General features: G+C 36.6%; 1 protein-coding gene across 1 annotated transcript; it reads right to left on the bottom strand.

Moving 5' to 3' along the window:
- Window positions 1-38,440: 38,440 nt before the first annotated feature.
- On the bottom strand, window positions 38,441-60,259 carry LOC307003639 (CD5 antigen-like). Its single transcript, XM_079622331.1, has 7 exons — window positions 60,118-60,259; window positions 50,587-50,610; window positions 50,138-50,455; window positions 48,033-48,056; window positions 47,584-47,901; window positions 39,249-39,557; window positions 38,441-39,120 (listed from the first exon to the last, which is right to left on the bottom strand). Exons 1-7 carry the CDS (start codon window positions 60,149-60,151, stop codon window positions 38,792-38,794), a joined length of 1,356 nt encoding a protein of 451 aa, XP_079478457.1. The 5' UTR covers window positions 60,152-60,259; the 3' UTR covers window positions 38,441-38,791.
- Between the last annotated feature and the right edge of the window lie 1,572 nt (window positions 60,260-61,831).

The raw sequence follows: 61,831 nt of genomic DNA, 5'->3' as shown, positions 1-61,831 counted from the left end.
TGAGCATTATTGAAGACACCTGATGATAACAAGCAGAATCACTGAAGGAGAAAATTTATATAAAATGGATACCATTATGGGTATCAGTGTTTAGTTTAGTTGGGCTCTTGACCCTTACTATATTAACTTTAGAAATTGTTTGGCTGATGTATTTCAGTTATAGCAGCCAGATGAACAAAGAGAAGAGGTGATCTTGTGTTTTAACATAATCAATAGTTGGTCTGAAGCTCTAAACTCATTGAGAGTATAATTTCAAGTTTACATTATGAATTATGGCAGCACTGTCTTTGTAGAGTATGCTTTTTTCAATTAAATACAAATGATCATATCAATTACAAAAAACAAAAACTTTGTAAAAGTATTTCAGTTAGGCACACACAGACATCAAGAAAAAGCATATGACTCTCAACAATGGTGACAAACAGATCACCTCTGAACATAAGCTCATTATTTATTCATGCAGCAATGCATGATGGGAGCCATGAAAGAGATTTGATTGGTGGCATCCAGTCTGCAACATGCTTTATAATTGTCACCATTGTTGAGATTCACAGGTTGATTCTTGATGTCAGTGTTTAAAAAAGAAAAAAACTGTTTAGTATGCGATTAAGTTTTAAGAAGTTATTTGAAGTTATCTGAATTACATTGTAAATGTAAAAGATATTATACTTTTCAAGGACTGTGCTGCAATAATTAATAAAGTAAAAGTAAGTCAGAACTTGGGCACTAAATGCCTTGAGTGATTCAGGTTAAAATATTGTGAAATAATGTTAAAACACAACAAGCACCATTATAACACCATTTTTCTTTGATTATCTGGCTGTTCAACTAACTCAAGTATAACAGCCAAACACAATCTAAAGTTAATGTTTTAAGGGTCAAGAGTCCAACTAAACTAAACACTGATCTCCAAAATGGTAACATACCAATTAGGATTTTCTCCTTCAGTGATTCTGCTTGTTATCATCAGATGTCTTCAATAATGTTCAATCATAACTCAATTAATCACTTAATTATCTCATTAACTTTAACACTGCTTCAGTGTTAATTTAACACTCTCTGAGGCCACATTTACACATAGCCGGGTATTTAGAGAAACGAATATTTCTCCCCCTCCGTTTTCAATAATAACATCGTGCACACAACCCGCATAAATACACCGTCGAGCGCCTTTATAACTATGCTAAACCTATGGGCGGCAGTGTAGGGAGAAGGATAAAGCCATGCAAGCCAATCAGAATCCTCAGAATCGACAAGAGAGAACCTAAAACCCCGTTTCTCCCAGTTGACACGACAACATATAACCGGCGTTTTCAGAAATCTCCACTTTGGCCGGAGTTTTTAGAAATAATCGTTTTCTGGGATAAAAACGGCGTTTTCGTGTAAATGACAGGCCAAAACGCAGAGAAATATCTGCGTTTTCCCATCGTGTAAACGGGGCCTGAGTGTGGACTCATATAAACACTGAGCAGTGTTAATTTAACACTCTCTGAGTGTGGACTCATATAAACACTGAGCAGTGTTAATTTAACACTGGGGATTTTGCTGTGCAGCAGGTTGTACCAGTTAATAGTATGCCTAGTATAAGAAATCCACAATAAAGTTCACAATCAAAGTTAACCGCTTGCTTAAAAAAAAAAAAAAAAACTTTTTACTTTTACTTAAAATACTTAAGTACATTAAATATCAGAAAATTACTTTTCATACTTAAGTACAGTATAAATCAGATACTTTAAGACTTTTACTTAAGTAATATTCTAAAAGGTAACTTTTACTTCTACCAAAGTCTTTTTCTAGTACCATACTTGTACTTTTACTCAAGTATTGCTTTCTAGTACTTTATACAACACTGCATATATATATATATATATATATATATATATATATATATATATATATATATATTACTACAGAATTGGTTCAGAGTTGGAAACATCTTGAAAAAAAGTGTATTTTTCCACAAACTGTGTATGCTTGCAAATTGTAAAATATCCAAGGTAAACATTTCTAGTAATTGTGCAGTTAATTCTCATTCGTATTTTCAGAAAGTTTTGCAATATGTAGGCTATCCTCTCCCCAAATTTGTCACTAATAAAACACAAAAATAATTTAAAGAGAAGGCTTATATTGACCTTTTAAGATTTTGTTTGCAACTTGTAAATTAGGTTTTGATGTGGCAGTAAAAACTTTATAATCTATCCAAAATGAAATGTTGTCATATCGTATTTTATACATTAGGGCATGAATGTTAATTTGCAGTTTAATATGTTGCTTATACAAAGACATTTTATTTCAACGTATTTAGTCGATTTTTACTCATCTCAGTAGGCAATATAGATAGTTTTCTAAAAGTGATATTCATTCACACAGACACGCACCAGCTGTAGTAAACAACAGCATGTGCCGTTCATTCATTCAAACACAGAAACGCGATTCAAATTTAAACAGTCTTTTGCGGTTTACAGCAGAGGTGGAAAGTCCAGGTTCAGAAAGTAAAAGTCCTCCTCAGTATTTTGTTCCAATCACCTGGACTTGCTAATTAGCACAGTTTTTCAGCCAGGAGATAGAACTAATTAGTAAAATCAGCTGACTGAGTTCATGGGTGGAATAAACATATGGCAGGACTTTTACTTTCTGACCCCTGGACTTTCCACCTCTGGTTTACAGACACCAATTCATTTTGCGATTAGAACAAAGCACTGATCATCTGCAGCTGGATCCGTTGTTAGGCTACTCCACCACGTTTTAGGTAAAATTTCCAGGATTATCACGATATTATTATTCCTCACAGGAGTGTGTTATCCAGCTGTTGTGGGCGTTGACTGGTTTGCATGTGTTGCTTCAGGTTATCTAGCGCGCGCTCTCGATGGGCGTCACATTAGCAGAGTAATGAGGTGAGAGAACGAAAATGAGAACGGCTGATCTCTCGCTCTTTATATATAGATTACATAAACAGAGAATATTTATTTTAGTTTTGAATTAGATAATTTAAAACTACACACTTAAATGATTATTGAGATATATATATGCACAATGTTTTATTTCGATTGTAAGTGGACACATAAAAAAGTAGACATTTAACAGCTTATTTTTTCATATTTCTTAAGGCTGTATGACCAAAACTGACGGAGTATTTTAGATCTATTTTGCTGCTATGTAAAAAAAAAACGAGCAAAACGCGCCTGCGTGTGATTAATTAAAGTGATTAATTAAGTGATGATTAGTAGCCTAGAATTCTAGACATACCTTAGTGGCAGCAAAATGTATTGACTTTCGAGCTGGAAAAAACTAAATTGGGTCAGGCCAATCACATCGTGTATAGAGTAGGCGGGGCGGGCTTAACATAATGACGACAGAGTTGCAACAGTTCCTTGCCACTTGAAAACAAAGAATGGCTGCTGCTGCTGGTGAATAGCCTGGGAAAACCCAGACCACTTCCGGCAAATTTAGATTTGCTCTGCAAGTGGGTCTGGCAAAGAGCCCATTGAAACCCATTTCCAATCCGTCGAAATCGCGGCACCAATCAGAAACGTTGGGGCGGGCTTTACACGATGACGACAGAGCAGAGACGGTGACGCAGATTTTGTACATTACAAAGATGGATGCCGCCGTGGAACATCACAACATCACTCGTTCGAATCAGCTATCGCGTCTGTTTCAAGCGATTTCAAATTGTCATTTTCGTTAACACAAACAGAGAATTGCTGAGAGTCTCAGATGTTTCTCCGTCGCTCTGCATACGTCATGTCATTCATCGCTCTGATTGGTTTTAGATCTATCCGACGTCCGTTGGTGACGCCCCTGTGGAAATGAATTGTCTATGGAGCTTTGCCAGACCCTTACTCAGTTACAACTGAGAGCTGGTGAACAGCTGTCTTTTGAATCGGCTTTGGCCGCGACTCTGGAGGACTTGGAATTAAGTTTTTCTTTGAGAAAAGAGCAAAGAACGGCCCTTAAGTCATGTTTAAACAAGGAAGATGTGTTCGGAGTTTTGCCGACTGGATACGGAAAAAGTTTCTCTTGGACTACGTCACCTTATTCGTTGCTCTGGTTGGTTGTAGCGCTATCCTATTGCGTGCAGAGGGGTTTTGAGAGACAACCGTTTATCCCACCCCTCGGATTGAGCCGTGCCAATGCTGAGTTGCCAGTAACATCTTGATGTAGGTCTGGCTTGCCAGGCTAGATGATTAGAGCATTAGTGATGAACACCTGCTGTTAACAAGCAGAATCACTGAAGGACAGAAAAGCACAAAAGGCTTGTTCGACTCCATCCCAGCTAACAGACTTTTGTTATAAGAACGTTCTCCAAACATTCAGTTTTGGTTCCGGGAATGTGAAAATGTCCAGTTTTCTTGACGTGCGGGGCGGGCGGGCGGTTGGCCATCAACCACGGACACATCGAAACTATGTGTGTGTGTAGCAAGCATTTTTAATACTGGAGAATGGTGGACTTCGGCCTTGTTCACCAATGCAGGTTGCGTCTTGCGAGTGATGCGGCAGGTGTGTGTGTGTCTAAAATGCAACCCTGACAAATTTACTTGCCTTTTGTTAAATAAGCACTCGTTATAAAAATGTAGATATTTCGATAATACCTCAATTGCATGGAACATATGCTTAATTCGTGCAAATTTCTATGTCACTGTCCATCTTTATTATTGGGGTTCAGGGGGCGCGTAGATCTTGTATGGAACTTTTTTTTTTTTACACCGGAAAATGTATTATTTTCAAATATATGCATTTACAGTGTGTATATAAACAAGTATATGTTTTATAATGACATAATTATACATGTACATTCATATGTTTTAAATACAATTACGATTACTGTAGGTTAATGTATGTAGCAGGGCATTCAGTTAACTTTCGAAAAGACAAAAATAAGGTGTCAGTGTATTTCATTAGACTTTAACTTTACCAGCTATAAAACATCTAGCATTTCCTCCCGTTTTAGGAAGTCCCCTCTCCCCTCGGAGCTCCAAAATAGGGTGTTGCTTCCTCCCAATGGCAGATAGGCACGTGAAGTGCATGTGCATTTTTTCCCCCAATCAAGTTCAGCGCAAACTCCGCCCCACAGCCGATTCTACAGTGCTATGCTACAACAAATGCTAACCCCTAAACCTACTGTATACACTGTTAGCCCTTACTGTAGAAAAAGCCCACATTCTTACAATATCATACCATTTTCCATTAAAACAGTAATATACAGGAATATACCTACAGGAATATACTGTGAATTAACAGCGCTCAAAGTCGACACTCAGAGGCTGTGTTCCCAATCACACCCTATACCCTCATTCACTATTCCCTACACTAGTTCACTAATATAGTCCACTTGACTGAGTGAATGAAAAGAAGTGAGTGAATTGAGACACTGATGAACTCCTGATAAGCAGAATCACTGAAGGACAGAGAAACAAGAACAGAAAAAAGAGAAACACAAGAACTAAAACTGACTTCCAGCCACACTGAGTGTGAAACCAGTTTAACATTATTTATTTCAAGTTCTTGTTGAGAATGAACAGGGATTTAGTTAATAATAAAGTTTGTTGTCACCATGATGGAGATCCGTATTTGCTTTAGTTGGTCTCTTGTACCTTGACTTCAAAACTTCTTACATTCTTCTCTCTCTGGCTGTTGTAACATTGAGTTTATAAAGCACATTTGTTACAGCAAGAAAAAGTCAAGGGGAAGTTGATCAGGAGTTTTTTGGTTTTGTGATTTCAAAATTATACATGATTATTACTTTTTTAACTTATGTGAGCTGTGAATTTCTGGTTTAATACCATATATCTGATAATCTACAACATGAAATACAGCAATATTTCTGTAATCAGGTCAACTGAAAATTTTTGAAATCATATAGTGCATTAAAATTGAATTAACTCCTGCTTGACTCTGACACACACAGACATCAACAATCATCATATGAATCTCAACAATGGTGATGATCAGAAGTTTCATGTCGCAATGCATGCTGGGTACCAGGATAGTATAAAACTCCCAGCATGCTCTGCTGCATGAATAATAATTAAAAATATATATATTCCTACCATTGTTGAGATGCATGTTCTAATATGTGATATTTCTGTGTTTCTACAAGACAGTGTAGCCCTTTTATTTTTGGTTATGCATGTGTTAAATAAATTAGTCATTGTTGCTGTTGTTTCACAGTGGTGGTAATGTAACACTTTTGATTGAGAATTAAAGTCTGAATGAGTGAGAACTAATTTCTTAGTGAATGGACAGGCCACATAATGATTTTGTCATGATAGTGAATATAACCACAACCATTCACGAACTGTGTGTGTGCACAAGTGTGACTTGCAAAAACACAGCTCAAGCAGTAAGAGAAAAAATAATGTGTTGGCATCAGCGACCCAACTAAAGCAAACACTGATCTCTATAATGGTAACTTTAAATCAAACATTTTCAATTAAACATCTCAATAACAACTTCTACAGATATATGACAGAAATAAAGTCAAACTGGTTAATAATACGTGTAATAATGTGTTATGGCTGGAAGTCAGTTGTAGTTCTTGTGTTTCTCTATTTTCTGTTCTTGTGTTCTTCTTTCCTTCAGTGATTCTGCTTGTTAACAGCAGGTGTTCATCACTAATGCTCAACAATCACTTACATATTCTCTTAATTATCTCACTGCAACACTGCGTCAATGTTACTTTTTACTCTTTGTAGTGCGGATGTTCCTGTGGGGTTGAAAGGGTTAACAGTGTAAGATAAAAAGACACACCCACAAAATGTATTTTAACAGTAATAAACTGTAAGTTATAAAACAGGTTTATACTGGCAACACTGTTGCCAGTAGTTTACTGTAAAATTTTGTTTTTGGGTCACCATTGTGCTGAAGAGTAGAGCCTGTGCTTCAGTCCAGGAGAAGATCTAGAAACATCGATGATACGCTGCATGTTGCTTTATTTAACAGAGTGTAATTGCTGGTTCAGTGGAAATCTTTTTATGTACTTAAGTTTTTTAATGGTTTCTAATGGAAGTTCTTAACTCTTTTCTCACATTATTAATGCATTACACATTTTAGTTTTACACATTTAAATTACAGTTGGTCAATTTAAGGCAGTCGGTTTCTGCAAGAGAAATTAGTTTTAAGTCAAATTTTAATTTAGTGCATTTTACAGTAACAAACTGTATAATACAGTAAATAACTGTACAAATAACAGTAAATTACTGGCAACAGTGTTGCCAGTATTTTACTGTAAAAAAACCCGGTAAGGTCTAACAGTGTACCCTACATCTGACCCTAACCCTAAGCAGTGAAATTGACTGCATGGCGGGATTTGAACTGAATAGCATTATAAAAACAATGTTGCAGTTCAGGAGATAAGCAGTTAATACATTTATGCGATATGAGTTCTGTAACTCCCCAACAGGACCGGACATATTTAGTTGCACTCCACGTCATTATCCCCAACACTGGTCATTACCCCATCCTACCCAGCAAATCTCGAGCTCCGGGATGCCTCCGTTGTTTAGAAGAAAACTATAGTGTAAAAACTTTCCAATGTTCTGCGCTGGGACGGCTCGGTTACGGGGGATTACTGCTGACATCATTGAACAGAGGTTCAAACTAAAGTCCTAACAACACTGGCCACGAGCTCTGTGACAATTGGCTTTGATTGTGAGTTCACGCCCCATTTTGGACATCTCCAGTCTGCAGTTGTACCTACTTAGAAGTATGATTGTGCTCTGTACCTGATGTATCAGCTGATCCATTTCACCCCACATATAGGTTTGACCTGTAGAGATATTTATGCTGACGAATTCCCACTCTCCCTGGGCCTCAAAGGATTCCTTGGAGGTAAATGTAGCGTCCTGTGCATCATTGAGTGGATTTATTTCAAGACTCTTTTCTTTGGGAACAAACATACATTTTGTATTATTTATTATTAAGTCAAGCGATTCAAAATTATTTATGTTTCATTTATGTGTTTATTTGTCAACACTGATAAATGTGTTTTTAAATGTACTTGAATACGCTGAAGACTGAAACGTTATACTGCAGGTTTGGGTGTCGAAGGGAAACCTGTAGAGATCCATCTTGCAGGCCGTGGTCAGAGCTAAAACATCATATGTGAGTAAAAAGCCAGAATTGTGCAACTGCACATTCGGAGACTCCTTTGTTCCAAACTCTGTCTTGATGCTAAATGGATAAAACAAAGTTAATACTTATGAAATATTATTAAAGACAAAATGATTAGAGGAATTCAAAATAAAACCAAACCGTTAATTATGTTGTTTTCACAGTATTATTGCAGTATTTTCAGTGAAAGTTTACTGTAGAAACAGTTTACAGTAAGTTTCTGTCAATTTTACAGATTTTACAGTATTATTGCTGTATTTCCACACAGCATGATTGTATATTACACTAATAAAGTTAATGGGTGGATTATTCGTGTATAGGGTGTCGATTAGGTGTCGATGGCCAAGCATTATGGAGGCATCCAGAATGCACTGCAAAATGCTTTATAATTGTCAGCATTGTTGAGATTCACAGGCTAATTCTTAATGTCTGTGTTTAAAAAAAACAGTTAGTAGGCCCATGTGATTAAGTTTTAAGAAATTATTTTGATTACATTATGAAAAAAATATTAATATTATGCATGTCAAGGACAGTGCTGCTATAATCAATGAAGTAAAAGTAACTCAGTAATAGGGCTCTGTATGAGTTCACCGATTCAGATCAAATGATTGTGAAATAATGATAATGTTACCTTTTCTCTTTGTTCATCTGGCTGTTATAACTCACGTACAGCAGCCAAACCAAATCTAAAGTAAATGATTTAAGGGTCAAGACCCCAACTAAAAAACACATTGATCTCCATACTGGAAACATACCAATTACGATTTCCCCCTTCAGTGATTCTGCTTGTTAACATCAGGTGTCTTCAATAATGCTCAATCATAACTCAATGAATCACTTAATTATCTCATTAACTTTAACACTGCTTCAGTGTTCATTTAACACTCTCTGAGTGTGGACTCATATAAACACTGAGCAGTGTTAATTTAACACTGGGGATTTTGCTGTGTACACAGCAAAATCCCCAGTGTTAAATCAACACTGCTCGGAGCATATATGGTCCCACTCTACAGAGTGTTAAAATAACACTAAAGCAGTGTTAAAGTTAATGAGATAATTAAGTGATTAATTAAGTGATGATTGAGCATTAGTGACAAACACCTGCTGTTAACAAGCACAATCACTGAAGGAAAGAGAAACACAAGAGGCTTGTTTGAGATGCGCCTTGCCTCGCCTGAAATGTATGCGAGAGTAGGCGGCTGCAGTGAGGGGAGGAGTGAAAAAAGCGCAGGCAAGCCGGACAGTTCTCTCTTCTCACAGTGGATCTGACACCTGTGAGATCAAAGATGGATATCGTGGGATTCACGGGATTCACGCTCGTGCACAGTGTTGCTAATCAACTGGATGTAATTTAAGTTCTGTTGCTTTTATATGAAAATAAATATAATGAACAAGACACTCAAAGCACTGGTTATTTAATCCCATTCCAAATACGTGTTTATCAATCATTTTTTTCTTTAATACAGACGTGTTTTTATATATATTTTTTTTAAAAATTACATAATCCATATAGCCTAGAGATTGCACTGTCAGAGAGTTCGGGAATATTCACAATAATGTATACACATAAAACATGATATCAGAGTTTTAAAATAATTTTAAAAAAAGAGAACAATACATCATGGTTGTTTAAACCAATAAGCATTAAGCTGTGTCGTCAGCAAGTCGTTTCCCATCATGCTTTTGATCAGCGCAGTCGGCCGAGAGCAACTGCGCGCAACTGCAGAATCCGACACGTGCGCCTTGCGCTCGCGAGAGTTTTTTTACATACGTCGGCATGACATCAGAGCAAGGCGGACCGCACTTGGACACATTTCTAACCGACATGCATCTCGTGCTGATCACCGGTGATCGGTTCTGCGCAGATTTTGCTCTTCTCAAACAAGCCTAAGAACTACAACTGACTTTTAATCACAGCTTTAAATTAAATCAGCTGAAGATAAAAATAAGACATTCAATCTGTGAAGATCTCAACAGTGAACGATTAAACAACTCCACAAACAGCATTACCAGCTTCCCTTATTACTAACCAGACTGACTTTATTTCTATCAGACGTCTACAGAAGTTTTATTGAGAATTAACAGAGGTTTAGATGCTGATGTTTTAGTCACCATTTAAAAATCACCATTATGGTGAACAGTGTTGCCTTTAGTTGTGCAATTTGATTCTTTTTTTATTATTTGAATTCATGGTCATTGTAACAGTGTTTACCAAAACACACAAAGGTTGCAAAGAAAGCCAGCAACAAAGATGGCCAGTTGATAGGCCTATAGTTTTCAACAAGTACAAAAATCAAAAAAGTTTATCATTTACTGAAAATGGTTATTTGTTATTAATAGATTTTCAATAACATTCATTTCGTTCTATAGATCAGTCATCAAGCTGAATCTTTATTTTTTAATTATTGGGAAAGTAATCTTTGGACAAACACACAGACATCAATAATCCCCATATGAATCTCATTAATGGTGACATGCTTTATGCCGCAATGCATTATGGGAGGCACCATAGTATAAAAATCATGGCTCCCATCATGCATTGCAGCATGAAGCATGTCACCATTGTTGAGATTCATACTCTGATTCTTGATGTCTGTTGTTTCTAATATAAAAATAATAATTTTCAAAAAAAATCTGAAATGTATATCAAATTTTTAATTCAGGATGACTGCTCTGTGTAAAAAAAAGTGACTTATAACTAATAACTAATAACAACTTTTGTTTTTTGTCAGGGATAAGATTAGTGAATGTTTCATCTTTATAATAATGAAAACGATAACACCTGGACATTTAATATTTTTAGCTTTTTTTGTAACATATTATGAGTTTTAGTAAATATTGTTACAAAGACCAAAATTGTACTTAACATGCCATGAGTCAAACTGCCCAACTGAAGGGAAAACTGATCACCATAATGGTGACCTTTTTTTAAAAACATCGACATCTAAACTTTTGTCCATAGACATATACCAGAAATAAAGTCAGTCTGGTTAGTAATAAGTGAAGCTGGTAATGCTGTTTGTGGAGTTGTTTATTCCTCCTCTGCTGAAATCTTTAGAGATTGAATGTTTTATTTTTATCTTCAGCTGATTTAATTTAAAGCTGTGACTAAAAGTCAGTTGTTGTTCTTGTGTTTCTCTGTTCTTCAGTGATTGTGCTTGTTGACAGCAGGTGTTCATCATTAATGTTCAATCATCACTTAATTAATCACTTAATTATCTCATTAACTTTAACACTGATTCAGTGTTATTTTAACACTCTGTAGAGTGGGACCATATATGCTCCGAGCAGTGTTGATTTAACACTGGGGATTTTGCTGTGTACTATTAAATAATCGGTGGTGAGTTTGATATTAAGGTAGCTTTGTAATGCAAATATTCTAGCCAGTTAGCCAAGTTATCACAAGGTTTGCTGTTAATGTTAGTTAATAATTTCAAGTTTAGAGCAAAGTAATCGAAATGTTCTTGTTTCTAAACATTTGTGTGTAACTTTACTTTGCGATCGAGACATCATACGCGCCTACAAGGCTATGTTTGAAATCAACCATGCAATGCACGACTTATACGACTTATATGCATGGTGCCATGCATTCTGGGTGCATCACACGAAACTTATCCATGGCTCACAGAATGCATTGCACCATTGTAGCGATTCATATGCTGATTCTTGATGTCTGTGTGTGAGTAAAAATCACAGAAGTCCAAAATGTGTCAATGGTGTTTTAAAAATCATTTGTATCTGCATCTTTTACTGTGGAGTCACAACAATAAAACAAAATGAATAACTTATCACCTGTATAAAACTCACACACAACATTAGTGAGTTAAGCCACTACATGACGATTATATTCTTATAATCAATCAGCTTATAGCATGTGATTGCATTTTCTCTTGCTCTTCTCAACATGTCAATCAGATACAACTCAGCAGAGAAAAACTAATGTTAAAAAGTCAAGAGCCCAACTAAAGCAAGTTGACATCAAACAAGGTGACATCAAACCAAACTATTATTTTCAATAAATCATTAACATCTTAACCTCTGTTTATTCTCAATAAGAAATTCTGTAGACGTCTGACAGAAATTAAGTCAACCTGGTTAGTAATAAGTGAAGCTGGTATAGGGCTGGGCGATATATCGCATGACATTGTTAGGCGCATCTCATCAGTAAAGCCGGTTCCTTGATTAGTAGTAAATCACCATCACCTGCTTTCAGATGTAGCGGAATTTACTACAACAGCGGTCCTCAACTCTGGAGAACGAGATCCACTTTTCTGCAGAGTTTAGCTCCAACCCTAATCAAACACACCTGAACAAGCTAATCAAGCTCTTAATGATTAATACAACGTTACAGGTACACAACAAAATCCCCAGTGTTAAATCAACATTGCTCAAGTACATATTTTCCCAATCTATAGAGTGTTAAAGTTAATGAGATAATTGTATGATTAATTAAAGGTGCCATGTGTAATGTCTGGCAAAAAAAAATCAAGTCATACTCCACATTCCATACCAGATGGGGGCAGTATACCTCCATAAAGTGAATTGGTCTACTCTAGAGCAGTGGTTTTCAAATCCAGTCCTCGCGACCCACTGCTCTAAACATTTTGTATGTCTCCCTTATTTAACACACCTGAATCAGATCATCAGCTCGTTGGAGAGACTCCACGCAGCAAAATCCCCAGAGTTAAATTAACTCTGCTCAGAGAACATTTGGTCCCTCTCTACAGAGAGTTAAAATAACTCTAAATCAGAGTTAAAGTTAATGAGATACTTAAGTGATTAATTAAGTGATGATTGGGCATTAATGATGAATACCTGCTGTCAACAAGCAGACTCACTGAAGGAAAGAGAAACTCAAGAACTACAACTGACTTCCAGCCACAGCAAGATCTCAGCAGAGGAGGATTAAATAACTCCACAAACAGCATTACCAACCTCACTTATTACTGACCAGGCTGACTTTATTTCTGTCAGACGTCTACAGAAGGTCTTAGTGAGAATGAACAGAGGTTTAGATGTTGAGGATTTATTGACATTTTTTGGTTACCATTCTGGAGACCAGTGTTTCCTTAAGTTGGGCAGTTTTACTCTTTATTTTTTTGTGTGAGTTTGTGGTTTTTTGTAATTAGTTTTACCAAAACATGTAAATTGTTACAAAGAAAGCCAGAAACAAAGATGATCAGGTGATATAGTTTTCAATTGTAAAAAGTAGAGTAATGCACTTTTCTCATCACTGACCAAAAGTGTTTTTTGGAAATTAGTAGATTATTTTCAGAACGAAAGTCGCTACAGATTGGATGATCTGAATTTAGAATTTTTAATACACTTTATAGGGACTTTTTTTTCTTGTAAGACACAGATGTCAAGAATCAGCAAATGAATCTCAACAATGGTGACATGTTTCATGCCGCAATGCATCCTGGGAGCCGTGAGTTTTATACTATTGTGGCTCCCAGCATGCATTGCGGCATGAAACATGCCACCATTGTTGAGATTCATATGCTGATTCTTGATGTCTGTGTCTAAAAAAAAAAAAATCCCATAATGCATTTTAAAAATCTAAATTCAGATTGTCCGATCTGTGGCAAGGAAGTATTGTTAGTGAATATAATATTTTAACATCAAATAACCACTGTTGGACAGTGATGATATATAAACACATTATTCTACTTTTTGTTGTTGAAAACTTTTTGCCTTTGTTCCTGGCATTCTTTGTAACAATTTACATGATTTGGTAAAACCAGTTACAAAAACCACAAACTCACAAAAAACAATAAAGAGTAAAACTGCCCAACTAAAGGAAACACTGGTCTCCAGAATGGTAACCAAAAAATGTCAATAAATCCTCAACATCTAAACCTCTGTTCATTTTCACTAAGACCTTCTGTAGACGTCTGACAGAAATAAAGTCAGTCTGGTTAGTAATAAGTGAGGTTGGTAATGCTGTTTGTGGAGTTGTTTAATCCTCCTCTGCTGTGATCTTGCTGTGGCTGAAGTCAGTTGTAGTTCTTGAGTTTCTCTTTCCTTCAGTGAGTCTGCTTGTTGACAGCAGGTGTTCATCATTAATGCCCAATCATCACTTAATTAATCACTTAAGTATCTCATTAACTTTAACTCTGATTCAGAGTTATTTTAACTCTCTGTAGAGAGGGACCAAATGTTCTCTGAGCAGAGTTAATTTAACTCTGGGGATTTTGCTGCGTGGAGTCTCTCCAACGAGCTGATGATCTGATTCAGGTGTGTTAAATAAGGGAGACATACAAAATGTTCAGAGCAGTGGGTCGCGAGGACTGGATTTGAAAACCACTGTACTAATCAAGGAACCGGCTTTACCTACGAGATGCACCTAACAATGTCATGCGATATATCGCCCAGCCCTAAGCTGGTAATGCTGTTTGTGGAGTTGTTTAATCAGATCCTGAGATATTTAGTGTATTTTATCTTCAGTTGATTTCATCTAAGGCCACATTTACACATAGCCGGATATTTAGAGAAACGAATATTTCCCCCCCTCCGTTTTCAATAATAACATCGTGCACACAACCCGCATAAATACGCCATCAAGCGCCATCATAACTATGCCAAACCTATGGGCGGCAGTGTAGGGAGAAGGATAAAGCCATGCAAGCCAATCAGAATCCTCAGAATCGACAAGAGAGAACCTAAAACCCCGTTTCTCCCAGTTGACACGACAACATATAACCGGCGTTTTCAGAAATCTCCACTTTGGCCGGATTTTTTTGAAATAATCGTTTTCTGTGATAAAAACGGCGTTTTCGTGTAAATGACAGGCCAAAACGCAGAGAAATATCTGCGTTTTCCCCTCGTGTAAACGGGGCCTAAGGCTGTGGCTGGAAGTAGTTGTGTTTCTCGTTCCTTCAGTGATTTTGCTTGTTAACAGCAGGTGTTCATCAATAATGCTGTTTGCAGCCTGTAGTGTGCACACTGAGCAGTGTTCATTTCATCTGGGCAAACCCATGTGGGCCCTACATGGAAACCGTGGACAAAACTGACTGGGTCCCAGTTAGATAGCCCAGGTCAAACCCATGTGGGCCCCACATGGCTCAGCTTGCTGGGAATAACAGTAAATTATGCATAATTGCATGCAACTAACCCTCAACCAAATCCTAATCCTACATGCTTAATACTCAGTACTTAAATATGTAATTACACTGTAACAATGACACCTTAAAATAAAGTGTAACCAAATATTGTATGTATTCAGGACAGTACAAAATAAAAAAACATAAATGTGCAATTTCTATGATATCTCTTAATTTTGTTAAAATTATTAACATTTTGCAGATTCTGCAAAGTGTAATCTTTGTTTGTATAATGTTTATAAATGACTAATGAAAGTGTTATTAATACATTTTGGTGTTACCTATCAGGTTAACTGAGATTAATTTGAATAAAAGGTGTCCACAAATGTGTCTGGTTACCTTTTTATGTAAATAGTATTTTATATAAAGACCAGATTTTATCACTTGCAAAATAAAACAAACAAATGAGCTTATATACACTGTTAGACCTTACCGAGTTTTTTTACAGTAAAATACTGGCAACACTGTTGCCAGTAATTTACTGTTAATTGTACAGTTTTTTACTGTAATCTACAGTATTTTACTGTAATATACAGTTTGTTACTGTAAAATGCACTAAATTAAAACTCGAGTTAAAAGTAATTTCACTTGCAGAAACCGACTGCCTTAAATTGACCAACTGTCATTTAAATGTATTAATTAAAATGTGTAATGCATTAAGAGTTAAGAACTTTCATTAAAAACCACTTAAGTACATAAAAAGATTTCCACTGGACCAGCAACTACACAGTCCCCGCCTGTTAAATAAAGCAACATGCAGCATATCATCAATGTTTCTAGATCTTCTCCTGGACTGAAGCACAGGCTCTACTCTTCAGCACAACGGTGACCCAAAACACTAAATTTTACAGTAAACTACTGGCAACAGTGTTGCCAGTATAAACCTGTTTTATAACTTACAGTTGATTACTGTTTAAATACTTTTTGTGGGTGTGTCTTTTTATCTTACACTGTTAACCCTTTCAACCCCACAGGAAAATCCACACTACAAAGAGTAAAAAGTAACATTGAGGCAGTGTTGCAGTTAGATAATTGAGTGAATATGTAAGTGATTGTTGAGCATTAGTGATGAACACCTGCTGTTAACAAGCAGAATCACTGAAGAAAAGAGGAACACAAGAACTACAACTGACTTCCAGCCATAACACATTATTACACTTATTATTAACCAGAATGACTTTATTCCTGTCATACATTCTACAGAAGTAGTTATTGAGATGTTTAATTGAAAATGTTTGATTTGAAGTTACCATTATAGAGATCAGTGTTTGCTTTAGTTGGGTTGCTGATGCCGAAACGTTATTTGTTCTCTTGCTGCTTGAGTTGTGTTTTTGCAAGTCACACTTGTGCACACACTCAGTTTGTGAATGATTGCGATTATATTCACTATCATGGCAAAATCATTATATAGCCTGTCCATTCACTAAGAAGTTAATTCTCACTCATTCCGAGTTTAATTGTCAATCAAAAGTGTTACGTTAACACCAATGTGAAACAACAGCAACAATGATTAATTTATTTCTAACACAAGCATAACCAAAAATAACAGAGCGACACTGTTATAGAGAAACACAGAAATATCACAAATTAGAACATGTATCTCAACAATGGTGGGAATACATATTTTTAATTATTATTAATGCAGCAGAGCATGCTGGGAGTTTTATACTATCCTGGTACCCAGCATGCATTGCAACATGAAACTTTTGATCGTCACCATTGTTGATATTCATACGCTGATTGTTGATGTCTGTGTGTGTCAGAGTCAAGCAGCAGTTTATACAATTTTAATGCACTATAGATTTCTAAATTTTTCAGTTGACCTGAGTACAGAAATATTGCTGGATTTTCATGTTGTAGATTATCTTATATATGGTATTAAACCCATATATTCATAGCTTATATACAAATATGAGCATCAACTCATTAATGATTATGACATCATCACAAAACCAAAAACTCCTGATCAACTTCTTGACTTTTTATTGCCGTAACAAATGAGCTTTATAAACTCACTGTTACAACAGTCAAAGAGAGATGAATGGATGACATTTTTTAAGTCAAGGTACAAGAGACCAACTAAAGCAAATACTGATCTCCATCATGGTGACAACAAACTTTATTATTAACTAAATCCCTGTTCATTCTCAACAAGAACTTGAAATAAATAATGTTAAACTGGTTTCACACTTAGTATGGCTGGAAGTCAGTTGTAGTTCTTGCGTTTCTCTTTTTTTCTGTTCTTGTTTCTCTGTCCTTCAGTGATTCTGCTTATCAGGTGTTCATCAGTGTCTCAATTCACTCACTTCTTTTCATTCACTCTGTCAAGTGTCGACTTTGAGCACTGTTAATTCACAGTATATTCCTGTAGGTATATTCCAGTATATTACTGTTTTAATGGAAAATGGTATGATATTGTAATAATTTGGTCTTTTTCTACAGTAAGGGCTAACAGTGTATATTTTATAAACAAATTTGAACAATTTCATTTAGGTGTAACAGAACTCCTGAAATGCTATAATTTCTGTTGTTTCATTAAGTGAGAAAAACAGGCTAAATTAAAAGTTCTGACAGATGTATTTTCATACCTTTCTACTATTCCAATGTCCGGAGTCCAAAACATATTTTTGGGTAGTGCAAATGAGTAAATGCTACAAAAATCCCCATTCCATGAAAATTTCATGTCCCTCCATGCCTGCAAAGTTATAATTATGAATTTCACAGTGATTATAAGAGTGAGATGTTTGAAAATCAAGAAAAATCTCTGATCATACATGACAATTTTTAAGAAATTAAAACTTTATGAAATAAGAGTTTTAAAACACTCACAATTATCAATTTGATCTGTGTTGAGATGCTCTGGGCTTTTTCATTCTGTAGATAAAAAGAAGAGTGATGAAACAACACAGAAAAATCCCCAGTGTTAAATTAAAGGGCCCCTATTATGCTGTTTTAAAGTTTCCTAATGTTGTTTTGGAGTCTCCTACAACTGATTTACATGCATTAAAGAAAAAAAACTTTCATTTTCTCATAATATACACACTGTTAGCCCTTACTGTAGAAAAAGCCCAAGTTCTTACAATATTATACCATTTTCCATTAAAACAGTAATATACAGGAATATACCTACAGGAATATACTGTGAATTAACAGCGCTCAAAGTCGACACTCAGAGGCTGTGTTCCCAATCACACCCTATACCCTCATTCACTATTGCCTACACTAGTTCACTAATATAGTCCACTTGACAGAGTGAATGAGTGAGTGAATTGAGACACTGATGAACACCTGATAAGCAGAATCACTGAAGGACAGAGAAACAAGAACAGAAAAAAAGAGAAACACAAGAAATACAACTGACTTCCAGCCACACTGAGTGTGAAACCAGTTTAACATTATTTATTTCAAGTTATTGTTGAGAATGAGCAGGGATTTAGTTAATAATAAAGTTGTTGTCACCATGATGGAGATCAGTATTTGCTTTAGTTGGTCTCTTGTACCTTGACTTAAAAACTTTTTCCAGTCTTCTCTCTCTGGCTGTTGTAACAATGAGTTTATAAAGCTCATTTGCTACAGCAAGAAAAAGTCTAGGGAAGTTGATCAGGTGTTTACCTTTTTTGGTTTTGTGATGATGTCATAATCATTCATGAGTTTTTGCTCTTTTTTGTATGTAAGCTCTGAATTTATGGGTTTAATACCATATATTTGATCATCTACAACATGAAATCCAGCAAGCTTTCTTTAATCAGGTCAACTGAATAATATTTAAATCATATAGTGCATTAAAATTTTATTATCTTCTGTTTGTGTCAGGCACACACAGACATGAACAATCAGCGTATGAATCTCAAAAATGGTGATGATCAAAAGTTTCATGTCGCAATGCATGCTGGGTACCAGGATAGTATAAAACTCCCAGCATGCTCTGCTGCATGAATAAAAAATTAAAAAAAAATATTCCCACCATTGTTGAGATGCATGTTCTAATTTGTAATATCTCTGTGTTTCTACAATACAGTGTATCTCGTTTGTTTTAGGTTATGCTTGTGTTATAATTAAATTAGTCATTTTTGCTGTTGTTTCACAGTGGTGGTAACGTAACACTTTTGATTGACAATAAAACTCTGTATGAGTGAGAATTAACTTCTTAGTGAATGGACAGGCTATTTAGTGATTTTGTCATGATAGTGAATATAACTGCAATCATTCACAAACTGTGTGTGTTCACAAGTGTGACTTGCAAAAACACAGTTCAAGCAGCAAGAGAAATAATAATGTGTTGGCATCAGCGACCCAACTAAAGCAAACACTGATCTCTATAATGGTAACTTCAAATCAAACATTTTAAATTAAACATCTCAATAACTTCTGTAGATGTATGACAGAAATAAAGATATACTGGGTAATAATACGTGTAATAATGTGTTATGGCTGGAAGTCAGTTGTAGTTCTTGTGTTTCTCTATTTTCTGTTCTTCTGTTCCTCTTTCCTTCAGTGATTCTGCTTGTTAACAGCAGGTGTTCATCACTAATTCTCAACAATCACTTACATATTCTCTTAATTATCTCACTGCAACACTGCGTCAATGTTACTTTTTACTCTTTGTAGTGTGGATTTTCCTGTGGGGTTGAAAGGGTTAACGGTGTAAGATAAAAAGACACACCCACAAAATGTATTTTAACAGTAATAAACTGTAAGTTATAAAACAGGTTTATACTGGCAACACTGTTGCCAGTAGTTTACTGTAAAATGTAGTTTTTTGGGTCACCATTGTGCTGAAGAGTAGAGCCTGTGCTTCAGTCCAGCAGAAGATCTGAAAAAACCGATGATACGCTGCATGTTGCTTTATTTAACAGGCGGTGATTGTGTCATTGCTGGTCAAGTGGAAATCTTATTATGTACTTAAGTTTTTTAGTGGTTTCTAATGAAAGTTCTTAACTCTTTTCTCACATTATTAATGCATTACACATTTTAGTTAATACATTTAAATGACAGTTGGTCAATTATGGCAGTCGGTTTCTGCAAGTGAAATTAGTTTTAACTCGAGTTTTAATTGAGTGCATTTTACAGTAACAAACAGTATATTACAGTAAAATACTGTAGATTACAGTAAAGAACTGTACAACTAACAGTAAATTACTGGCAACAGTGTTGCCAGTATTTTACTGTAAAAAAACCCGGTAAGGTCTAACAGTGCACACTGTTAGCCCTTACTGTAGAAAAAGCCCAAATTCTTACAATATCATACCATTTTCCATTAAAACAGTAATATACAGGAATATACCTACAGGAATATACTGTGAATTAACAGCGCTCAAAGTCGACACTCAGAGGCTGTTTTCCCAATCTCACCCTATACCCTCATTCACTATTCCCTACATTAGTTCACTAATATAGTCCACTTGAATGAAAAGAAGTGAGTGAATTGAGACACTGATGAACACCTGATAAGCAGAATCACTGAAGGACAGAGAAACAAGAACAGGAAAAAAGAGAAACACAAGAACTACAACTGACTTCCAGCCACACTGAGTGTGAAACCAGTTTAACATTATTTATTTCATACATGTACAAAAGTTCTTGTTGAGAATGAACAGGGATTTAGTTAATAAATTTGGTTGTCACCATGATGGAGATCAGTATTTGCTTTAGTTGGTCTCTTGTACCTTGACATAAACATTACTTCCAATTCTCTCTTTGGCTGTTGGAGCAGTGAGTTTATAAAGCACGTTTGTTACGGGAAGAAAAAGTCAAGAGAAAGTTGATCAGGTGTTTTTGGTTTTGTGATGAAGTCATAATCATCCATGAGTGAGTTTTTGCTATTTTTTGTATATGAGATATGAATTTATGGGTTTAATACAATTTATTTGAAAATCTACAACATGAAATCCAGCAATCTTTCCATAACCAGGTCAACTGAAGAATATTGTTATCATATAGTGCATTAAAAAAATTTTTTAATCTTGCTCGACTCAGGCACAGACAAAGATCTAAAATCATCATATGAATCTCAACAATGGTAACGATCAAAAGTTTCATGTCGCAATGCATGCTGGGTACCAGGATAGTATAAAACTCCCAGCATGCTCTGCTGGCATGAATAATAATTTTAAAAAAATATTCCCACCATTGTTGAGATGCATGTTCTAATTTGTGATATCTCTGTGTTTCTGTATTGCAGCGTAACTCTGTTATTTTTGGGTATGCATGTGCTAGAAATAAATTTGTCGTTGTTGTGGTTTCACATTGGTGGTAACGTTAACACTTTTGATTGACAATTAAACTCTGAATGAGTGAGAATTAACTTCTTAGTGAATCATTTCATCATAACCGCAATCATTCACAAACTGTGTGTGTGCACATGTGTGATTTGCTAAAACACAGCTCAAGCAGCAAGAGGAAAACTAATGTGTTAGCATCAGCAACCCAACTAAAGCAAACACTGATCTCTATAATGGCATTTTCAATTAAACATCTCAATAACAACTTCAGTAGATGTATGACAGAAATAAAGTCATACTGGTTAATAATACGTGTAATAATGTGTTATGGCTGGAAGTCAGTTGTAGTTCTTGTGTTTCTCTATTTTCTGTTCTTGTGTTCCTCTTTCCTTCAGTGATTCTGCTTGTTAACAGCAGGTGTTCATCACTAATGCTCAACAATCACTTACATATTCACTTAATTATCTTAATGTTACTTTTTACTCTTTGTAGTGTGGATTTTCCTGTGGGGTTGAAAGGGTTAACAGTGTAAGATAAAAAGACACACCCACGAAAAGTATTTTAACAGTAATAAACTGTAAGTTATAAAACAGGTTTATACTGGCAACACTGTTGCCAGTAGTTTACTGTAAAATGTAGTTTTTTGGGTCACCATTGTGCTGAAGAGTAGAGCCTGTGCTTCAGTCCAGCAGAAGATCTACAAACATTGATGATATGCTGCATGTTGCTTTATTTAACAGGCGGTAACTGTGTAGTTGCTGGTCCAGTGGAAATCTTATGTACTTAAGTTTTTTAGTGGTTTCTAATGAAAGTTCATAATACTCTTTGCTCACATTATTAATGCATTACACATATTGGTTAATACATTTAAATGACAGTTGGTCAATTTAAGGCAGTCGGTTTCTGCAAGTGAAATTAGTTTTAACTCGAGTTTTAATATAGTGCATTTTACAGTAACAAACTGTTTATTACAGTAAAATACTGTAGATTACAGTAAAGAACTGTACAATTAACAGTAAATTACTGGCAACAGTGTTGCCAGTATTTTACTGTAAAAAAACACGGTAAGGTCTAACAGTGCACACTGTTAGACCTTACCGGGTTTTTTTACAGTAAAATACTGGCAACACTGTTGCCAGTAATTTACTGTTAATCCACTCATACTCATAAATCCAATGTAACCTAGTTACGTGGGACCTGTTGTTAATTAACATAAAAAAGTTAATTAAAGCCAACGCAGCATTTTTTAGAGTGCAAGGTTTCAGGGCTGTAATGCAGCTCTGAGTGACCCTGAGGCGGAAAAGACCGGAAGCCCACGCTCAACGCGGTACTCGCGTTTTCAGCCATAACTGTAGTGGGCGCATGCGAAGCAAACCCAGCTGAAGTGCTGACGATGCCAAGGCCATCAGGCCCAGCATTTTCTGAAACTTTTTGAGCGGGACTATAGCGCCGACGCGGAATAATTCCGCCATGCGCTGTATGTTCAGTCTGCGCTGAGGAGACAGCTGTGCTGTCATTCCCAGTCAACACGTTGATCTCACAGTGATCTCTCCATATGATCACAATGTGAGGTCACAGTGAGTTAAAAGTGTAACCGCACTGTGCACTCACTGTGTGCTCATATTATGGTCACAATATGAGCTCATCCCAGCTAAAAATTTTATTGGAGTGGACTCCAACATCACTCAGATGTCAAATTTTGGTTGAAAATTAAAATTGGGTTGGCGTCTAAACATTTTTCTGATGTCAGGATACAACTTTATTAAACAACTCCACAAATAGTATTACTAGCTTCACTTATTACAAAAAAATTAATAATAATAATTGAGAAAATTTGAGAAAATCTCAAATTGTAAGCCACCATTATGGAGATCAGTGTTTGCTTTAGTTGGGCTCTTGACCCTTATATTATTAACTTTAGATTTTGCTTGTCTGCTGTTCCTGATTAATATCAGTCAGACGGAACAAGGTAAACATCAATTTTTGATAAATAAATACAGAATAATTTATTTTAAAGTTGTTTTGAAAAAAAAAAACATTTTAGGCACACACAGACATGAAGATTCAGTCTATGCATCTCAACAATGGTGATGAGCAAAATATTCAATTAGGAAAAGGAAATTACTTCGACAAATCAGAGCATAATTTATTAATTCCGCAATGCATGATGGGAGCCATTAATGAGTTGATTGGTGGCAGCCACTGCAACATGCTTTTTTCTTGTCACCATTGTTGAGATTCACAGGCTGATTATTGATGTCTGTGTTTTTGATCAGAACAACTATTCTTGGATTATATTAAAAATACTGAAAATTATATGATTTAGAAACATAGAGCTGCTGTATTAACAAGTTAAACCAAACTATCTAAATATGTTTTGATCATTTCAGATCACAATATGATTATGCCAAAACATAACCTATACCATCAGATCACATTTTCTTTTTGTCCGTTTGACTGTTATTAATCAGTAACAGCAGACAAGCAAAATCTAAAGTTAATAATGTAAGGGTCAAGAGCCCAACTACTGCAAACACTGATCTCCATAAATGGTGGCTTACAATTTGAGATTTTCTCCAATTTTCTCCAATTTTCTTTTTTTTTTTGTAATAAGTGAAGCTAGTAATGCTATTTGTGGAGTTGTTTAATAAAGTTGGATCCTGACATCAGAAAAATGTTTAGACGTCAACCCAATTTTAATTTTCAACGAATTTGCGTGAGGATTTTCCTGGTTGTGAGCATTGTGAACTGGCGTTTCATAAGCGCTTTGTTCAACTGTCTTAGATCTAGAATGGGTCTGAGACCCCCGTCCTTTTTCAGTACCAGAAAATATCTGCTGTATAAGCCTTCGCTGTGAGCTTGTGATAAAGGCTCTAAGGCCCCTTTCCTCAGTAGCTTCGCTATTTCGTCTCAAAGTAGATGTGCTACTTCTTGATTCACTGTTGTCTCGACCCGGGCCGTATAACGGCGGGGCCGGCGAGCGAACTGTAGCGAATAGCCTCGTTTTATGATGTTCAGCACCCATTCTGATACCCCGGGAATCTTTGCCCATGCGTTTGCATGAATGGCTAGGGGTTGAATGAAATCTGGGCTCTGGCCGTGACATAGTGGCGGCCGGAGAGCTCCGGTTTGTCGCAACATCAACACCGAGCTAGCGGTGTTTGAGGCGGGAGGCGCGCTGATCAAAGCAGCCATCTTGCCCGCCAAAGTCCTGTGAGGTTTTTCATGTCTGTGAATAAATATGGGCGCGAGATGGCGGGCACATTTTCTGCACTTAAAGCACGGTCGGCCTGGGCTGACTGTATGTGTGCTGGTTTCGTTTTTACAGAAACCGTGTGACATGTAGCGTGTAGTGGTTGTGGGCACTGGGTTGTGGGCACATTCACTTCATTTAATGCACAATCGACATGAGTTGATTTTATGTGTGCGAGCCCGGGGACATAGCGGGCTGTGCTTGTGTGAAGGGATGAGCACTGGGCAGTGGGCATGTTTACTACACTCATAACACCATCGGCCGTGGCCGGAATACCAGAAAATACACTCTTTTCGTGATTTATCTGGGTTGCCGTAAAAACAGGGTTTGAGTGCAGGCAAGCGGGCTGCAGGACCGGCTTGTTTACTGCAAAATACAACGGAGCAGTCACATTTACTGGAACTGGACGAGTAGGAAGTTTGGGTGGAAGACCGCAGGGGGACTTGAACACCGTCATTTCCCTAGCCGTGCTTGGAAGGCCTTGGAGCCTCGGGTCCAGCACGACCTTAGGCCGCGACCCACGCGGGGGAGGCCAGCGGCGGCTAGCGGAGCGAGAGCGTGGTCTCGGGTCCCGGGCCTGTCGACGCTGAGAAGCGGCGGGCGGAGGTGGCCGCTGAGAGCATCGAGCAGTGATTTAATGATGTCATTTGAATTTCATCAAACCTAACAATTTTATTGAAACATTTATATATTTATGAAACACACAGAAATCAACAATCTGTGTATGAATCTCAACAATGGTGACAATCAAAAGTGCCATGCTGGGTACCAGCATAGTACAAAACTCCCAGCATGCACTGCAGCATGAATAAATGATGCAGCTGAATTGTCCTATTATTTAGTTTAACCCTAAATATTTGCTTTTATTTTGTACTGTTGTTTTTTACAATTAGTAGCTTTTTTTGTGATGTTCAGAGTTGATTCGATTATCTCAATATTTTTTTGATTGTCACCATTGTTGAGATTCATATGCTGATGGTTGATATGTGTGTGTATCATATGAGATTATTTTTTTAAGCTCATGTCCTTTAAAATCTTCTAAATGATTGTTGCATTATGTAAAAAAATGTAAAGTTGATAAAGGCATAACTGATTTGTTCTATGTTAATTGTATTGTTTCAGGCCAAGTAATGATTGTTATAAAATCATCACCTGATCTTATTCACTTTGCCTTCCTTTGCTAAGGCAAATGTGCTTGACTCACACACTGTCACAGCAGCCAAAAGAGTTAAGAGCCCAACTAATGGAAAAACTAGTCACCGTTATGGTGACTTAAAATGAAACCGAGTTAAACCTCTGTCAATACTCAATAAGAACTTTTTAGACGTCTGACAGAAATAAAGTAAATCTGGTTAAAGTCAGTCTGGTTAGTAATAAGTGAAGCTGGTAATGCTGTTTGTGGAGTTGTTTATTCCTCCTCTGCTGAGATCTTTACAGATTTAATGTCTTCTTTTCTCTTCAGTGGATTTCATCGACTGTGGCTGAAGTCAGTTGTAATTATTGTGTTTCTGCTCGTCTCTTTTTCTGTTCTCCTCTTTCCTTCAGTGGCTCAGATAAGGTCCAGTTCTGGTTTATTTCTTTGCTCTTGGCTGACATGTGGCATTACTATGGTCTGCTTGTGGCCCAGATCTGGCAAACAGGAGCGGTCCGCTTCAGTGCCATCATTCGACGCTGCATGTGGGCCAGATCAGTATTCCACAAGTGCCAGATGTGGGCCGGATCTGGGCCAAAACATTGTTGCTCTCTGGGTTAGGGCCCTGAAAAGTCCTCCTTTTGAACCGCTCCAGACGGTTGATCTTAACCCTTTAGGCGCCAGAGGTTTTTTCCTATAACGTTCGATTTTGACATCTTAATTTCAAAAGGCTATATCTTAAAAGTAATAACAGATAGAGATTTCTGTAAATTAGAGAAATATTAAGGATGACCCAAAGTTTATGTAGGGTTATATTTCCCATCTAATTTGCATATTATGACGTCATATGGTGGCGGCCATCTTGGATTATAGAATTTTCATGAAAAGTCACAAGTTTAAATGATAAAATGCAGCACTTCTTTCCCCCCAAAATGTCCCTCACCTTCTGTATGCTATATTGCACAATACTGAATGCTCAGGTAAATAGTAAGTAGTAAACAAACTGTGTAAATCATTACTAATAAATGGTAGAAACAAACCGAATGCATGTAGTGGTTGACCTTTTGCTGTAGAGATTTTCCATTTACTACATACAGTAGGCACTCTGATTATATATATATATATATATATATATATATATATATATTACATATATATATTATTCATATGACACACAAACACAAGTAGACAAGACCTGTTTAGTTGCCCCTTGGCACACCGCCTCTGTTCCTGCTACGAGCGCGCGGGCGCGGCCAGATCTGCCTCACGCGCGCGCCGAGTGCGCATAGCTTTGCGACTCCCCACCCTGCCTCCACGTTGCCCCATAACTGTCCTATGCATACTTTGACATCGTCTAACATACCATACTAGCAAATATGTACCGGGAGAAGCGCGAGCTGCACCATTGCGCGGCAAATATGTACCGGGAGAAGCGCGAGCTGCACCATTGCGCGGCAAATATGTACCGGGAGAAGCGCGAGCTGCACCACTGCGCGGCAAAGATGTACCAGGAGAAGCGCGACCTGCACCACTGCGCGGCAAAGATGTACCAGGAGAAGCGCGAGCTGCACCACTGCGCGGCAAATATGTACCGGGAGAAGCGCGAGCTGCACCACTGCGCGGCAAAGATGTACCGGGAGAAGCGCGAGCTGCACCATTTCGCGGCAAAGATGTACCGGGAGAAGCGCGATCGTCATTTTCAAAAGGCAAATATTCCCCTTCAGAGTCAGAATCGGCGAATAACATTTGCAACACATCCTCACGATACAAGTTTGTATTAGCCATTTGATGATTTTCTCTCACAAATCTCACAATTTACTCAGACGCTCTGAACTGAACTGCTTCCGCATCAATGACACGAGCGCTCACTTGCTCTGCTGTTTACTCCAATACTTTGAATAGGAACATGACGTCATTTTGGTCTTGAATCAAAGTATTACATGTCTGCCATCTAGTGGTAGGGAATACAAATGAGATATTACACCATATTAGGATCTACAGCCTGTTTTATTAAGTATGACGTCTTGTCGCAATTTTGCAACTTTGGCGCTTAGAGGGTTAAACCTCTCGCTCTGTGAGCCCTTCATGTTAGGAGTTTGGACCAGATGACTCCAGGGTCATCCTCAAACCCAGACATGGCTATGTACCTCAACACCGTTTAGAGCACAGGTTATCACGCTATTAGCCCTTCCCCCTTCTATATGGAAAGCAAACGCACAGGTGAAATACACTGAAAACTATATGCATTTTAAAATTTGGTCGGGTTGAAGTCATCCCTCCAGATCTTCTGCATCCACTCAGCCCGTACGGCAGCATCAACCGGGAATGCATGAAAGCTGACTTCTTGTTGTAACGTGACAAACGTGTGTGTCTAAGATAATACCCCTCACGCTATATGTTAAAAATTACTATTTAAAATGTTTGATCTGTGGCCTGTAGGTATAATTTTATATTAATTATATTGTAATAACAACATTTGGTCAGTGACAATATTATTGAATCATTCATCTTTGTTTCTAGCTTCTTTTGTAACAAATTATATGTTTTGGTAAACACTGTTACAAAATTCACAAACTTACATACAAATTTCAAGAGTCAAACTGCCCAACGAAAGTAAACACTGATCCCCATAATGATGACTTTACAAAACCTATTATTTTCAATAAAACATCAACATCTACACCTCTATTAATTCTCAATAACTAGTTAGTATTATAGGTGAAGCTGGAAATGCTGTTTGTGGATTTATTTATTCCTCCTCTGCTGAGATCTTCACAGATTGAATGTCTTCTTTTCTCTTCATTCGATTTCATCTGAGGCTGTGGCTGGAAGTCAGTTTTAGTTCTTGTGTTTCTCTTTTCTTCAGTGATTCTGCTTGTTATCATCAGGTGCATTTAATGCTTAATCATCACTTAATTAATCACATCATTATCTCATTAACTGCAGTGTTAGATTTAATGAGATAATTATGTGAATAATTGACATACTTACTCTTAACACCCTGCTGGTGGTTCCCATATTAACACAGAGCGGTGTTAAATGTAACACCAGGGATTGTGTGGATTCGGACAGCATTTAAATCACCACACGACCTTGGTGTTTGTCAAAAAAACAGATGGTATTTCGGGCCGGGGATTTTTACGCGGATGGTGGAAGAAAAACACAGATATTCTGGATTCTGACGGTAATAAAATCACAGATTATTCCCTGCACTGTAAAAAATAAAACATAGATTTTATTTATATTTAATTAATAAAAATGAGGCAACAGATTACAAGCAATATTATTAATTAAATTTAACAAATTAGAATTATGTAATAATTAATCAAATTAATTCCTTAAATGTTAACCATTTAAAATGAGTAAAATTTACAAAATATATGGTATTGCCAACATTGAAGACACCTGATGTTAACAAGCAGAATCACTGAAGGAGAAAACCATAATTAAAGTCACCATTATGGAGATCAGTGTGTGTTTTAGTTGGGCTCTTCACCCTTAAATTAATAACTTTAAGTTTAGTTTGGCTACTGTACATGAGTTATAACAGCTAGAAGAACAAATAGAAAATGTTGATCTGATGGTGTTGGTTGTGTTTCACAATTTCACAATCATTTGACTTGAATCACTGATCTCATGTAGAGTCCAATTTATGATTTAAATTTATTTTATTAATTCTAGCGGCACAATATTATTAGCCTTTTCAATGAAATCCAAATGATCAAATCAATAACAATAAAAAATATATGTATTTTTTTTTTAGGCGCACACAGACATCAAGATTTAGCGTATGAATCTCAGCAATGGTGACAACCTCTGATTATAAGCTCATTATTTATTCATGCAGCAATACATGATGGGAGCCATGAATGAGTTTTGATTGGTGCAACCCAGAATGCACTGCAACATGCTTTATAAATGTCACCATTGTTGAGATTCACAGGTTGATTCATGATGTCTGTTTTTTTTTTTTTGTACAAGAGAAACTTTTTAGAAATTATTTGGATTACATTGTAAAAGTTTAAAATATTATGGTGTACAAGGCCAGTACTTCTATAGTTAATAAAGTCAACTTAAGTCACAAATTGGACTCCATTTGAGTTCAGTGATTCAGGTTAAATTATTGTGAAATAATGATTATGTTAAAACACAACCAACACCATCAGATCACTGTTTGTTCATCTGGCTGTAATTACTCACGTACAGCAGCCAAACAAAACTTAAAGTTAATAATCTAAGGGTGAAGAGCCCAACTAAAACACACACTGATCTCCATAATGGTGACTTTAATTATGGTTTTCTCCTTCAGTGATTCTGCTTGTTAACATCAGGTGTCTTCAATGTTGGCAATAACATATATTTTGTAAATTTTACTCATTTTAAATGGTTAACATTTAATGAATTAATTTGATTAATTATTACTCAATTCTAATTTGTTAAATTTAATTAATAATATTGCTTGTAATCTGTTGCCTCATTTTTATTAATTAAATATAAATAAAATCTATGTTTTATTTTTTACAGTGTAACATTTAAGGAATTAATTTGATTAATTATTACTCAATTCTAATTTGTTAAATTTAATTAATAATATTGCTTGTAATCTGTTGCCTCATTTTTATTAATTAAATATAAATAAAATCTATGTTTTATTTTTTACAGTGTAACATTTAAGGAATTAATTTGATTAATTATTACTCAATTCTAATTTGTAAAATTTAATTAATAATATTGCTTGTAATCTGTTGCCTCATTTTAATTAATTAAATATAAATGAAATCTATGTTTTATTTTTTACAGTGTGATGAAAATACCTTACGACCCAATGAGAAACGATTACTGTCTGAATAGGGCTTATGTTAACACTAAAATGAGGGAAACTCTGGGTTTTCCGTTTCAGAATGGGAGATATGTCAAACCCAAGAGAGTAAGTCAAGGCCGTTTCTGAAAGAGAGGTAACTTGATCTCAGAGTCAGTTACCATAGTAACTTGTGAACCTAACCTGGTTTTCTTCGGTATACCCAGTTTCTTTCAGTCTCCTCTCCCTTTTTAAAGCGTAATCGATGTTTAAATACTACATGGGCAAATAATTAGCAAAATAAGAAAGTACATTTACATAAAATTGTTCCTGTTGGACAGCTTTCCATCCCATAATGACCCGAATGAGAAGATAAATAATGTTGTACTCATACCACATCTATGATGGAGGACACATATAGGCCGACAAAAGTGACAATAGTATTGGTCCACGGCAACATGGGTCGAGTCATCTGTATGTCGTTCTGGTCCAAACCGAGATGTTGAATAAGACCCTCATGAGCTGCAGCAAATTCTGTACTATTGCAGTCTCCAAAATAAGCGTCAGACACCCAACCTGTGAAGACTTTTTGTTAGTGCCATTTTAAATGTGTTAGTTACTGTTTCTAGTTACAAATCACTGTCAGTGTGAAAAAAGTATAATCAGCTCGAATGTTTAAGTCATATCAACATAAATTTCATTAAACTGACTTTAAAAATTTGTTTAATCTTGTATAACTTATAGAAAAAGTATAACTTATCGAAATAAAATATTTTGATGAGTTAAAGCAATGTAAGAACACGTTTTCATAACTTATTAATCATATAATTTTTTTACAGTGCAGAATTGAGTTATCTTTCACATCTTTTTGCGTTTGAAAGGACAAATTCACATAAAATTAAAAACAAGTATTCTCATAAATACAGTTGATTATGTCTTACATATATTGTCTTGATCAGCAGTTGAGCTAATGGTTTGTCAGAGCTGCATGCTTTCATTGACTTGAGCAGTTTAATTCTCACACTTTTAAAACGAGCTGTGTTGGGAATAATTATCTTGAGACTTTATGCAGGTGCGAGGTGCTTTATCTAAATGAAACACGTACACCTCTCTTGCTTTTATTGCATGCACTGCCAAGCACAGTAAGTCTAAAAAAAAAAAAACATGTATACTCAATAAACACACACGCTCGTGTAATTTTCACAAGTTACACAAACTTCTATCGTAAAACCAATATTCACAAGTATTTACTTACTGATTGAGGCCAGGAAAAACAGTAGTAGATACATGGTCACTAAAGAAAACAAAATTCCAAGTGTTGAGAGACTTCTAGTGTAGAATAAGGATTCACTCCTGAACAGATGTCTGTCGTTTGCTGTGTAAGGAACAGGCATCTCGCCTAATATAACAAAAAATTTAATTAATTTATGATAATTCAGTGAGGTTGGCAAATACTCCTGAGGACACACATGACAGGATAGGGATTAATGCTTTAAAAATATTAAAAGTCAAATATTTTGTGCAAACATAAAACAAAAATTAGAATAATACTAGGAACAATCCAACTGTAATATGAGATGATATTCCTCAGGGACACAATATACATTTCAATTTGTTAAATATACTTTACAAAAGATCTGCCAAAAAGTGCACTCCCAGATTGCATTGCGGCATGGATGATTTAAGCAATTGCTTTGTTTTGCCTTTTTTGCCTGGTTTTGTGTGTTTCATTTAACACCCGGTAATGTGCACACTGTGGCCCCGTTTACACGATGGGAAAACGCAGATATTTCTCTGCGTTTTGGCCTGTCATTTACATGAAAACGCCGTTTTTATCCCAGAAAACGATTATTTCTAAAAACTCCGGCCAAAGTGGAGATTTCTGAAAACGCCGGTTATATGTTGTCGTGTCAACTGGGAGAAACGGGGTTTTAGGTTCTCTCTTGTCGATTCTGAGGATTCTGATTGGCTTGTATGGCTTTATCCTTCTCCCTACACTGCCGCCCATAGGTTTAGCATAGTTATGATGGCGCTCGACGGCGTATTTATGCGGGTTGTGTGCACGATGTTATTATTGAAAACGGAGGGGGGGAAATATTCGTTTCTCTAAATACCCGGCTATGTGTAAATGTGGCCTGTGTTCACTGTGTTCAAACCCATGTGGGGCCTACATGGAAACTGCCTGGGGCCCAGGTCAAACCCATCTGGGCCCCACAGCTGTGTTGGCTGGGCTGTGATCGTACTGTTCATGTTGTTACAAATAACATTTAAAGACACAGAGTATATGACATATTTAACGTCAAATATACTGTATAATCACACTTGGTGGTCCCTTTTGAACATTCTGTTGACTGTAAATAACTTTGCAACTACATGTCAACTTACTCTCATTATAGTATTAGTAAACTGTCTGCTTAATATCTGCTAACACTTTGATGTTCCCACCAGTCAGATGAACAAAGAGAAAAGGTGATCTATCCATTATATTTATTCATTTTCCAATGTAATCTAAAGAATTCAGACATTAATAATCAGCCTGTGAATCTCAACAATGGTGATAATTACAAAGCATTTTGCAGTGCATTCTGGTTCACTCAGTGATTAGGCTCTGAATAAGTTCAGTGATTCATGGCAAACAATGATTATGTCAAAACTCAACCAACCCCATCAGATTAGATCAGATCAGATCACATTATTTGTTCATCTGAGTGTTATAACTCAGCTACAGCAGCCAAACTAAATCAAATGACTAATGTAATTTAAGGGTGAAGAGCCCAACTAAAGCAAACACAATAGTGGTGACATAAAATTAGATTTTCTCATTCAGTGCTTTTTAACATCAGGTGTCTTCAATAATGCTCAATCATAACTCAATTAATAACATAATTATCTCATTAACTTTAACACTGCCCTAGTGTTTATTTAACATTCATATTTTAACACTTTAACACTCTTGAGTGCGGCGCAAAATAAACTCCCAGAGTTTTTGCTGTGTAACTTTACTGAATGTTTGTTCATAACAGAGAAATTGCCAGAATGTTGGTCAAAGTTACACTTTTGAGTCAAAAAGTTCAAAACAAAGTTTTAGATTATTAAACTCTCTCTGTCTCTCTGGTATATTTTCCCCTCAGAACGTCTTCATCTGATATATGTATGGATATTTTTCTGATTACCTGTCAGTCACGGTGCAGAGTTTCACTAAAGCTGTCATGGAAGTCTCTTCATTTTGTGTTTGAACACAGACACAATACCTTGAAATTTGAGAGTCTTATCAGGTGAATTACATTTAATTCCTCCCATTGTCTGCTTTTGTCCTCTGAACTTGCTGTGAACAGCAAACCTTTTGTAATTTACCTTGTTAGGAATATATATGTTTCTTTAGAATATTTACCCGACCAGCGCTACAGGAATATGTTTAAATAACTTGTATAACACAATGCCAATATCGTGACAGCATTGTGCATTTATTATAGTGGTGGTCTCCCTGAAGCAATGCAGATCCTCTTTATCTTCCCTGAACCCGAATGACCAAACCACTACATTACCTTAAACTGACTTAAAAAATTGCTAAATATTAATTAACTTATATAAGAAAGTTGAAAATTACTTAACTTATTTTGACGGGTTAAAGCAATGTAAAAACATATGTTGTCATAACTTATTGTTCAAATAATTTTCTACAGTGTTGATCCTAAAAAGATGCTGGGGAACCGGGTGCAAAACTTCCACAAAACATTTCTTGAAGTCCGTTTGCATTGAACCCAGTCAACACTTTGATGTCACAGTGATCTCTCCATATGACCACAATGAGCTAGAATTGTTATTGGACGTGGACTCCAACATCGCTCAGATGTCAAAGTTTGGTTGAAAATTAAAATTGGGTTGACATCTAAACATTTGTTTGATGTCAGGCTCCAACTCCTCAAACAGCATTACCAGCTTCACTTATTACTAACCAGATTTACTTCTGTCATATGCGTACAAAAGTCCTTATTGAGATTAACAGAGGTGTAGATGTTGATGATTTTTTGAAAATAATAGTTTGGTTTGATGTCACCATTATGGTGATGAGTGTTTGCTTTAGTTGTACAATTCAATCAGTTAATCATTCAAGAAAGATAAAACATGGGAATGCTGTTTTAACTTAATTGAGTTCTATTGATTCAACACAACATTTCCATTAAAGCCCATGGTGGACAATAATAACCACAATGTTCAATAACAGAAACTCCTTTAAATATTCAACATAACTGAATATTAAACATTAACCAACAACTTTCCCTTTATTGTAAAACTCATGTGTATATGTATATATGTATAAAATAATACTTAATCCCTAAATGTACTCTCCTAATGCAGTCCTTTGCAAAAGCATGCTGGGAACTACAGATCCACTGCGTTTCCCATGAGCATCGTGAGCCTAAATAGCAATTTAGTTTAAAGTTAAAAATATTTAGTGAATTAATTTGACCTAAACCAACTGAATTATGTTGACCCCACTAAACTGATTTACTTTGAATGAACTAATTAAATTGTGTGTACATTTTTTTGTCAATTAAGTAAGGGTAATGATTGTGTGTGTGTGTGTGTGTGTGTGTGTGTGTGTGTGTGTGTGTGTGTGTGTGTGTGTGTGTGTGTGTGTGTGTGTGTGTGTGTGTGTGTGTGTGTGTGTGTGTGTGTGTGTGTGTGTGTGTGTGTGTGTTATTTCCTAAGTTGTAAGTTGTAATGTAACGACATTAAAAAGCAGTGTTGGGACAACAAAGCAACTTAATTGAACTGCAAATAGGCTACTTGTGTATGCAGTAGGCCTTAATCTGAAATTGAACTGAATCAATAACATTTTTAACTAAAAAAAAACATCAATTATAATGTACTAAAGTAGTTAACAGACATCAATGCAATACAGTCACTGCCTCTTAAATAAAGCCACATATCATCATGGAGCGTATTCTATCCTGGCAGATACGTCACTGTATTGTTAGACAGATAGCGAACATCAAAAATAAGACTCAGTAGGCTTGACTCCAGGTTTAGTGTTTTCTTTACTGAAATCTTGGTTGTTTTCTTTTTTGTAAAACTGCAATACAGTATCAAATAAACACTGTTACAGTCAAATATGTGCATAAGTAAATAGGCTAAATAAAAACACAGGCAATGAATAATCATAAATGAGGCATAACAGCCTGCTAACTCTGTATATATAGCCCAGCTAACTCCATGCTAACAGTTAGCATCACGATTAGCATTAACCTGATTTTCACTGAAAATAAATGCTTTTAAACAACAGTAGTAGAACGTCTACATTGGTTTTAACTACTTAAACAACTGAGTGACCAAGGATAGACAAATAATGCTGGTGGTGGAGCATTCAGTCTGCGTACACCTGTTGACGATCTCCTTACAAGTGCAATGACTCCAAATACCACCAGGTGGCGCCACCAAACATTAACAGAGCACTGACACTGACAGGAGTCAGAACAGAGCGGTTTACAATACAGATGTTATCTTAGTTATATAATCATAGACTATAAAAGTGATGGTTATAATGGTTATAACATGAAATGCAGGAGCTGCTGAACTCCTCCAGATCTGAACTCTCTCAGGCACAATCCCAATTCGTCATTCACTGATGAAACATCTCCATTCCCTCCTTCAGGGAACGGGAGTTACATTAGTAACCTAGACGTTTCTGAGATATATTTTCACTGGTTGGTGCATGCATGAATTTTCATGATTCCTGTGTTTGAGCGTGTCGACGAACGGAACTGGATTTTATTATTATTATTTTAAAATATGTATTATGCTATTATTATTATTATTATTTTTAAGTTTTACACAAATTAGTTATTCACTTTTACTTTCTATCAGTTTCAAAAATGTGTCCATAATCAAAATTGTTTCTTTAGCTGGACAGTGACGCTACTTTCTTCTGGAAACAATTTTGCATTTTCCTGTTATCTCTGTAAAGCTGCTTTGGAACAATCTGTATTGTAAAAAGCATTAAATAAATGTGACTTGACTTGACTAGTGTAGGCTCACAACATAAGCTTACTTTCAAGACACACAACAATATTTTAAAAAGGCAGTTTTATTCATTTTTTTAACAGTAGCCATATCACAATCTTTATATTTCAACATTAAAATTCTAGCCTGTACAATCATTTGCTGAAAACTGAACCCACTAAGCAAAATGATGTCCAAAAGACGTCTTTTCAACGTCTTTGTCACAAAAGTCGGACGTTGATAAGACGTCCACTGAGGATCCAGAATGAAACTTTTTATGACGTCTTTTTTTGACGTGTTCTGCACGTCCGATATAGGCGTTCATGGACCCTTCGTACAAGATTAAAAACTAGTTCAGATGTGGCCATTGTGGACATATTTTCAACATCATGTCTCATTTAGACATAATCACTTTGACTATTGCTGTCAGATGATCTTAGTGAGAATTAACAGAGGTTTAGATGTTGATATTTGTTTAATTTGAAGTGTCACCATTGTGGTGATCAGTGTTTGCTTTAGTTGGGCTCTTGTTCCCTTTCCTTTTACTTTAGCTTTTCTTTGACTGCTGTATCTTTGTGTTTGTAACACAATGATTGTTGCAGAGAATTTTATTTTGTGTTTATATTTGGCATTCATAACCATTAACCTTGTGAAGCTGCAATATTGATGACAATAGCATTAAAATTATCATTTGTATGAAGCTAGAACAAGAGCATGTGCACATGAAGTTTTGAGCAAATTTATAATGAAGTCAAACACAGACATAGAGATTTTGGATATGAATCACAACAACGGTGACAATCAAAACAAAAAAGCTTGAGAATTAAGGTACCCATCATGCATTGCAGCATGAAGCTTTTTTTTATGGTCACCATTGTTGTGAATCTTAAGCAAAATATTGATGTCTGTGTGTGACTGTATTATACATTTGCTCAAATCATCATGTACACTTGCTTTTTATACACCTTCAAATAAGTGATAATTTTAATGCTTTTGGTACCAATATTGCAGTTCCAAAAGGTTGGTGGTTATGAATGCCAAAGCATCTGACAAAAATGAAATGATAATTTTGTGATGATTTCATCATCAGTATGTTGCAAATACCTGATCTTTCGTATTTTTTGCTTTCACTGCCACAACAACTGTGCTTTACAAACACACAGTTAAAGCAGTCAAACAAAAACACTAAAGTAAATGGAAATGGGACCAAGAGCCCAACTAAAGCAAACACAGATCACAACAACGGTGACACTTCAAATTAAACAAATATCAACATCTAAACCTCTGTTAATTCTCACTAAGATCATCTGACAGCAATAGTCAAAGTGATTATGTCTAAATGAGACCATACATGATGTTGAAAGTATGTCCACATTTGAACTAGTTTTTAACCTTGTTCGAAGGGTCCATGAACGTCTATATCGGACGTGCAGAACAAGTTTCATAAAAAGTTTCATTCTGGCTCCTCAGTGGACGTCTTATCAATGTCCGACTTTTGTGACAAAGACGTTGAAAAGACGTGTTTTGGACATAATTTTGCTTAGTGTGAAGACTTGAAGAGCACTCAATATTCCTACTAGTAGTATTAAACGACACCCTGTTGAGTTTAATTTTCCAATATTTGACTCATATATGCCATAAAATTGTTTGCCTATAGCCACAATACTCCTTACATCGTCTAATTGTAAATGTTAAACTTATTAAAAGGGTTGAAAGCTTTTGCCAATATTTTAATTTCAAAACAATCCTTATTCTTTAAGCTTTCTTTCACCTGTTACTAGGTGTGATCAAGAGACAGTTTGATATCACTTGCATCACTGGATACAATAAACAAAATGTGTTTTAGCATCACTCATATTTAACACAAAAGCTTTGCAAGATTGTAGTCATCTGTTGTCACTCTTTACTAATTAAAATGCTCTGTTTGGAGCCTCATTAATAATAGTATTTTGGGTTTACTCAACATTCATCACAACAGCTATCATAAATGTTATCATCAGATTTGTCTACCACACTTTTATTCTCTGTTATATTCATGTTGACATAGTCCTCTTCAATAATTAAATTCAATCAAAATGTAATTCACACACATTTTACAAATCAGCAGAATCAAGTATTTAAAAAAAGACGTCAACACAGAATGAATTAACTTTCTTGCAACTAATGCATTTATATACAGTATTGGCAATGTGACAAGATTAAACACTCCTCTACAGTGATTTGAACAGTGTTACTCCAAGGCGACTTTATACTGGTGTTTTGGTAGGAGTAAATACAGCTGTAGATGCCCTGATGTGAGACGCCTACATTAACAAGGTTGAAAGTCGCACAAGATACATTTTTCTCGGAGGACACAGATGATCCATTTATGAAGAGGTGGAATTCAGCATTAGCATTGCATCTTGATTTAGGTGTTGTGCATCTGAACCGAATGTTTTCTCCAGGAGAAACAACTGCATGTGTGGAGATCAGGGAAAGAGTGGGCTTCTCCAGGTCACCTGCAAAACAAATATACATCCATTTAAAATGACTTGTTAAGATGTGATGAAAATCGTGAAGCTTGATGTAATTTCTATTGCTCATTTCTCCCATAAAAATAAGTTAAGATGCAAAAGATTGGACTTACCTCCTGAACAAACAACACCAGCATCTTCACCATGATTACAGTTGTTATATCCTAGTCCTCTGTGTGAACAGTTTATGAGGTTTCCTTCACCTCCCGAACATCCAACATCATCCAGCCAGATCGGTCCTTGGCCTTGACCAAAGGCGGCACTTTGAGGTGCACTGATGGCTGAGCCACACTGTAACTGTCTGCACACCACAGCACTATCATTCATGTCCCAGTCATCATCACACACGGTTCCCCACTGGCCATTATACTGGATCTCCACTCTTCCACAGCAGGAATCAGACCCATTGACCAATCTGATGTCTGGTACACAGCAAAATCCCCAGTGTTAAATTAACAATGCTCAGAGTTTATATAATCCACACTCAGAGTGTTATAAGTAGCACTGAAGCAGTGTTAAAGTTAATGAGATAATTAAAGGGGTGGTAAAATGCCATTTTCACAAGATGTACAATAAATCTCTGATGTGCCCAGTGTGTGTTTTAGCACAAAATACCCCACATGATATTTGTATATAGCATGTTAAAGTTGTAATTTTTTGAGGGTTTGCAAAAACGCACCGTTTTGTGCCTGGTCCTTTAAATGTAAATGAGCTCCACAGAGGGCGGGGTTTCAAGAGCTCGTGTGTGTGTGTGTGTGTGTGTGTGTGTGTGTGTGTGTGTGTGTGTGTGTGTGTGTGTGTGTGTGTGTGTGTGTGTGTGTTACCTCACGCAGACACACTAAGCTGACAGAAACTGTTTTGCCTTTAATGTTAAATCGGAGTCAGTCAAAGATGGAGAGACTCAAGAAGAAGTGACAACATGTAGAAGCAACAGGACGTCTCTGAATGGTTAGTTGATGAATTTATGTCGCTGATGTGGAGTTAATTATCTTCAATTAGCATATTCTGTCATGGTAATCTATAAATCGCTCGTATAGGAACTGTTGTGAGATGCACACAGAGTGACTTTCTATTGCATGAGAAAAGATGGATGCTAAAGTTTGACCTGACCACAAATGTACTCTTATACAACAACTTTTCCTCTTCTCAACATGGACTGTGTGTTCCCGGGGGCGGGGTTTATGTAAATTTTAGAGTTGGTGATGTCACTAACCCGGGAGGAATAGAGACAGAGCGTATTTAGGCCACGCCCACACCAAGGCTCCCTCTTTGTCATTTCTTGCTTCTAACTAACGACAGAAAAATGCTAAAAGCTGCTGTGTGACGAGGTGTACAGCAAACAAGCTAAAAAATATTTTTTTATTAGCTGTCGACTCCAAAAAACGAGTATTTAAGGACATAGAAGTGGATAGAGGCAGTTGAGACAGAGCGTAACGTGTCTAATTTCTCTGAGAATTAACGTACGCCCGCTGGAGGAGAACGTCATCGGCAACACAGGATCGCTTATCTTACAGAAATATAATATATAAAACTGACATTTGGATATTTGACTCACCAGGGACCAAATGTTGAACTTACTGCACACGTAACTGTGTTTTGAAATAAATAATGTGCATACTGAGTGTCAGGATCCCACAATTTACCCATTCGTTACAGCCTGTGTCCACTTTTAAGTCCTTAAACGCTCGTTTTTTGGGGTCGACAGCTTATAAAAACTTATTTTTGGGTTTCTTAGCTTGTTTGCTGTACACCTTGTCACACAGGCACAGTTTCAGGCATTTTTCTCTCTTTGTTTAGAAGCAAGAAATGACAAGGAGGCAGCCTCTCGCAATGCAAAGTCAATGGAGATGGTTGGATTGTTTTCCCCTTATGATTGTCTTTAGATTATGATGCGTTACGCTCTGTCTCTATGTTGTGTAGTCCCTACCCAGCTAACAGACTTTTGTTATAAGAACGTTCTCCAAACATTCAGTGTTGGTTCCGGGAATGTTAAAATGTCCAGTTTTCTTGACGTTAGAGGAACGTGTTTTAAAAGGTACACAGAAAAAACTCCAGTGTTATAAATTAACTCTCCTGTGAGTTTGTTTGGTTCAGCCTCAAGAGTGTAAAGTGTTAAAATATGAGTGTTAAATTAACACTCAAGAGTGTAAAAGTTAATGAGATAATTATGTGATTAATTGGGTGATGATTGAGGATTATTGAAGACACCTGATGTTAACAAGCAGAATCACTGAAGGAGAAAATCAATCGAATTTTAAGTCACCATTATGGAGATCAGTATTTACTTTAGTTGGCCAGTTGACCCTTACATGTTAAACTTTAGATTTTGTTATGCTGTTGTAACTGAGTTATAACAGACAGATGGACAAAAAAAAAGGTGATCAAGTGATGGTGGTCGTGTCCTAACATAATAATCATTTGACCTCATTTAGAGCCTATTCTCTGAATTAGATTAATATTATTGATTAGAGCATCACAGTGAATCTACATCATAAGATCCATTGACGATATACACTTATCCAAAAGATTTGTTATAAAAAATATTCTGATAAATAAAAAATCTTTCTCTTAGTCTCACACAGACATCAATAATCAGTGTATGTATCTCAACAATGGTGACAAAAATAATATTCAATTAGGAAATGGAAATTACTAAGACAATTCAGATCATAATTTATTCATACAGCAATGCATGATGGGAGCCAATGGATGAGTTTTGATTGGTGGTACCCAGAATGCACATGCTTTATTATTGTCACCATTGTTGAGATTCATATGCTGATTATTGATGTCAAGTGTGTTTAAACAGACAAGCTGGTTAAAAGTCTGTGTTTTTTTTTATCAGAACAACTATTAGTTAAAATTATTTTTGATTGTACAGAAAAGCTGAAAACCATATGATGTAGAATTAGAGGGCTGCTTTATTCATTAATGTAACTATTGGTTTAATGACTCAGGTCAAATGATGAAAATTTTCCATCCAATATCACCTGATCACATTATCTCTTTGTTTATCCAGCTGTCGTAACTCATACAGCAACCAAACAAAATTTAAAGTTTGTAGTTTAAGGGTCAAGAGCCCAACTAAAGCAAACACTGATCTCCATAATGGTGACTTAACAATTATATTTTCTCCTTTTGGTGCTTCTGCTTGTTAACATCAGGTGTCTTCAATAATGCTCATTCATCACTCAATTAATCACTTGATTATCTCATTAACTTTAATACTCTTCAGTGTTAATTTAACACTCATATTTTAACACTTTACACTCTTGAGGCTGGAGCCAAATAAACTCCAATCCATGGAGTCCAAAGTCCATTTATAACTGGAGTTTTTTCTGTGTACCTTTTAAAACACGTTCCTCTAACGTCAAGAAAACTGGACATTTTCACATTCCCGGAACCAACACTGAACGTTTGGAGAACGTTCTTATAACAAAAGTCTGTTAGCTGCACTGTTAGCCCTTACTGTAGAAAAAGACCAAATTATTACAATATCATACCATTTTCCATTAAAACAGTAATATACAGGAATATACCTACAGGAATATACTGTGACACTCAGAGGCTGTGTTCCCAATCACACTCTATACCCTCATTCCCTATTCCCTACATTAGTTCACTAATATAGTCCACTTGAATGAAAAGAAGTGAGTGAATTGAGACACTGATGAACACCTGATAAGCAGAATCACTGAAGGACAGAGAAACAAGAACAGAAAAAAGAGAAACGCAAGAACTACAACTGACTTCCAGCCACACTGAGTGTGAAACCAGTTTAACATTATGTATTCCATACATGTACAAAAGTTATTGTTGAGAATGAACAGGGATTTAGTTAATAATAAAGTTTGTTGTCACCATGATGGAGATCAGTATTTGCTTTAGTTGGTCTCTTGTACCTTGACTTAAAAACTTCTACCATTCATCTCTATTTGGCTGCTGTGACAGTGAGTTAATGAAGCACATTTGTTATGGCAATAATAAGTCAAGAGGATGTTGATCAGGAGTTTGGTTTTGTGATGATGTCATAATCATCCATGAGTGAGTTTCTGTTCTTTTTTCTATGTAAGCTATGAATTTATGGTTATAATATCATATATCTGATAGTCTACAACATGAACTTCAGCAATATTTCTGTAATCAGGTCTTCTGAAGAATATTGAAATCATATAGTGCATTAAAATGTTATTAACTCCTGCTTGACTCAGGCACACACAGACATCAACAATCAGCGTATGAATCTCAACAATGGTGACGATCAAAAGTTTCATGTCGTAATGCATGCTGGCTTCCAGGATAGTATAAAACTCCCAGCATGCACTGCTGCATGAATAATAAAAACTAAAAAAATATTCCCACCATTGTTGAGATGCATGTTCTAATTTGTGATATCTCTGTGTTTCAAAAAACAGTGTAGCTCTGTTATTTTTGGTTATTCATGTGTTAAAAAATAAAGTTAGTTATTGTTGTGGTTTCACTGTGGTGGTAATAAAACACTTTTGATTGAGAATTAAACTCTGAAGGAGAGAAAATTAACTTAATGAATGGATAGGCTATGTGATTTTGTTATTATAATGAATACAACCACAATCATTCACAAACTGTGTGTGTTTACATGTGTGACTTGCAAAAACACAGCATAAGCAGCAAGCGAAAATTAAATGTTTTGGCATCAGCAACCCAACTAAAGCAAACACTGGTCTCTATAATGGTAACTTCAAATCAAACATTTTCAATTAAACATCTCAATAACTACTTCTGTAGATGTATGACAGAAATAAAGTCATACTGGTTAATAATACGTGTAATAATGTGTAATGGCTGGAAGTCAGTTGTAGTTCTTGTGTTTCTCTATTTTCTAATCTCATGTTCCTCTTTCCTTCAGTGATTCTGCTTGTTTACAGCAGGTGTTCATCACTAATGCTCAACAATCACTTACATATTCACTTAATTATCTCACTGCAACACTGCGTCAATGTTACCTTTTACTCTTTGTAGTGTGGATTTTCCTGTGGGGTTGAAAGGGTTAACAGTGTAAGATAAAAAAGACACACCCACAAAAAGTATTTTAACAGTAATAAACTGTAAGTTATAAAACAGGTTTATACTGGCAACACTGTTGCCAGTAGTTTACTGTAAAATTTCGTTTTTGGGTCACCATTGTGCTGAAGAGTAGAGCCTGTGCTTCAGTCCAGCAGAAGATCTAGAAACATTGATGATATGCTGCATGTTGCTTTATTTAAGAGGCGGTGACTGTGTAATTGCTGGTCCAGTGGAAATCTTTTTATGTACTTAAGTTTTTTGGTGGTTTCTAATGAAAGTTCTTAACTCTTTTCTCACATTATTAATGCATTACAAATTTTAGTTAATACATTAAAATGACAGTTGGCCAATTTAAGGCAGTCGGTTTCTGCAAGTGAAATTAGTTTTAACTCAAGTTTTAATTTAGTGCATTTTACAGTAACAAACTGTATATTACAGTAAAATACTGTAGATTACAGTAAATAACTGTACAATTAACAGTAAATCACTGGCAACAGTGTTGCCAGTATTTTACTGTAAAAAAAAACGGTAAGGTCTAACAGTGTGGGTACCAGCCGCAGAGGTGTAAGTAACGAATTACAACTACTCACGTTACTGTAATTAAGTAGTTTTTTCGGGTACTTGTACTTTTTTGAGTATATTTTTAAATCTGTAATTTTACTTGTACTCAAGTAGATATTAAGCTAAGTAATCTACTTCGCTACTTGTAAAATCATATTTCGTTACTGAGTACAATTTGAATTGATATTCAAATCTTTGACCGGTATTTCGGTAGCCAATAAAAATATCTGATCGTAAACGGACCAATAAAAACCCTGATATTTGGACTGAAAAAAGCCGCCGCAGTCTGAGGTTTTTAAGAGCTGATCATAAGTGAAGGAGGCAAGTAGATTAATGGCTGGACTGAAAGTTTGGATAAACAACAAACTACATAGTAGGCTAGTGTTGTCAAAATATCTATATTTTGATACATTTCGAATACTGAAATATCTGACAATACTCCAATATTCATTTTGTGAAGTATATAGGCTACACCGATACCAGCTGCGCGTTCTCATTCTCTCATCTCTCTGACAGCGAGTTTGACACCCTCCCCTCAGCGCGGGTATTGCGCATAATTTTATTCATACCTGCAGGTTTCTATGGCATATTTTAATGGCAAATGTCACGAGCGCAATATTGTAATGAGAGGGCACATTCATGTAATCTCAGAAAACTGGACGCGAGCTCTCAAATATAGGCCTACGAATAAACTGGACTCAGATATTGAGTGTGCACTCTCGGACTGTGTCATGTCATGTGTAATCGCATATCTCGGCAAATGGTTCTCACTGCAGACTCAATGACGCCCAGCTCCAATCTCTACATGCTCTTGAATTAAACGTTGTCAAAAGTTGTGAAAATTCTACAGGAAATCATATTGCCTGAAAGTGAAATGCACCAGGAAAACTTTCAACAATCAAAGGTGGATCTTTATTTTTTTTACAATGTAAATGTATGTTAGAAATGTTTCGGAATGTGGCATTTGTATGATTTGTACAAATAACCTAGTCTGTCTAACTGCATTACTACCCAGTCAACACGGTGATCTCACAGTGATCTCATCATGTGGTCACAACGTGAGCAATGTGAGTTCACAGTGAGCTAAAAGTGTAACCTCACAGCGCACTCACTGTGTGCTCATGGCCGCAATATGAGCTCATCCCAGCTAGAAATGTTATTGTTCTATGAATATTTTGAGAGCATTATATTATGTTATGGTTTCTGTAGCTAATTTTATTTTTGTTACCAGAATGTTCTCCTAAAAAGTAGGATAACAGTCTCTAAAAACATTTAAAAAATGTTCAGTGATTACATTGATAGAACATTATCCCCTAACATTATTATAAGGGTTTAGCGGGAAGTTTCCCAGCAGACACAGGACTGATCCTCTTAAAAGAGGTTTAGATGTCGAAGTTGGTTTGAAAGTAGTTGTTTGGTTTGGTCACCATTATGGAGGTCAGTGTTTGCTTTAGTTGGGCTCTTTGGCCTTGACTATTTGATGTAAGTTTTTCTATGGCTGTTGTGTTTGTTATAGAAAGAAAAAAAGTGAAGTATATACACAGCAAAAATTCCGGTGTTCACAGCAAACACTCATATAAACTACTTTTACTTGTAATTGAGTATTATTTCAGCAATGTAACGGTACTTGTACTTGAGTACAGATTTTCAGTACTCTTTCCACCTCTGACCAGCCGTTTGTTATAGTCCTTTTCTTTAAAAGAAAATATCTTCCTTTGCTTTGAACTTTGAGCGTTGTAACTTTGGAGATGTTGTTTATGCTCAAAAAGCAACATTACACACTAACTAAAGTTATAAAAGTGAAATCATAGGCTACTCAATCACCCCTTTAAGTGAACAATTGAGAGATGATTGAGCATTATTCAAGTCGCCTAATGTTAACAAGCAGAATCACTGAAGGAGAAAATGTTTAAAATGGTGTTTGGTTTAGTTGTACTCTTGACCCTTACATTTTTAACTTTAGATTTTGTTATTTAAACTGCTCTTTGTACTTTAGAGTTATTACAGCCAGATGAACAAAGAGAAAAGTGATCTGATGGTGTTGGTTGTGTTTTAACATATTCTTTATTTGACCTGAAAAAATTGTATATTCTAAATTTTTTGTAGGCACACACAGATTTCAAGAATTAGCGTATGAATCTCAACAATGGTGAAAAACAGATCTCTGATCATAAGCTCATTATTTATTCATGCAGCAATGCATGATGGGAGCCATGAATGAGATTTGATTGGTGGCACCCAGAATGCACTGCAAAATGCTTTATAATTGTCACCATTGTTGTGATTCATAGGGTGATTATTTGGTTATTATCTGATTATTATTTGGATTGCATTATAAAAGTTAAAATTAAAGTGTTGAACAAGGGCAGTGCTGATATAATTGATAAAGTAAACCTGACTCTTTAATTGGGCTCTTTATGAGGTAAATGATTCAGGTCAAATTATTGTAAAATAATAATTATGTTAAAACATAACCAACACCATCATATCACTTTTTCTCTTTGTTCATCTGGCTGTTATAACTCACGTACAGCAGACAAACAAAATCTGAAGTTAATAATGTGAGGGTCAAGGGTTACAAATAAGAACAATATGATTAAAACTATGTTGTAAGTATTTGTGTAATGTATGCGTTTTACATTTTGTTTTAGCTAAGCACCAAACGTGCATGTAGCCTCTTTGCTTTCTCTCATTTTTTTTATACAATTATTATTTGGGGCCAAACAGGCAAACACTATACACTTATGTTGTTTTTAATCACTTTGGTACTTTTTTCATCACAAGCAAAACAGCAAATATACAATGCCATTTTAGATCTGGGTAAAACATATATACTTTTACCCAGTAAGCAGACGACACCTGCATCTTCTTGATGACCGCAGTCATGTTGTCCAATAGGACTGTGTGGACACTGTGTGAGCGATGATTCACTTCCTGAACATTGCACGTCATCTAACCAGATCGGATCACTTCCCTGGCCAAAATAAGCATCAGATTTTGCACTATCAGCTCCTCCACATCCCAACTGTCTGCACACCACAGCAGCATCTTCAATGTCCCAGGAATCATCGCACACTGTTCCCCACCGGCCATCATGAAGGATCTCAACTCTCCCAGAGCAGTCATTACTACCATCCAAAAGCCTGATACCAAATCCACCTAAAAAAATAAAACAACTATATTATCAATCACATCTTACAACATGCTAAACTTGCAAAAACCGTCAGTCATCCCATGTAACTAGAATAAGATCTGAGTTTTAAAAGGGTGACTAACAGTTTGTTACTTACCAGTTCCAGAAGTTAGAGCACTGGCTGTTGAGATGAAAAACAGTAATATTTAAAAACACTTACAATTAGATATTAAAATTGACTTTACTGTCACCATCATTAAGTTTCCGACAATACTTTCAGTCTTTCAGCGGCATAGAAAAAAGAAAATTAAAGGTTGTAATATTACCAGTTAAGACTGACACCTCAGGTGAGTGCACTGTTAACCCTTGCTGTAAAAAAAGGCCAATTTCTGACAATATCATACCATTTTCCATTAAAACAGTAATATACCTTAGAAAACAAAAATAGCCTACAGGAATATATTGGGATACTACTACTAGGAATATATACCCTCATTTACTATTCCCTACATTAGCTCTCTACTATAGTTCACTTGACAGAGTGAATGAGAAGAAGTGAGTGAATTGAGACACTGATGAACTCCTGATAAGCAGAATCACTGAAGGACAGAGAAACAAGAACAGAAAAAAGAGAAACACAAGAACTCATTATAAAACTATTATTTCTTTCATACATGTACAAAAAGTTCTTGTTGAGAATTAACAGATATTTAGTTGTTGATGTTTTATTGAATATAATAAAGTTTGTAGTCACCATGATGGAGATCAGTTTTAGTTGGGCTCTTGACTTTTTACTATAAGCTTCTTGTTAAGTTTTGGATGAGTAGTAAGCACGACACCGTATGTCTTCAATGCCTCGTGTTTATTCCATCTTAACTCCACATGTGTCCGACCGTAACTTCACATGTAGTCTAACTCTAAACATCCTTCTTCTTCCCACTCCTCTATCCTCTTACAGCCGTTTGTTATAGTCCTTTTCTTTAAAAGAAAATATCTTCCTTTGCTTTGAACTTTGAGCGTTGTAACTTTGGAGATGTTGTTTATGCTCAAAAAGCAATATTACACACTAACTAAAGTTATAAAAGTGAAATCATAGGCTACTCAATCACCCCTTTAAGTGAACAATTGAGAGATGATTGAGCATTATTCAAGTCGCCTAATGTTAACAAGCAGAATCACTGAAGGAGAAAATGTTTAAAATGGTGTTTGGTTTAGTTGTACTCTTGACCCTTACATTTTTAACTTTAGATTTTGTTATTTACACTGCTCTTTGTACTTTAGAATTATTACAGCCAGATGAACAAAGAGAAAAGTGATCTGAGGGTGTTGGTTGTGTTTTAACATATTCTTTATTTGACCTGAAACACTGAACTCATTGATAGCATAATTTCTGAGTGAAGTTTACCTCATGGATTATAGCAGCAGTGTCCTTGTAGAGTTTGCCATTTTTAGCCTTTTTTAAAAAATGCAAATGATCAAATAAATTATTAAAAAGAAAAAATTGTATATTCTAAATTTTTTGTAGGCACACACAGATTTCAAGAATTAGCGTATGAATCTTAACAATGGTGAAAAACAGATCTCTGATCATAAGATCATTATTTATTCATGCAGCAATGCATGATGGGAGCCATGAATGAGATTTGATTGGTGGCACCCAGAATGCACTGCAAAATGCTTTATAATTGTCACCATTGTTGTGATTCATAGGGTGATTATTTGGTTATTATCTGATTATTATTTGGATTGCATTATAAAAGTTCAAATTAAAGTGTTGAACAAGGGCAGTGCTGATATAATTGATAACTGTAAACCTGACTCTTTAATTGGGCTCTTTATGAGGTAAATGATTCAGGTCAAATTATTGTAAAATAATAATTATGTTAAAACATAACCAACACCATCATATCACTTTTTCTCTTTGTTCATCTGGCTGTTATAACTCACGTACAGCAGACAAACAAAATCTGAAGTTAATAATGTGAGGGTCGAGGGTTACAAATAAGAACAATATGATTAAAACTATGTTGTAAGTATTTGTGTAATGTATGCGTTTTACATTTTGTTTTAGCTAAGCACCAAACGTGCATGTAGCCTCTTTGCTTTCTCTCATTTTTTTTTATACAATTATTATTTGGGGCCAAACAGGCAAACACTATACACTTATGTTGTTTTTAATCACTTTGGTACTTTTTTCATCACAAGCAAAACAGCAAATATACAATGCCATTTTAGATCTGGGTAAAACATATATACTTTTACCCAGTAAGCAGACGACACCTGCATCTTCTTGATGACCGCAGTCATGTTGTCCAATAGGACTGTGTGGACACTGTGTGAGCGATGATTCACTTCCTGAACATTGCACGTCATCTAACCAGATCGGATCACTTCCCTGGCCAAAATAAGCATCAGATTTTGCACTATCAGCTCCTCCACATCCCAACTGTCTGCACACCACAGCAGCATCTTCAATGTCCCAGGAATCATCGCACACTGTTCCCCACCGGCCATCATGAAGGATCTCAACTCTCCCAGAGCAGTCATTACTACCATCCAAAAGCCTGATACCAAATCCACCTAAAAAAATAAAACAACTATATTATCAATCACATCTTACAACATGCTAAACTTGCAAAAACCGTCAGTCATCCCATGTAACTAGAATAAGATCTGAGTTTTAAAAGGGTGACTAACAGTTTGTTACTTACCAGTTCCAGAAGTTAGAGCACTGGCTGTTGAGATGAAAAACAGTAATATTTAAAAACACTTACAATTAGATATTAAAATTGACTTTACTGTCACCATCATTAAGTTTCCGACAATACTTTCAGTCTTTCAGCGGCATAGAAAAAAGAAAATTAAAGGTTGTAATATTACCAGTTAAGACTGACACCTCAGGTGAGTGCACTGTTAACCCTTGCTGTAAAAAAAGGCCAATTTCTGACAATATCATACCATTTTCCATTAAAACAGTAATATACCTTAGAAAACAAAAATAGCCTACAGGAATATATTGGGATACTACTACTAGGAATATATACCCTCATTTACTATTCCCTACATTAGCTCTCTACTATAGTTCACTTGACAGAGTGAATGAGAAGAAGTGAGTGAATTGAGACACTGATGAACTCCTGATAAGCAGAATCACTGAAGGACAGAGAAACAAGAACAGAAAAAAGAGAAACACAAGAACTCATTATAAAACTATTATTTCTTTCATACATGTACAAAAAGTTCTTGTTGAGAATTAACAGATATTTAGTTGTTGATGTTTTATTGAATATAATAAAGTTTGTAGTCACCATGATGGAGATCAGTTTTAGTTGGGCTCTTGACTTTTTACTATAAGCTTCTTGTTAAGTTTTGGATGAGTAGTAAGCACGACACCGTATGTCTTCAATGCCTCGTGTTTATTCCATCTTAACTCCACATGTGTCCGACCGTAACTTCACATGTAGTCTAACTCTAAACATCCTTCTTCTTCTTCTTCCCACTCCTCTATCATCTTACAACACAGCGTCTCTAGAGGTAGCATCAGGAATTACAGTATGGACACATCATTTCCCCTCTTTGTAAAAACATTGTTCTTAACCCAACTTGAAGGAAACATATACTCTGAATAAAGTAGTTGTGACAACCTACACTGTAAAAAATAAAACATAGATTTTATTTATAGTTAATTAATTAAAATGTGGCAACTGATTACAAGCAATATTATTAATTAAATGTAACAAATTAGAATTGAGAAATAATTAATCAAATTAATTCCTTAAATGTTAACCATTTAAAATGAGTAAAATTTACAAAATATATGTTATTGCCAACATTGAAGACACCTGATGTTAACAAGCAGAATCACTGAAGGAGAAAACCATAATTAAATCATTATGGAGATCAGTGTGTGTTTTAGTTGGGCTCTTCACCTTTAAACTATTGACTTTAAGTTTTGTTTGGCTGCTGTACATGAGTTATAACAGCCAGATGAACAAACGGTGATCTGATGGTGTCGGTTGTGTTTTAACATAATCATTATTTCACAATCATTTGACCTGAATCAATGAACTGAATTGGAGTCCAGTTTATGAGTTAAATTAACTTTATTAACTATAGAAGTACTGGCATTGTACACCGTAATATTTTTAACTTTTACAATATAATCCAAATAATTTCTAAGAAGTTTCTCTTGTACAAATAATAAACACAGACATCATGAATCTGCCTGTGAATCTCAACAATGGTGACATTTATAAAGCATGTTGCAGTGCATTCTGGGTTGCACCAATCAAAACTCATTCATGGCTCCCATCATGCATTGCTGCATGAATAAATAATGAGCTTATGATCAGAGGTTGTCACCATTGCTGAGATTCATATGCTAAATCTTGATGTCTGTGTGCGCCCAAAAAAAAACACATATATATTTTTAATTATTATTGATTTGATCATTTGGATTTCATTGAAAAGGCTAATCATATTATGCAGGTAGAATTAATTAAATAAATCTAACTCATAAATTGGACTCTAAATGAGATCAGTGATTCAAGTCAATGATTGTGAAATTGTGAAACACAACCAACACCGCCAGATCAATGTTTCTATTTGTTCTTCTGGCTGTAATAACTCATGTACAGCAGCCACACAAAACTTAAAGTTATTAATTTAAGGGTGAAGAGCCCAACTAAAACACACACTGATCTCCATAATGGTTTATTCATATCATATATTTATATACAATTATGGTTTTCTCCTTCAGTGATTCTGCTTGTTAACATCAGGTGTCTTCAATGTTGGCAATAACATATATTTTGTAATTTTTACTCATTTTAAATGGTTAACATTTAAGGAATTAATTTGATTAATTATTACTCAATTCTAATTTGTTAAATTTAATTAATAATATTGCTTGTAATCTGTTGCCTCATTTTAATTAATTAAATATAAATAAAATCTATGTTTTATTTTTTACAGTGTAGACAACTATTCGGTAACAGTCCGTACATTATATTCAATGTATATAAAACAGTGACATATCTGTTACCTAACTTATGACATAATACATGAACGGTCAGCATAAGCAGTCAGTTGACATTGGAACATATTAATAACCTTTCTTTACTGTTAACCTACTTCAAACACTATTATAAACCAAGAAGTGGTTAACTCTCTCAGAACAGTTTTTTTTTTTTCGAGCTACACTTGTGCAACTTGAATGTAAACAGTCTAAGTGTATCTCATAGTCCTTGTGCCAAACAGGCTTACGTCTCATACGCGAGACTTTCACAGCACTATGTGTAGTGTTGTGTGTTTGCTGCGCTGTGTTACTGGCACAGTCAATCAGTTCAGGTGAGTATGCCAGGTGAGCAGCATTCCACTTTTTTCCATCACTGAGCAGAAATGTGTTGGTTCCCACTCTCTCCTCTACTCTTACCGGAGCAGAAAATCTAGGATGACCTTTTGGGGTTGCACGAGGAAGCCTTATTCTCACTCTTCCTCCCACACCAAAGAGAGGATTGCAAACACCGCGTCTGTGATCAGTGTATAGTTTCATTTTGTCCTGTTTATTTTTCACATTTTCACAGACTACAGCAAGATCACATTTGCCCTCCCCCTGTAAAGGCAGGATGTTAAGCTTGGTTCGCATCTTCCTCCCATATAAGAGCTCATATGGTGACACACCCGTAGTAGCGTGAGGGGTTGCACGGTACACCTGGAGCCACTCTGTAACAGCTTTGTTCCATGGTTGTGAGTGTTGAATGGCTGTCTGGATGCAACCTTTCAGTGCACGGTGAAATCTTTCAACAGCACCGTAAGATGCAGGATAGTACACAGATGTACGGATGTGTTTAATATCGCGTTCATTCAAAAACTCAGCGAAAGCAGCTGAGGTGAACTGTGTACCATTGTCCGTAACAATACCCTCTGGGTTGCCATGACAACTAAAAACTGTACTCAGAAATTTATAAAATCCACAGTAGTTGCACTACAAGCTCAGGCCACTTGGAGTGATAGTCTGTGAGTGTTATAGCATATCTGCAAGCAGGGGTGGCGGTTTCAAATGGTCCGACTACATCCAGACCCAGTTTTTTCCACGGACCCTCAGGAAACTGAACTGGCTGCAGAGGTGCTGGATGCGTCACAGCAGATTTGTCATTGGACTGGCAGGGAATGCATGTAGCGATAGTTGACTGAACCTGAGAGTCCATCTGTGGCCACCAGTAAAGATCCCGCAACCTCTGTTTTGTGCGGACTATTCCCTGATGAGACTCGTGTGCCAAGGAAATCAAGGTGTGTCGTAGGGCTACAGGAACTAACAACCTTGTTCCTCTGAAAATGAAAGCATCTTTCACTGCAAGCTCATCTCTCACTCTGAAGTATGGAACCATGTCCTGACTCACTGCTTTGATGGAGGGTGACCAGCCATGTGTAATTTGCTTTCACAGCATCTCCAGCTCAGGACAGGCAGCACAGGCAGTTTCAAAGTCAGTCACTGAAAGAGAACATAATGTAGAGGAAATTACTGCAACAATTTCAGGCTCTAAATCAGCAGAGTCATCATCAGATGACGGTATGGGAAGACGAGACAAGCAGTCTGCTGTGTGGTTCTGGGAACCCGGCCTATAGACAACGTCATAATCAAAACATAGCAGACGTGCTGCCCAACGAGCAATCCTCATTCCGGCCCTCCCCATGCCTTTTGTAGTGAGTAAGGTGGTGAGTGCCTGATGGTCTGTGCGAAGTGTAAAGCGATGGCCCCACACGTACGTTCGCCATTTTTCAGTGGCCCACACACATGCCAGGGCCTCCTTCTCCACTGTAGAATATTTCTTTTCAGCATCACTGAGTGTGCGAGAAGCAAAAGCCACTGGTTTTTCTGTTCCGTCCGATTGCACTTGGGTGAACACTGCACCCAACCCATAGTCGCTGGCATCCGTTGAAATGACTGAATGAAGTGTGGGGTCATAAATGGCAAGAGCTGGACTGGACACAAGCATTTGTTTAATGTTCTCAAAACTGCTTTGAGCATCAGGCGTCCAAGAAAATTGTCCCTTTTCTTTAGCGCACTCACGCATTGGGGCAACCACTGTCGCAAACCCAGGAAGGAATTTTGAGTACCAGGACACTAATCCTAGAAAGGATTGAAGAGATGCTGCATCAGAGGGGGGCGGAGCTTCACGGACCGCATCCAGATGCTCCCGATCAGGTAGGATTCCATTAGCCGTGATTACATGGCCCAGGAACCGCAGTGAAGTCTGTTTGAAATTGCATTTTTTATCATTTAACACCAGCCCAGACTCTTTCAATTTCTGCAGCACAGTACTGAGGTTGAAGTCATGGTCCTCAGCCGATTCTCCATACACGATAACATCATCCAAGTAATTTTTGGCACCTGGCACGCCCTCCAGGATGGTTGCCATCATCTTTTGGAAAGCAGAGGGTGCCGACGCCAGTCCATAGGGAACCCTGCAATATCTGAACAGACCGTCATGAGTGATAAAAGCTGTAATATCTCTACAATCCTCACACAGCAAAAACTCCAGTGTTAAATTAACACTCCTGGGAGTGTATATGAGTCCGCACTCAAGAGTGTAAAGTGTTAAAATATGAGTGTTAAATGAACACTCAAGAGTGTTAAAGTTAATGAGATAATTAAGTTATTAATTAAGTGATGATTGAGCATTATTGAAGACACCTGATGTTAACAAGCAGAATCACTGAAGGAGAAAATCACAAATTGTAAGCCACCATTATGGAGATCAGTGTTTGCTTTAGTTGGGCTCTTGACCCTTATATTATTTACTTAAAATTTTGTGTGTCTGCTGTTATTAATTTATAACAGACAGATGAACAAACAAAAAAAGTGATCTGTTGGTTATGTTATGACAATCATAATAATGAATAATGAACTTGATCACTGAACCCTTATTTCTGATTAAAATGTCTGTTGTTTATTACAGCATAACTGTGATTCTACATAAATATCCAGCATTTTTGATAAATAAATATCGAAATTTTTTCATTTTAAAGTTGTTTTGAAAAAAAAAATCTTCATTTTAGGCACACACAGACATCAAGATTCAATCTATGCATCTCAACAATGGTGACAGGCAAAATATTCAATTAGGAAAATGAAATTACTTCATATAATTTGTTCATTCTGCAATGCATGATGGGAGCTATTAATGAGTTGATTGGTGGCAGCCACTGCAACATGCTTTTACTTGTCACCATGGTTGAGATTCACAGGCTGATTATTGATCTCTGTGTTTCTAAATAAAGTATTTAAAAGTCTCTTGATCAGAACAATGTTTATTAAATATTTTGGATTATATTAAAAATACTGAAAATCATGTGCTTTAGTATCAGAGAGCTGCTTTATAAACAAGTTAAACCAAACTATGTAAATAAGTTTTGTTTATTTCAGATCACAATATGATTGTCAAAACATGACCAACACCATCAGATCACATTTTCTCTTTGTTCATCTGACTGTTATTAATCAGAAAACGCAGACAACCATAATCTAAAATTAATAATATAAGGGCCAAGAGCCCAACTAAAGCAAACACTGATCTCCATAATGGTGACTTACAATTTGTGATTTTCTCCTTCAGTGATTCTGCTTGTTATCATCAGGTGTCTTCAATAATGCTCAATCATCACTTAATTAATAACTTAATTATCTCATTAACTTTAACACTCTTGAGTGTTCATTTAACACTCATATTTTAACACTTTACACTCTTGAGTGCGGACTCATATACACTCCCAGGAGTGTTAATTTAACACTGGAGTTTTTGCTGTGCATGCAGGGGAAGCTGATAGTATGCATTAGCCAGATCAATAGTAGAAAATACTGTAGCACCCCTAAGGCTGGTAAGCATTTCATCAATGTGTGGTAATGGATAACAGTCAGTAATGACAGCTTTGTTAACTTCTCTTAAGTCTGCACACATTCGTATTCCACCTGTTTTCTTCCCAGTAACAACGATGGGGGACACCCAGGCTGAAGCATCCACACGTTCGATGACACCTGCTTTTAGCAGACAGTCTAATTCAGCTGAAACAGACGCTCTGACTGCAAAAGGTAAGCGTCGCAATTTCTGACGCACAGGTTTTACTGTGTGGTCAATTTTTGCCTTGTGGACAAAGTTCTTTACACATCCTATTTCAGTATCTGTTAGGGATGTGGTATTGGTGGCCATGACAGAAGTGCAGACATTATCGCCATTTATTTGAAGTTGTAGGGCAGAAATCAAGTCCATGCCTAACAAAGCAGTCCCCTTATCCACAATGAAGAATGTGGCAGCAGCTGACGAGTTTGATACACACGCTTGTGCTTGCAGGCATCCGAGTACAGGTATGTATTCCTGTGTATAAGTCACCAGACGAATGGCAGGTGTTGATAATTGTGTGGCACTGAAGTGTTGTTTATAGATGTGAAGAGGCAGTATAGACATAGAAGAACCTGTATCCACAACGAATTGTACTGTGGTGCCAGATGAAGCAGGAGTATTGACAGTCACTTTGCAATGCAGTTTCTTTGGCACTTCGGCAGAGTTCTCTAGATACAGCACTGTGACGTCATGTACTTGCACCTCGCGCACATCACTCGCTGAGGCTGAACGACACACACGAGCAAAATGTCCCTTCTTGTTGCATAATTTACAAAACACCTTTGCAGCTGGGCACTGTGCCGAGTTAGCTAGGTGTCTGTCTGAACCGCATCTGAAACATGACTTACGGGTTGAAGAAGCGGGTGCAGCAGTCGGATGTGACCAGGGTTTCCCTCTCGCGTGATGTGACTTGACTTGTACAGCTCGCACTGGAGCATCTCTATCGGCCGTCATTCTCTTTGCGTGCTCAGCCGCGGCTTCTAATTGTGTTGCAAGGGTAGTTGCTTTCTGTAATGTCAGGTCCGGCTCGAGTAACAGTCTCTGTCTAATATCATCACTGTGCAAATGTTCCAGCAATTGATCACGAATCATATCATCCCCTTTATCACCAAAGTCACAGTTAGCGGAAAGTGCATGCAAAGCAGCAACGTACTGTTGTATGTTTTCGTGCGAGGCTTGTAGTCTTTTTCTGAACGTATGCCATTCCACGACAACATTCATTTTAGGCATGAAGTGTTTTTTCAAAGCATCAACAGCAGAATCGTATGTCTCACCGGTGTCTGGCAATGCGTAAAAGATCCGTTGGCCCTCTGCGCCCAAACAGTGAAGTAATGTAGCCCTCCTCCTAGCTTCATGCATCACCCACTGCGTTGATTACCGTCAAATAGTTATCAAACATGCGCAACCACATGTCGAATGGCATGGTAGGCTCTCCCCGGCAAGCCAGGAACATTGACGGTGCAGAGACATGCACGGACATGGTTGATCATTAACTTTAAACCTAACTTAGTATCCTCGTCGCCAATTTGTTAAGTTTTGGATGAGTAGTAAGCACGACACCGTATGTCTTCAATGCCTCGTGTTTATTCCATCTTAACTCCACATGTGTCCGACCGTAACTTCACATGTAGTCTAACTCTAAACATCCTTCTTCTTCTTCTTCTTCCCACTCCTCTATCCTCTTACAACACAGCGTCTCTAGAGGTAGCATCAGGAATTACAGTATGGACACAACACTTCTGAATGGAAGCGGCTGACGCTCATAATTCACATTAAAGGTATCGACTCATTTTTTCATTACATAACTCCGAACACAAATTAAGACATAGCTGTCACTCTAAGTTTCTCAGAATACAATAGTGGTCAAATACTGAAACTTGAGTCTTATATCTTTTTAATGATGTATAGTTTATCAAGGTAATAACGTCAAAAATCAGGAATGCGTAATGCCACTTGTGTTACTACGCAACTTTGCGTACTTTAAGGGTAACTGTCGCCAAAATACAACCTTGGCAGTGTTAATTTAATTTTTTCACAGACGAAAACTAAATAAAAACCCGTTTTAAATGACGACCACGCCAACGATAAAAACTATAACGGATGGAAATTACGGAGGGACAGTTGGGGAAGAGATCCAGTCAGAACTGATTTGTTTGTGGTAGATGCGCACATTTGAATTGTAACGTGCTGATCTACTCGCACACGAGTTGGCATGCGCCAGTCTAGCGGATCTTTCCCCTTTTTAAGTAGCAATGATATCAAAGATGTTTTTTTATCTATATGAAATGCCCCTCAATTGCATAATGAAACGAATCAAGCATGAGAGTACCTACCAAATCCCATATTATTTCTAAATACAAATCAGGAGGGAGGCCATAGGCCTGGTGGCTCGCCCTTTTGAAGAATTTTTAGTGATTCCTGGAGCTCCTCCAAACTTAACGGGGCCTCCAAAGAGTCTTCGTCTGTGAGATCCGAGGCTTATACTCTTTGCAGATTGACTCATCACAATCGGTTTCAGCTTGGTATAAATTTGTGTAAAAATCTTGAAATATATATCCTTAATTATCACAGGATTCGTGGTGACCTGATCATCTGAAGATTTTATTGCACTGATAAATGCCTTAGACTCGCATTCCCTCAACCTGAGGGCCAATAAGTGGCTAGGTCTCTCCGATTCTAAATAATATTTTTGTCTAGTTCAATGTAAAATAGACTCTGTCTTTGATTGTGAAATCATATTCTTCTTTTAAGGAGGACAATCGTGTAGCTTGCTGATCAGAATTTTTTTGTTTTTGCAAGTTTTGTAATATGGATCTTTCTTTCTAATCCCACATAGCAACAATATTTCGGCCCAGATCCGGCCCATGTGGAAAGATGATCGTGGAATGACGGCACTTAAGCGGACCGCTCCTGTTTGCCAGATCTGGGCCACAAGCAGACCATAGCAATGCCACATGTCAGCCAAGAGCAAAGAAATAAACCAGAACAGGACCTTATCTGAGCCACAAAGTTTGTGTATATTAAATATATTATTTAATTCAGCATTAATAAGCCTGTTAACAAGCAGAATCACTGAAGGAAAGAAGAGAACAGAAAAAGAGACGAGCAGAAACACAAGAACTACAACTGTAACTGTGTTAAGTGTTTCAGTTAAGTTGAAAAATAAGTGAAAAGTGCAGTAAAAATCTGAGAGATGACAGAACAAAACGATGTAACTCATTGCTAGACTTTTAAAGTTTATAATCTTTTAACTTTAATAACATGCGGTAGCCTACTAGCCTATATAATTATCATATTTTAATCTGTGATAAAAAGTGCAAGAATTAAAAAAATGGACTTTACCCATTATCAAAATGAGAAGACCGGATCTTGGCATTGCAGTCCTTGCGTTGTTTCAAAGTGCCAATGAATATAAGAGGGGTCCTGCTCATGAGAAGAGATGATGGTTTAAGAACTGAATAACCTAGTGTGCGTGCGTGTGCGTGCGTGCGCGTGCGTGTGCGTGCGTGCGCGTGCGTGCGTGCGTGCGCGTGTGTGTGTGTGCGTGTGTGTGTGTGTGCGTGTGTGTGTGTGTGTGTGTGTGTGTGTGTGTGTGTGTGTGTGTGTGTGTGTGTGTGTGTGTGTGTGTTAGGAACAAATCTGTCCATCAGGAACTCATCTGTCGATTGTGCCCCTAAATGAGACACCACAAATAGAAAATAATTAACAAATAATGAAAAAAATAAACAAAACAAATATTGTTTATTTAAAGAAAAATGCCAACTACACCATTATGGTGCCAAAATATATATACATATATGTTTCTTCATTAAGGGGAAAATGGAATGAAGCTAATGCCCCACACGATGTGTTCCTGTTTATGTTTCTTTAAAATCTGTAACTTGAAGGAAAACGGCACTACATGAAAACCCTTGAATGATCTCTGCAACAGAAGTGAAACTGTTTAACTTAAAGCCATAAATATACTCTGACAGTACTTGAAAATGGTGTTGAAGTTTAGCATTCTGTGTGACCAAATCATGCTTAATTAGCTCAGAAGAGAAAGTTAACACATTGGTAAAGCTGATTTGAGAAGATATGCTTTTGGACAAGCACGAAACCTAAATCTAAGATAAAACCACAGATCAAACCAAAATGAAGTCAGTTTGCTCTAGACTTTCTTTTTTGTCTTTTTTTTTTTTTGCGGAAATAAATAATTCCCTGTCAGCTTTATTTCTTCTTTATAAAGAACACACATCTTGTTTTTTCAAATGAGAGTGCTGCAATCTCCTCAAAGGAATGTGTCGCTGCAGATTTGTGTTTATCTGATTGCAATTTGCAGTTTAATTTTCTCAAATTCACACACTTCAAGCAGCTGTGCTATGGTCACATTTACCAAAGAAGCGGTGGTCTACCAATGACACCAGTGCTAAACAACATTGCAGTAGGACTATATACGTATAGCAACCTTGGGTGTCAAAAAGGAGGGGTTGTTGAACAGGATGATGCCGTTTTATGGTGAGCCAAAACTAGGCCATTTTATAAGGCCATTTTCATGCATGGTAGAAGGTCACCAGTATGTTTTGTTGTTATCAGCCTGCAAAGCCATCTGAACATTTCCCTCTTACCCAGCTAACAGACTTTTGTTATAAGAACGTTCTCCAAACGTTCAGTGTTGGTTCCGGGAATGTGAAAATGTCCAGTTTTCATGACGTTAGATGAACGTGTTTTAAAAGGTACACAGCAAAAACCCCTGTGAGTTTATTTGGTTCCAGCCTCAAGAGTGTAAATTGTTCAAATATGAGTGTTAAATGAACACTCAAGAGTGTTAAAGTTAATGAGATAATTATGTGATTAATTGAGTGATGATTGAGCATTATTGAAGACACCTGATGATAACAAGCAGAATCACTGAAGGAGAAAATCACTATTATGGATATCAGTGTTTGCTTTAGTTGGCCAGACAGATAGTTATAACAGACAGTTGGACAAAAGAAAAGGTGATCAGGTGTTGGTGGTCATATCTTAAATCTACATACATGGGAGGGATATGGAGCAAGTAGCCACTAAATTGTCC

Source organism: Phoxinus phoxinus (assembly GCF_949152265.1).
Source record: "Phoxinus phoxinus genome assembly, chromosome: 1".
Classification (NCBI taxonomy): domain Eukaryota; kingdom Metazoa; phylum Chordata; class Actinopteri; order Cypriniformes; family Leuciscidae; genus Phoxinus; species Phoxinus phoxinus.
The sequence above is the reverse complement of the archived record's forward strand: the minus strand, read 5'-3'. Positions and strand labels throughout refer to the sequence as shown.

Bases quoted from the DNA above. Each gene is read 5' to 3' on its own strand.
- LOC307003639 (XM_079622331.1), bottom strand. From the start codon at position 60,151: ATGCCAAGATCCGGTCTTCTCATTTTGATAATGG. The intron at 50,611-60,117 runs GTAAAGTCCATT...TCATCTCAACAG, and splicing joins TCTTCTCATTTTGATAATGG to CCAGTGCTCTAACTTCTGGA. The intron at 47,902-48,032 runs GTAAGTAACAAA...TTATTTTTTTAG, and splicing joins TGCTCTAACTTCTGGAACTG to GTGGATTTGGTATCAGGCTT.